Source organism: Vidua macroura, chromosome 1 (assembly GCF_024509145.1).
Source record: "Vidua macroura isolate BioBank_ID:100142 chromosome 1, ASM2450914v1, whole genome shotgun sequence".
Lineage (NCBI taxonomy): Eukaryota > Metazoa > Chordata > Aves > Passeriformes > Viduidae > Vidua > Vidua macroura.
In genome coordinates this window covers 32,485-102,520 of record NC_071571.1, presented here as the reverse complement: position 1 = coordinate 102,520, position 70,036 = coordinate 32,485, and the positions used below count along the sequence as shown (strand labels likewise).

Below are 70,036 nucleotides of genomic sequence, written 5' to 3'. Positions count from 1 at the left end.
CGGGATTTTTTTCGCTTTTTCCCGTGTCGTGGCCACGGACTGTGAGCTCAGCGGCTGCGCGGGCGGTCAGGTTGTGAGCGGGCGCCGACAGGCATCGGCAAAAACGCCTCTCCCTTCCGAGGGCCTCACGCGGCCGCCATCTTGAAAGTGTCGCGGCGGCCGGGACACTCTTGACCTTCTCAATATGGCGGACAGGCGAAAAAAGGGAAAAAAAAAAAAAAAAAAAGAAAAAGCGCGGGAAAATCGTGGTCCGCCTGCTGCACTGCCCGCGCGCCACGCAGGCGCCGCCCCGCCGGGATTTCCCGCGGCCTTGCCAGTACTGCGGACACGGGCTGTTGCCACACTTGCGCCGCGGACGGGTGGGTTTCAGGCAGCATTTTTCTTTTAAATAAGAGATCGTTAATATTAATATCATAGAGCTAGAATTTGGTTACAGGCAGGGCTTTTATTTTAAATAACAGAACTATTTTTGCAATATAAATATAGAAATGCATCATATATATATCTAGATCTATAAAAAGATAAAATAGAAATAAATAGAAGTCATAGGAAGATATTTAATATAGAATCGAAATGACATCATGCATCAATATACATGATAAATGCGAATGTGAAAAGTATAAATATGAAAGATAGCTAGAGAGAGTTTAAAAGAAAAGGATTTTGGAGGGGTTGTATTGGGTTAGAGGCAGTGTGTTTTAGTTTGCGTGCGGATGTTTTTTGGGCCATTTATTTTTCAGGATTTTTCCAAGGGGATCGCCCCCGTTCTTTTCTGCCTCCCTTCCCTCCGGGCGAGCGGCAGCCCCCGGCTGTGGCTGCCGCCGGCGGTGCTGCCGCCTTGTGGACAGAGAGCGGTACTGCAGCCCCCCCCAGCCAGCGCCCTGCCCCTCGCCGCTGGGTGCCGGCTGAGGGGGGAAGGACGGCCGCCGAGCGTGGGAAGGGCGAGGCGCGGGAGCGAGCGGCAAGCGGGGCGGTGTCTGTAAATAGAGGGGAGGGGTGAAGGAGATTCGGGAGAGCAAAGGGACCCGATGACCGAGAAGAACGGCAGCGGCGAGGGCGGCCCGGCGGGGCCGCTTTCGGCGGGCGGCGGAGGCGCGGTCGCAGCGCTCACGGGCCGGGGGCGGCGGGCGGGGGGCGAGCGGCGTCGGAACAGGGCTGCACTCCCCTTTCCCGATCCCCGCGCGCGTCCCTCTCTAGACGCTGGAAGCGACCGCGTGCCGGAAAATGCCGCCGGGGCGGCGCGCGGGCGGCGGAGCGGGGCCCCGGCTTTCCCCGCCCCTCCTGCCGCCATCTTTGGAAGGTCAAGCGAGTCGTCGCCGTCCCGCCGCGTCCCCGTCTCGTCCCGCCGCGTTCCCGCCGCCTCCCCGAGCTTCCCCGCCGTCTCCACTCTGACACGATCCGCCCCCGTCCCGGACCCCCTCCGCTGCAGGGAAATGCAGGAGAACGCGAAAGCATCGGGGCAGAGCAGCCGCTGGAGGTGCCCGAGCCGTCTCCCCCTTGCCCGCAGGGCCGGAGTTGCCCACCGCCGGGAGCTGACAGGTACGCTGACAGCACGGGCTTGTGGATTGGGAGCGCTGTCCTCCTCCACCATGCCAGCCTTTTCTCTTTACAGAGGAGCACGTGTACATAAGGGTAAAGAGATTCCTTCTGTCGCACCGGTGTTTGGACCTGAGGAAGGTACCGGGTTTTCTCCAGCTTTTCTACAGTTTTGATTTTGAGGTGAGAGTCCCATTTTAGGTACCCCGTAATTCTTCAGAAATGTATTAGAAACAGCCGCAAAAATACAATGAGACCTCATTCTCCCACAGGTAGTTAATTAGAAGCGTCTTTCTTATGTTTCATGTAGGAATTCAAAATGTTATTATTTCTGTGAGGTTTTTGTTGTCTTCTTAATACTAAACGCACAAGGAGTTGTGCTGCGTATGCTCTGTGAGCACGAGAAGAGAATGTTCTGCCCCGGCTAGCTACAATTCCTCTTTGAGTTTAGGTTAGTAACTTGGAGTTCAACTGAAGTATTTTAGAAACAGCAACTTCTAAAATTCCATTTCCACTGCATGTTTGGGCTGCAGACTGACTGTTCCCAATGGATGTTAGCGATTAAATTTGATAGGAATGGAAAATTGAGAAGTCCAGAACAAGCTGTGGTAATTCCTGAGCTGGCGCTCGGAGGGAACCGGGGTTTTGTGCTCTTAGGAGCAGGTATCCTTAGGAAATGTCGGAATGTCTGACGGTGGTATTTTTCTTTGTGGCTTCCAGTACAAAACAGCACGAGTGGATCCTCAGATTTCTTGGGGAAGGGCTGCGTGACAAACATTGCTGTGAGCTCTATGTCTACCAGAGGATTTTCCGGGTCATTCTTGCCTTTCTCAGCAGTCCTTTGTGTGACCAGGGCTCCCAGGTAAGAATTGAAAAAGAACAGTTCCCAAATACCCCAAAACCACAAAAGCTTGTATTGGCCTCGAGATCTCAAGTACCAAACAGAAAGGAATAGCTGATTCTGCCTTGGTCCTCTTGAAAATCTGTTCCTTGTTGGTTTTGTGGATGTGTGGATGGGGAAATAATTTTGCTTGTGTCTAAACCAGTCCCATCCTTATCCCCTGAACCTGGGACCGGTTCCTGCCGTCGTGGAGCCTCACGGGGGTGCCGTGGTTTTGCTCCTGCAGTCGGGGCCTTTTCTTTTTGGGGTCTCTATTCCCCCAGCCAGCACGTTTGTCACCTGCACAGTGCTTCGGCAGGAGGGAAACTCGCCTGCCGGGAACTCTCAGGTTTGGGAGCATCCACCCTGAGGATTTCAGGTATCAAAACCTCGGACAAAAAGAGAAAACTGTCTTGCTACCTGAATACTTCTTGTAAGAGCAGCACCTGTGGTGCGAAGCGTTGAAGGGAGAATGTCTTTCCTTCTCTGGAGTTGCTGAGAACAGGCGGTGTTCGTTTTAGCTGGAAGTTGATGGGAAGTTGATGGGGTACCAGCCAAATTGCTCATTTTATTTTAGATAATCAGATCTTGGCTGTAAAAGAACAAGTTGCATTGTCTGTTTCAGAGTCGTATTCTGGAGGTACGACAGAGTGCTGCCCGTGTCACCTCTAGAGCTGCCCATGAGCTGATAGAGGATCACAGCCTCCACTCGTGGGTCCTGCACGGCTTAGAGAAAAGGTAACCAGGGAAGTACGGGAGAAATGGGGACAATTTCCTGTCCACGGCTGAAGAATGACGTGGCTGAGGATGAAAGCAAGGGGGACAGACCTGGAGACGGGGGCACCCCGAGGGCTGCACTGGCAGAACTTGCTGAACTCTGAGGTGTCCCTTGTGTTTTTGAGAAGAGAATCAAGAGGCTTTCAGGTGGTGGTAGGAGGGACGATGGTGGGGGGGCTGTGTGATTTGGGAATCACTTCCTTGACAAAGCAAAAGGACACCTTGTGCTGGTGTCTTTAGCTTTTAAATTTCAAGCAGCCTCAGTTCCCATCCTGTCACAGGACCTGCTGCACAGGAAGTGGCACAGTAATGGATTTGAGCTGTCTCGAACGTTATTTCTCCTCCCCTTGCCTCTCCCTGACAAAAAAAATCTCTTCTGCAGGCACAGAGTGCCCTGACAGGTTCAGGCAAGTGCACCAAAAGTGCCCTAGAATATGGTCCCCCGTAGGAGATGGACCAGCTGCTGGTGAGGATCTGCCTTTCAAATGTGGTTTTCTTTTTTTTCTTTTTGTTCTGTTTTCTTTTGTTTTTCAGGTTTCTGGAGAACAAGGTGATAAATAAAATGATTTCCTTACTCCATCCTCTATGGCTAATAAATTTAGGAGACAAGAGAGAAAACAGGAATCGGTCCCAGATGCTGCTGTTGAGATGGATATATGATCTATCTATCTATCTGTAGATAGATAGATGTATATACGTATATCTGTGTAGTGATAATAATGGGATTTTTTATGATACGTTGCTTCACCGTTTTATATTTTTAATAAAGTGTGATTTTAAGTTATTAGTTACGATATTTTATTATAGTTATTGGCTAAAGTAACATTTTCTTGTATTTTATTGGTATCAAGTAATTAATGTTAATCATTAATTGGTTGGTAAGAGTTTGTAATGAATTATTAAGGTGTGAATATGTTCATTAAGGTACGTCTTTTTTAACTGTAGGTATTTTCATGTGTTTATATGGGTTTTTATGTTAATGATTTGGGGTTTTGATGTTATGAATATATTAGTATTTTATTAGGTTTTTCTTGTTAGTTTAGTTGTTTGGTGTGTAGATTATTCATGAAGTATGTTTATCTATAAATGTTTTAAATTTAAGTTATAAATCTACTTGTTAAGGATTTTTGTAGAGTTCTATGTAAAAATTTAAATCGGTAGGGGAGATAAAAAGCGGTAATTATTAATAAGATGAGTATTTTAGTTTTTAATAATGATTTAAGTTATTTAGTGATGTTTTAATTCTTGAAAATATTATTTCGTTATTTTTTATTTATGTGTGATTGATTAATTTAAAATTTTTGTAATGTTTTTGTAAATTGATTTCTTGTGATTTCATCAATTTATATATTTTTTAAATGTTTTATATTTATGATTGTGTGTGAATAATCAAAAATGAACAGTTGTTGTATTTTGTAAGGTAGTATGTTTAAAGATGTTCCTATTTGGCAGTAATTTATTTAATGTTATAGATGTGTTATTGTTTCATTTGGCTAGTTAATAAGTAAGTTCATTTAATGTGGTTCAAGTGTGAGTTGTAGTTATTTTAGGTGTTAAAAGAGATGCAGAAATAATAGAATTAGGTTATTAAAAGGTCGTACTGTTTTGATCCTGAGAAGTAAATTTGTGTTGGAGCGATTGGGTATTTTTGGGTGGGTGTTCTTTTGTTTTGGGGTTTGTTTTTTTTTTTTTTTTGGTTTTTTTTTTTTTTGGGGGGGGTTTTTTTTTTTTTGGTGTTTTTTTTATGTATTGTTAAGTTTGGTCTTAGTGGATTAATTGTTTTAAATTGTAGGTTTGCTGTTTTGAGGTAACTTCTTTGTGGTTTTGTGTGGTTTGGGGGTTGTTTTGTAACTAAATATTGTACAAGTATTTGTTTGTAATGATTTGAGTAATTTGACTTTTGGTGGTTTACCTGTCATTTGGGGTATGAGTGTATAAATGTTATTTGAAGAGTTTATGTTACGTGTAAGTTTTTTGATTTGCAATTTAGTGTTTGTAAAGGATAAGGTTAGTTGTGAGGAGGTATACAAACGAGACACGTTGAAAAGAGATTTTTCGGGTTGGTGACTGATAAACAGTGTATTTGGATGCGTGGTTTTAGTTAGTGTTACTTGTTTGTTCTGTTTTGGTTGTGGAACTATTTCTTTTAGGGGTTTTTTTGTGTGTTTTAAATAAGGCTTGACACAGTGAGTAGGACTCGTGTGTGATTTTTCTTTTTTTTTTAATTGTGGAAACATAAGTATAACGTGTTCTTTAGGTTCTGAAATTGACGGGACTACTTTCTCGGCTACTTACTGAGTCTTGTAGTTGAGTAGGTTTTTGTAACTCTGCTTTTGAAATCAAAGAAGAAAACTGAGGAGACGAAGGAGGTAGAGGAGTTGATCTCCTTCTAGGACAGAAAGGGTTTAGCGCAGAAACTGCTGGCTCTGATGTGGCGCGGGGGTTTCCGTGCGCCGGCCGGGCCGGGCGCGGGGCTCGGCGGCAGGAGAGCGGCGAGCTGTGCGCGTGCGCGGGAGGCGCGCTGCCGCGGGGAGCCGAGCGGAGCCGAACGGAGCCGAGCGGAGCCGAGCGGCTCCGAGTTGAGGCGAGCCGAGCTGCGCCGAAGAGGCGAATCCAGCCGAGTCTAGCGGAGAACAGCCCGAGTGTAGGCGAGGAGCCGAGTGGGGCCGAACCGAGCCGAGCTCCGCCGAGCGCAGCATCCCGAGCAGGGCGGGCCGCCGGGGCGGGCTCGGGGTGGATCGGCGCTCTCTGAGGCTCCCCCTCTTGTCCCTCTCTCTACCAATCCTTCTTCCTTTCTTCCTCCTTCCCGTATTCCCCTTCTTTCTCTCTCTATCCCTTAGTTCCCTCTCTCCCCAAAGCCGACCCCTTTCTCTCCCTTTTCGGTCTCCCCTCCCGTCCCCCCCTCTACCCTTCCTTCCTCCTCCCCGTATTCCTGTTCTTTGTCCGCGGACCCTCCCCTCCTCTCCCTCGCAAACCCGACCCCCACTGCCCTGTCCCTATCCCGCTCCTCCGTTCTATTCCTCTTCTCTCCCTCCTCTGTGCACCGTCCCTCTTCCCCGCTCCCGGCCTTTCCCTTGCCCTCCCGCTTTCCTCCGCAGCCCGACCTCCCTCCCTCCATACGCTGTCTCACGCCCTGCTAGCCCTCCTCTCTTGCCGTCGCCCCGTTCCTTCTTTCCCCGCAGCCGCGGGGCCGGGGGCGCCGGAGCATAAAGCCCAGAGGGCCGGAGCCCGGCGGCCCCGGGCCCTTGCGGGAGTCCCCCCGCACGGGGCCGGAGGCTCTCGGCGGATCCCCCCGTGCCGGTCAAACCCCGCCCGGCCCCGCCGGACCTGCGGCTTTGCCGGCATCGCGCTGAGAGCGGCCCCCGCTCGGTGCCGTGCCGTCCGTGCCGCGTCCCCGCCGTCTCTGCCGCTCCCCCTCTCTGCCCCTCGCCCGTGACAGCGAGGCTGGGCAGGAGCTTCGACCCTTCTGGGGGCTGCCCCCCTTTCTCGTTGCGGCAGAGTCCCTTTCGGGGGGGATGTACATGTGGAAAGGGATGGAAGCAAGTGCTGGGCTGCTGTCCGGGGCAGTTAGACTCGTTCTGTGCCTTCTTTGGGGGCCAGGAAAAAGGGGTGAAGACTCGGGGCTCTGGTGTCATTTGGGGCACCCCAAGGTCCCTAGGAGAGGGACGCACGCTGCGGCGGAGGAGCAGGTGGGTGGCGAATGAGGGGGGGTCCTGCCGGGTGCCGTCCCCCCGAGGGACCCAAAGCTGCCCCCAAATGCACAGGGAGGGGGGTGTGTAGAATACTACTAAATCCTGGCAAATGTTTCGTTTTTATAGGTCTTGGTAAAAATAGGAAAGTATTGCTAAATTCATTTGGAAAGAAAGCCAGAACAGCCCCAGGTATGCGCTGTGAGGATGTAATGTATAATTAATATACGTGTATATAGAAATATAAACAGAAAATAGAAAAAAAATACAAAATCACAGAAATCGACACAATACCTCATAGATATTCTAGTGTATATGTCTTATTATACCACATTACATGTAATATATTATATCTATCTAAATATAGTACGTCAATATACTGTAATATAATATACAAGAGCATATAGATGTAAATATCAAAAGCATGAATATAGAAATATTCAAATATAGTTTAAAATAAAAGGATTTTTAAAATGTTGTATTTGTTAGTAGGCAGGGTTTTTATTGTAAAAATTAGAAATAGAAATAAATTAGAAATCTATGTATAGAAGTATAGCATACGTACATTAAAATCTATATAAAAATTAAAATGTAAGTAAATAGAAGTATTAGCAGTATGTATGAAATATAATAGATAGAATATTTTATCTATCTTGTTATCTTATTATATATATGATATACATTTATAAATATAATCCATCCATAGAAAGTATAAATGCAAATGTGATTATAATGATGAAAAGATGCTATAAATATTTAAATATTGTTTAAAGAAAGGGCTTTTTTGGTTTTTATTTGGTTCGAGGCAGGGTCTTTATTTAAAAAAATATGAATATACATTTTATTTTGATAGACTTCTAAATATAAAAATATATAATCAATGTATAAAGATAGATATAAAAATATAAAATATAAGTAAAAATAAGTAATAGGAAGAGATAGAATATAAATAACGACATCTATCAATCTACCTTTAAAATGCAAATTTGAATATAAATGCGAAAAATATATAGATAAATTTACAAACAGTTTAAAAGAGGTTTTTTTTTTTTTTTTTAGGTTTTTACTTGGATAGATGCAGGGATTTTATTTTTAAAAATATAAACCTTTCAGAAATATCAATCTAAATATAGAAATATGTAATCCATATATTAAGAGATGCATAAAAATATAAAATAAAATAAACTTTAAGTAATATGAATGAATGTAAGAAATTATAAAATGATCATTATACATCAGTATACATTTTAAATCAAAATGTGAATATAAATATAAAAAATATAAAAGTAATATAGATTGAAATATAGCTTAAAAGAAAAGATTTTTTATTTTGGTTATTATTGGGTTAGAGGCAGTTTTGTTTTTTTTTTTTTTTTTTTTTTGTCGGTGTTTTTTGGTTTCGTGCGGGCTGTTTAGGGGCATTTATTGCAGAGGATGTTTGGAAGGGGGTCGCGCCTGTTCTTCTTTGCGCGCCTTCCCCGCCTGCAGCCCCAGGGCGGGCGGCAGTGCCGCCGCCTTGTGGCCAGAGTGCGGGACTGCAGCCGTCGCCCGAGGTCCTCCCGCGGCCGCCATCTTGGGAGTGGGTTGTCGCGGACTCGCTTGACCTTCCCAATATGGCGGCAAAAAAAGGCGGGAAAAACGAGGACCACGGTCTGTTTACTGCACTGCCTGCACGCCACCCTGACGCCGGCGCCGCCCCGCGGGATTTTTTTCGCTTTTTCCCGTGTCGTGGCCACGGACTGTGAGCTCAGCGGCTGCGCGGGCGGTCAGGTTGTGAGCGGGCGCCGACAGGCATCGGCAAAAACGCCTCTCCCTTCCGAGGGCCTCACGCGGCCGCCATCTTGAAAGTGTCGCGGCGGCCGGGACACTCTTGACCTTCTCAATATGGCGGACAGGCGAAAAAAGGGAAAAAAAAAAAAAGAAAAAGAAAAAGCGCGGGAAAATCGTGGTCCGCCTGCTGCACTGCCCGCGCGCCACGCAGGCGCCGCCCCGCCGGGATTTCCCGCGGCCTTGCCAGTACTGCGGACACGGGCTGTTGCCACACTTGCGCCGCGGACGGGTGGGTTTCAGGCAGCATTTTTCTTTTAAATAAGAGATCGTTAATATTAATATCATAGAGCTAGAATTTGGTTACAGGCAGGGCTTTTATTTTAAATAACAGAACTATTTTTGCAATATAAATATAGAAATGCATCATATATATATCTAGATCTATAAAAAGATAAAATAGAAATAAATAGAAGTCATAGGAAGATATTTAATATAGAATCGAAATGACATCATGCATCAATATACATGATAAATGCGAATGTGAAAAGTATAAATATGAAAGATAGCTAGAGAGAGTTTAAAAGAAAAGGATTTTGGAGGGGTTGTATTGGGTTAGAGGCAGTGTGTTTTAGTTTGCGTGCGGATGTTTTTTGGGCCATTTATTTTTCAGGATTTTTCCAAGGGGATCGCCCCCGTTCTTTTCTGCCTCCCTTCCCTCCGGGCGAGCGGCAGCCCCCGGCTGTGGCTGCCGCCGGCGGTGCTGCCGCCTTGTGGACAGAGAGCGGTACTGCAGCCCCCCCCAGCCAGCGCCCTGCCCCTCGCCGCTGGGTGCCGGCTGAGGGGGGAAGGACGGCCGCCGAGCGTGGGAAGGGCGAGGCGCGGGAGCGAGCGGCAAGCGGGGCGGTGTCTGTAAATAGAGGGGAGGGGTGAAGGAGATTCGGGAGAGCAAAGGGACCCGATGACCGAGAAGAACGGCAGCGGCGAGGGCGGCCCGGCGGGGCCGCTTTCGGCGGGCGGCGGAGGCGCGGTCGCAGCGCTCACGGGCCGGGGGCGGCGGGCGGGGGGCGAGCGGCGTCGGAACAGGGCTGCACTCCCCTTTCCCGATCCCCGCGCGCGTCCCTCTCTAGACGCTGGAAGCGACCGCGTGCCGGAAAATGCCGCCGGGGCGGCGCGCGGGCGGCGGAGCGGGGCCCCGGCTTTCCCCGCCCCTCCTGCCGCCATCTTTGGAAGGTCAAGCGAGTCGTCGCCGTCCCGCCGCGTCCCCGTCTCGTCCCGCCGCGTTCCCGCCGCCTCCCCGAGCTTCCCCGCCGTCTCCACTCTGACACGATCCGCCCCCGTCCCGGACCCCCTCCGCTGCAGGGAAATGCAGGAGAACGCGAAAGCATCGGGGCAGAGCAGCCGCTGGAGGTGCCCGAGCCGTCTCCCCCTTGCCCGCAGGGCCGGAGTTGCCCACCGCCGGGAGCTGACAGGTACGCTGACAGCACGGGCTTGTGGATTGGGAGCGCTGTCCTCCTCCACCATGCCAGCCTTTTCTCTTTACAGAGGAGCACGTGTACATAAGGGTAAAGAGATTCCTTCTGTCGCACCGGTGTTTGGACCTGAGGAAGGTACCGGGTTTTCTCCAGCTTTTCTACAGTTTTGATTTTGAGGTGAGAGTCCCATTTTAGGTACCCCGTAATTCTTCAGAAATGTATTAGAAACAGCCGCAAAAATACAATGAGACCTCATTCTCCCACAGGTAGTTAATTAGAAGCGTCTTTCTTATGTTTCATGTAGGAATTCAAAATGTTATTATTTCTGTGAGGTTTTTGTTGTCTTCTTAATACTAAACGCACAAGGAGTTGTGCTGCGTATGCTCTGTGAGCACGAGAAGAGAATGTTCTGCCCCGGCTAGCTACAATTCCTCTTTGAGTTTAGGTTAGTAACTTTGAGTTCAACTGAAGTATTTTAGAAACAGCAACCTCTAAAATTCCATTTCCACTGCATGTTTGGGCTGCAGACTGACTGTTCCCAATGGATGTTAGCGATTAAATTTGATAGGAATGGAAAATTGAGAAGTCCAGAACAAGCTGTGGTAATTCCTGAGCTGGCGCTCGGAGGGAACCGGGGTTTTGTGCTCTTAGGAGCAGGTATCCTTAGGAAATGTCGGAATGTCTGACGGTGGTATTTTTCTTTGTGGCTTCCAGTACAAAACAGCACGAGTGGATCCTCAGATTTCTTGGGGAAGGGCTGCGTGACAAACATTGCTGTGAGCTCTATGTCTACCAGAGGATTTTCCGGGTCATTCTTGCCTTTCTCAGCAGTCCTTTGTGTGACCAGGGCTCCCAGGTAAGAATTGAAAAAGAACAGTTCCCAAATACCCCAAAACCACAAAAGCTTGTATTGGCCTCGAGATCTCAAGTACCAAACAGAAAGGAATAGCTGATTCTGCCTTGGTCCTCTTGAAAATCTGTTCCTTGTTGGTTTTGTGGATGTGTGGATGGGGAAATAATTTTGCTTGTGTCTAAACCAGTCCCATCCTTATCCCCTGAACCTGGGACCGGTTCCTGCCGTCGTGGAGCCTCACGGGGGTGCCGTGGTTTTGCTCCTGCAGTCGGGGCCTTTTCTTTTTGGGGTCTCTATTCCCCCAGCCAGCACGTTTGTCACCTGCACAGTGCTTCGGCAGGAGGGAAACTCGCCTGCCGGGAACTCTCAGGTTTGGGAGCATCCACCCTGAGGATTTCAGGTATCAAAACCTCGGACAAAAAGAGAAAACTGTCTTGCTACCTGAATACTTCTTGTAAGAGCAGCACCTGTGGTGCGAAGCGTTGAAGGGAGAATGTCTTTCCTTCTCTGGAGTTGCTGAGAACAGGCGGTGTTCGTTTTAGCTGGAAGTTGATGGGAAGTTGATGGGGTACCAGCCAAATTGCTCATTTTATTTTAGATAATCAGATCTTGGCTGTAAAAGAACAAGTTGCATTGTCTGTTTCAGAGTCGTATTCTGGAGGTATGACAGAGTGCTGCCCGTGTCACCTCTAGAGCTGCCCATGAGCTGATAGAGGATCACAGCCTCCACTCGTGGGTCCTGCACGGCTTAGAGAAAAGGTAACCAGGGAAGTACGGGAGAAATGGGGACAATTTCCTGTCCACGGCTGAAGAATGACGTGGCTGAGGATGAAAGCAAGGGGGACAGACCTGGAGACGGGGGCACCCCGAGGGCTGCACTGGCAGAACTTGCTGAACTCTGAGGTGTCCCTTGTGTTTTTGAGAAGAGAATCAAGAGGCTTTCAGGTGGTGGTAGGAGGGACGATGGTGGGGGGGCTGTGTGATTTGGGAATCACTTCCTTGACAAAGCAAAAGGACACCTTGTGCTGGTGTCTTTAGCTTTTAAATTTCAAGCAGCCTCAGTTCCCATCCTGTCACAGGACCTGCTGCACAGGAAGTGGCACAGTAATGGATTTGAGCTGTCTCGAACGTTATTTCTCCTCCCCTTGCCTCTCCCTGACAAAAAAAATCTCTTCTGCAGGCACAGAGTGCCCTGACAGGTTCAGGCAAGTGCACCAAAAGTGCCCTAGAATATGGTCCCCCGTAGGAGATGGACCAGCTGCTGGTGAGGATCTGCCTTTCAAATGTGGTTTTCTTTTTTTTCTTTTTGTTCTGTTTTCTTTTGTTTTTCAGGTTTCTGGAGAACAAGGTGATAAATAAAATGATTTCCTTACTCCATCCTCTATGGCTAATAAATTTAGGAGACAAGAGAGAAAACAGGAATCGGTCCCAGATGCTGCTGTTGAGATGGATATATGATCTATCTATCTATCTGTAGATAGATAGATGTATATACGTATATCTGTGTAGTGATAATAATGGGATTTTTTATGATACGTTGCTTCACCGTTTTATATTTTTAATAAAGTGTGATTTTAAGTTATTAGTTACGATATTTTATTATAGTTATTGGCTAAAGTAACATTTTCTTGTATTTTATTGGTATCAAGTAATTAATGTTAATCATTAATTGGTTGGTAAGAGTTTGTAATGAATTATTAAGGTGTGAATATGTTCATTAAGGTACGTCTTTTTTAACTGTAGGTATTTTCATGTGTTTCTATGGGTTTTTATGTTAATGATTTGGGGTTTTGATGTTATGAATATATTAGTATTTTATTAGGTTTTTCTTGTTAGTTTAGTTGTTTGGTGTGTAGATTATTCATGAAGTATGTTTATCTATAAATGTTTTAAATTTAAGTTATAAATCTACTTGTTAAGGATTTTTGTAGAGTTCTATGTAAAAATTTAAATCGGTAGGGGAGATAAAAAGCGGTAATTATTAATAAGATGAGTATTTTAGTTTTTAATAATGATTTAAGTTATTTAGTGATGTTTTAATTCTTGAAAATATTATTTCGTTATTTTTTATTTATGTGTGATTGATTAATTTAAAATTTTTGTAATGTTTTTGTAAATTGATTTCTTGTGATTTCATCAATTTATATATTTTTTAAATGTTTTATATTTATGATTGTGTGTGAATAATCAAAAATGAACAGTTGTTGTATTTTGTAAGGTAGTATGTTTAAAGATGTTCCTATTTGGCAGTAATTTATTTAATGTTATAGATGTGTTATTGTTTCATTTGGCTAGTTAATAAGTAAGTTCATTTAATGTGGTTCAAGTGTGAGTTGTAGTTATTTTAGGTGTTAAAAGAGATGCAGAAATAATAGAATTAGGTTATTAAAAGGTCGTACTGTTTTGATCCTGAGAAGTAAATTTGTGTTGGAGCGATTGGGTATTTTTGGGTGGGTGTTCTTTTGTTTTGGGGTTTGTTTTTTTTTTTTTTTTTGGTTTTTTTTTTTTTTGGGGGGGGGGTTTTTTTTTTTTGGTGTTTTTTTTATGTATTGTTAAGTTTGGTCTTAGTGGATTAATTGTTTTAAATTGTAGGTTTGCTGTTTTGAGGTAACTTCTTTGTGGTTTTGTGTGGTTTGGGGGTTGTTTTGTAACTAAATATTGTACAAGTATTTGTTTGTAATGATTTGAGTAATTTGACTTTTGGTGGTTTACCTGTCATTTGGGGTATGAGTGTATAAATGTTATTTGAAGAGTTTATGTTACGTGTAAGTTTTTTGATTTGCAATTTAGTGTTTGTAAAGGATAAGGTTAGTTGTGAGGAGGTATACAAACGAGACACGTTGAAAAGAGATTTTTCGGGTTGGTGACTGATAAACAGTGTATTTGGATGTGTGGTTTTAGTTAGTGTTACTTGTTTGTTCTGTTTTGATTGTGGAACTATTTCTTTTAGGGTTTTTTTGGTGTGTTTTAAATAAGGCTTGACACAGTGAGTAGGACTCGTGTGTGATTTTTCTTTTTTTTTTAATTGTGGAAACATAAGTATAACGTGTTCTTTAGGTTCTGAAATTGACGGGACTACTTTCTCGGCTACTTACTGAGTCTTGTAGTTGAGTAGGTTTTTGTAACTCTGCTTTTGAAATCAAAGAAGAAAACTGAGGAGACGAAGGAGCTAGAGGAGTTGATCTCCTTCTAGGACAGAAAGGGTTTAGCGCAGAAACTGCTGGCTCTGATGTGGCGCGGGGGTTTCCGTGCGCCGGCCGGGCCGGGCGCGGGGCTCGGCGGCAGGAGAGCGGCGAGCTGTGCGCGTGCGCGGGAGGCGCGCTGCCGCGGGGAGCCGAGCGGAGCCGAACGGAGCCGAGCGGAGCCGAGCGGCTCCGAGTTGAGGCGAGCCGAGCTGCGCCGAAGAGGCGAATCCAGCCGAGTCTAGCGGAGAACAGCCCGAGTGTAGGCGAGGAGCCGAGTGGGGCCGAACCGAGCCGAGCTCCGCCGAGCGCAGCATCCCGAGCAGGGCGGGCCGCCGGGGCGGGCTCGGGGTGGATCGGCGCTCTCTGAGGCTCCCCCTCTTGTCCCTCTCTCTACCAATCCTTCTTCCTTTCTTCCTCCTTCCCGTATTCCCCTTCTTTCTCTCTCTATCCCTTAGTTCCCTCTCTCCCCAAAGCCGACCCCTTTCTCTCCCTTTTCGGTCTCCCCTCCCGTCCCCCCCTCTACCCTTCCTTCCTCCTCCCCGTATTCCTGTTCTTTGTCCGCGGACCCTCCCCTCCTCTCCCTCGCAAACCCGACCCCCACTGCCCTGTCCCTATCCCGCTCCTCCGTTCTATTCCTCTTCTCTCCCTCCTCTGTGCACCGTCCCTCTTCCCCGCTCCCGGCCTTTCCCTTGCCCTCCCGCTTTCCTCCGCAGCCCGACCTCCCTCCCTCCATACGCTGTCTCACGCCCTGCTAGCCCTCCTCTCTTGCCGTCGCCCCGTTCCTTCTTTCCCCGCAGCCGCGGGGCCGGGGGCGCCGGAGCATAAAGCCCAGAGGGCCGGAGCCCGGCGGCCCCGGGCCCTTGCGGGAGTCCCCCCGCACGGGGCCGGAGGCTCTCGGCGGATCCCCCCGTGCCGGTCAAACCCCGCCCGGCCCCGCCGGACCTGCGGCTTTGCCGGCATCGCGCTGAGAGCGGCCCCCGCTCGGTGCCGTGCCGTCCGTGCCGCGTCCCCGCCGTCTCTGCCGCTCCCCCTCTCTGCCCCTCGCCCGTGACAGCGAGGCTGGGCAGGAGCTTCGACCCTTCTGGGGGCTGCCCCCCTTTCTCGTTGCGGCAGAGTCCCTTTCGGGGGGGATGTACATGTGGAAAGGGATGGAAGCAAGTGCTGGGCTGCTGTCCGGGGCAGTTAGACTCCTCCTGTGCCTTCTTTGGGGGCCAGGAAAAAGGGGTGAAGACTCGGGGCTCTGGTGTCATTTGGGGCACCCCAAGGTCCCTAGGAGAGGGACGCACGCTGCGGCGGAGGAGCAGGTGGGTGGCGAATGAGGGGGGGTCCTGCCGGGTGCCGTCCCCCCGAGGGACCCAAAGCTGCCCCCAAATGCACAGGGAGGGGGGTGTGTAGAATACTACTAAATCCTGGCAAATGTTTCGTTTTTATAGGTCTTGGTAAAAATAGGAAAGTATTGCTAAATTCATTTGGAAAGAAAGCCAGAACAGCCCCAGGTATGCGCTGTGAGGATGTAATGTATAATTAATATACGTGTATATAGAAATATAAACAGAAAATAGAAAAAAAATACAAAATCACAGAAATCGACACAATACCTCATAGATATTCTAGTGTATATGTCTTATTATACCACATTACATGTAATATATTATATCTATCTAAATATAGTACGTCAATATACTGTAATATAATATACAAGAGCATATAGATGTAAATATCAAAAGCATGAATATAGAAATATTCAAATATAGTTTAAAATAAAAGGATTTTTAAAATGTTGTATTTGTTAGTAGGCAGGGTTTTTATTGTAAAAATTAGAAATAGAAATAAATTAGAAATCTATGTATAGAAGTATAGCATACGTACATTAAAATCTATATAAAAATTAAAATGTAAGTAAATAGAAGTATTAGCAGTATGTATGAAATATAATAGATAGAATATTTTATCTATCTTGTTATCTTATTATATATGTTATATACATTTATAAATATAATCCATCCATAGAAAGTATAAATGCAAATGTGATTATAATGATGAAAATATGCTATAAATATTTAAATATTGTTTAAAGAAAGGGCTTTTTTGGTTTTTATTTGGTTCGAGGCAGGGTCTTTATTTAAAAAAATATGAATATACATTTTATTTTGATAGACTTCTAAATATAAAAATATATAATCAATGTATAAAGATAGATATAAAAATATAAAATATAAGTAAAAATAAGTAATAGGAAGAGATAGAATATAAATAACGACATCTATCAATCTACCTTTAAAATGCAAATTTGAATATAAATGCGAAAAATATATAGATAAATTTACAAACAGTTTAAAAGAGGTTTTTTTTTTTTTTTTTTAGGTTTTTACTTGGATAGATGCAGGGATTTTATTTTTAAAAATATAAACCTTTCAGAAATATCAATCTAAATATAGAAATATGTAATCCATATATTAAGAGATGCATAAAAATATAAAATAAAATAAACTTTAAGTAATATGAATGAATGTAAGAAATTATAAAATGATCATTATACATCAGTATACATTTTAAATCAAAATGTGAATATAAATATAAAAAATATAAAAGTAATATAGATTGAAATATAGCTTAAAAGAAAAGATTTTTTATTTTGGTTATTATTGGGTTAGAGGCAGTTTTGTTTTGTTTTTTTTTTTTTTTTTGTCGGTGTTTTTTGGTTTCGTGCGGGCTGTTTAGGGGCATTTATTGCAGAGGATGTTTGGAAGGGGGTCGCGCCTGTTCTTCTTTGCGCGCCTTCCCCGCCTGCAGCCCCAGGGCGGGCGGCAGTGCCGCCGCCTTGTGGCCAGAGTGCGGGACTGCAGCCGTCGCCCGAGGTCCTCCCGCGGCCGCCATCTTGGGAGTGGGTTGTCGCGGACTCGCTTGACCTTCCCAATATGGCGGCAAAAAAAGGCGGGAAAAACGAGGACCACGGTCTGTTTACTGCACTGCCTGCACGCCACCCTGACGCCGGCGCCGCCCCGCGGGATTTTTTTCGCTTTTTCCCGTGTCGTGGCCACGGACTGTGAGCTCAGCGGCTGCGCGGGCGGTCAGGTTGTGAGCGGGCGCCGACAGGCATCGGCAAAAACGCCTCTCCCTTCCGAGGGCCTCACGCGGCCGCCATCTTGAAAGTGTCGCGGCGGCCGGGACACTCTTGACCTTCTCAATATGGCGGACAGGCGAAAAAAGGGAAAAAAAAAAAAAAAAAAAGAAGAAAAAAAAAAAAAGCGCGGGAAAATCGTGGTCCGCGTGCCTTCCCGCGGCCTTGCCAGTACTGCGGACGCGGGCTGTTGCCACACTTGCGCCGCGGACGGGTGGGTTTCAGGCAGCATTTTTCTTTTAAATAAGAGATCGTTAATATTAATATCATAGAGCTAGAATTTGGTTACAGGCAGGGCTTTTATTTTAAATAACAGAACTATTTTTGCAATATAAATATAGAAATGCATCATATATATATCTAGATCTATAAAAAGATAAAATAGAAATAAATAGAAGTCATAGGAAGATATTTAATATAGAATCGAAATGACATCATGCATCAATATACATGATAAATGCGAATGTGAAAAGTATAAATATGAAAGATAGCTAGAGAGAGTTTAAAAGAAAAGGATTTTGGAGGGGTTGTATTGGGTTAGAGGCAGTGTGTTTTAGTTTGTGTGCGGATGTTTTTTGGGCCATTTATTTTTCAGGATTTTTCCAAGGGGATCGCCCCTGTTCTTTTCTGCCTCCCTTCCCTCCGGGCGAGCGGCAGCCCCCGGCTGTGGCCGCCGGCGGCGGTGCTGCCGCCTTGTGGACAGAGAGCGGTACTGCAGCCCCCCCCCAGCCAGCGCCCTGCCCCTCGCCGCTGGGTGCCGGCTGAGGGGGGAAGGACGGCCGCCGAGCGTGGGAAGGGCGAGGCGCGGGAGCGAGCGGCAAGCGGGGCGGTGTCTGTAAATAGAGGGGAGGGGTGAAGGAGATTCGGGAGAGCAAAGGGACCCGATGACCGAGAAGAACGGCAGCGGCGAGGGCGGCCCGGCGGGGCCGCTTTCGGCGGGCGGCGGAGGCGCGGTCGCAGCGCTCACGGGCCGGGGGCGGCGGGCGGGGGGCGAGCGGCGTCGGAACAGGGCTGCACTCCCCTTTCCCGATCCCCGCGCGCGTCCCTCTCTAGACGCTGGAAGCGACCGCGTGCCGGAAAATGCCGCCGGGGCGGCGCGCGGGCGGCGGAGCGGGGCCCCGGCTTTCCCCGCCCCTCCTGCCGCCATCTTTGGAAGGTCAAGCGAGTCGTCGCCGTCCCGCCGCGTCCCCGTCTCGTCCCGCCGCGTTCCCGCCGCCTCCCCGAGCTTCCCCGCCGTCTCCACTCTGACACGATCCGCCCCCGTCCCGGACCCCCTCCGCTGCAGGGAAATGCAGGAGAACGCGAAAGCATCGGGGCAGAGCAGCCGCTGGAGGTGCCCGAGCCGTCTCCCCCTTGCCCGCAGGGCCGGAGTTGCCCACCGCCGGGAGCTGACAGGTACGCTGACAGCACGGGCTTGTGGATTGGGAGCGCTGTCCTCCTCCACCATGCCAGCCTTTTCTCTTTACAGAGGAGCACGTGTACATAAGGGTAAAGAGATTCCTTCTGTCGCACCGGTGTTTGGACCTGAGGAAGGTACCGGGTTTTCTCCAGCTTTTCTACAGTTTTGATTTTGAGGTGAGAGTCCCATTTTAGGTACCCCGTAATTCTTCAGAAATGTATTAGAAACAGCCGCAAAAATACAATGAGACCTCATTCTCCCACAGGTAGTTAATTAGAAGCGTCTTTCTTATGTTTCATGTAGGAATTCAAAATGTTATTATTTCTGTGAGGTTTTTGTTGTCTTCTTAATACTAAACGCACAAGGAGTTGTGCTGCGTATGCTCTGTGAGCACGAGAAGAGAATGTTCTGCCCCGGCTAGCTACAATTCCTCTTTGAGTTTAGGTTAGTAACTTTGAGTTCAACTGAAGTATTTTAGAAACAGCAACCTCTAAAATTCCATTTCCACTGCATGTTTGGGCTGCAGACTGACTGTTCCCAATGGATGTTAGCGATTAAATTTGATAGGAATGGAAAATTGAGAAGTCCAGAACAAGCTGTGGTAATTCCTGAGCTGGCGCTCGGAGGGAACCGGGGTTTTGTGCTCTTAGGAGCAGGTATCCTTAGGAAATGTCGGAATGTCTGACGGTGGTATTTTTCTTTGTGGCTTCCAGTACAAAACAGCACGAGTGGATCCTCAGATTTCTTGGGGAAGGGCTGCGTGACAAACATTGCTGTGAGCTCTATGTCTACCAGAGGATTTTCCGGGTCATTCTTGCCTTTCTCAGCAGTCCTTTGTGTGACCAGGGCTCCCAGGTAAGAATTGAAAAAGAACAGTTCCCAAATACCCCAAAACCACAAAAGCTTGTATTGGCCTCGAGATCTCAAGTACCAAACAGAAAGGAATAGCTGATTCTGCCTTGGTCCTCTTGAAAATCTGTTCCTTGTTGGTTTTGTGGATGTGTGGATGGGGAAATAATTTTGCTTGTGTCTAAACCAGTCCCATCCTTATCCCCTGAACCTGGGACCGGTTCCTGCCGTCGTGGAGCCTCACGGGGGTGCCGTGGTTTTGCTCCTGCAGTCGGGGCCTTTTCTTTTTGGGGTCTCTATTCCCCCAGCCAGCACGTTTGTCACCTGCACAGTGCTTCGGCAGGAGGGAAACTCGCCTGCCGGGAACTCTCAGGTTTGGGAGCATCCACCCTGAGGATTTCAGGTATCAAAACCTCGGACAAAAAGAGAAAACTGTCTTGCTACCTGAATACTTCTTGTAAGAGCAGCACCTGTGGTGCGAAGCGTTGAAGGGAGAATGTCTTTCCTTCTCTGGAGTTGCTGAGAACAGGCGGTGTTCGTTTTAGCTGGAAGTTGATGGGAAGTTGATGGGGTACCAGCCAAATTGCTCATTTTATTTTAGATAATCAGATCTTGGCTGTAAAAGAACAAGTTGCATTGTCTGTTTCAGAGTCGTATTCTGGAGGTATGACAGAGTGCTGCCCGTGTCACCTCTAGAGCTGCCCATGAGCTGATAGAGGATCACAGCCTCCACTCGTGGGTCCTGCACGGCTTAGAGAAAAGGTAACCAGGGAAGTACGGGAGAAATGGGGACAATTTCCTGTCCACGGCTGAAGAATGACGTGGCTGAGGATGAAAGCAAGGGGGACAGACCTGGAGACGGGGGCACCCCGAGGGCTGCACTGGCAGAACTTGCTGAACTCTGAGGTGTCCCTTGTGTTTTTGAGAAGAGAATCAAGAGGCTTTCAGGTGGTGGTAGGAGGGACGATGGTGGGGGGGCTGTGTGATTTGGGAATCACTTCCTTGACAAAGCAAAAGGACACCTTGTGCTGGTGTCTTTAGCTTTTAAATTTCAAGCAGCCTCAGTTCCCATCCTGTCACAGGACCTGCTGCACAGGAAGTGGCACAGTAATGGATTTGAGCTGTCTCGAACGTTATTTCTCCTCCCCTTGCCTCTCCCTGACAAAAAAAATCTCTTCTGCAGGCACAGAGTGCCCTGACAGGTTCAGGCAAGTGCACCAAAAGTGCCCTAGAATATGGTCCCCCGTAGGAGATGGACCAGCTGCTGGTGAGGATCTGCCTTTCAAATGTGGTTTTCTTTTTTTTCTTTTTGTTCTGTTTTCTTTTGTTTTTCAGGTTTCTGGAGAACAAGGTGATAAATAAAATGATTTCCTTACTCCATCCTCTATGGCTAATAAATTTAGGAGACAAGAGAGAAAACAGGAATCGGTCCCAGATGCTGCTGTTGAGATGGATATATGATCTATCTATCTATCTGTAGATAGATAGATGTATATACGTATATCTGTGTAGTGATAATAATGGGATTTTTTATGATACGTTGCTTCACCGTTTTATATTTTTAATAAAGTGTGATTTTAAGTTATTAGTTACGATATTTTATTATAGTTATTGGCTAAAGTAACATTTTCTTGTATTTTATTGGTATCAAGTAATTAATGTTAATCATTAATTGGTTGGTAAGAGTTTGTAATGAATTATTAAGGTGTGAATATGTTCATTAAGGTACGTCTTTTTTAACTGTAGGTATTTTCATGTGTTTATATGGGTTTTTATGTTAATGATTTGGGGTTTTGATGTTATGAATATATTAGTATTTTATTAGGTTTTTCTTGTTAGTTTAGTTGTTTGGTGTGTAGATTATTCATGAAGTATGTTTATCTATAAATGTTTTAAATTTAAGTTATAAATCTACTTGTTAAGGATTTTTGTAGAGTTCTATGTAAAAATTTAAATCGGTAGGGGAGATAAAAAGCGGTAATTATTAATAAGATGAGTATTTTAGTTTTTAATAATGATTTAAGTTATTTAGTGATGTTTTAATTCTTGAAAATATTATTTCGTTATTTTTTATTTATGTGTGATTGATTAATTTAAAATTTTTGTAATGTTTTTGTAAATTGATTTCTTGTGATTTCATCAATTTATATATTTTTTAAATGTTTTATATTTATGATTGTGTGTGAATAATCAAAAATGAACAGTTGTTGTATTTTGTAAGGTAGTATGTTTAAAGATGTTCCTATTTGGCAGTAATTTATTTAATGTTATAGATGTGTTATTGTTTCATTTGGCTAGTTAATAAGTAAGTTCATTTAATGTGGTTCAAGTGTGAGTTGTAGTTATTTTAGGTGTTAAAAGAGATGCAGAAATAATAGAATTAGGTTATTAAAAGGTCGTACTGTTTTGATCCTGAGAAGTAAATTTGTGTTGGAGCGATTGGGTATTTTTGGGTGGGTGTTCTTTTGTTTTGGGGTTTGTTTTTTTTTTTTTTTTGGTTTTTTTTTTTTTGGGGGGGGGGGGTTTTTTTTTTTTGGTGTTTTTTTTATGTATTGTTAAGTTTGGTCTTAGTGGATTAATTGTTTTAAATTGTAGGTTTGCTGTTTTGAGGTAACTTCTTTGTGGTTTTGTGTGGTTTGGGGGTTGTTTTGTAACTAAATATTGTACAAGTATTTGTTTGTAATGATTTGAGTAATTTGACTTTTGGTGGTTTACCTGTCATTTGGGGTATGAGTGTATAAATGTTATTTGAAGAGTTTATGTTACGTGTAAGTTTTTTGATTTGCAATTTAGTGTTTGTAAAGGATAAGGTTAGTTGTGAGGAGGTATACAAACGAGACACGTTGAAAAGAGATTTTTCGGGTTGGTGACTGATAAACAGTGTATTTGGATGTGTGGTTTTAGTTAGTGTTACTTGTTTGTTCTGTTTTGATTGTGGAACTATTTCTTTTAGGGTTTTTTTGGTGTGTTTTAAATAAGGCTTGACACAGTGAGTAGGACTCGTGTGTGATTTTTCTTTTTTTTTTAATTGTGGAAACATAAGTATAACGTGTTCTTTAGGTTCTGAAATTGACGGGACTACTTTCTCGGCTACTTACTGAGTCTTGTAGTTGAGTAGGTTTTTGTAACTCTGCTTTTGAAATCAAAGAAGAAAACTGAGGAGACGAAGGAGCTAGAGGAGTTGATCTCCTTCTAGGACAGAAAGGGTTTAGCGCAGAAACTGCTGGCTCTGATGTGGCGCGGGGGTTTCCGTGCGCCGGCCGGGCCGGGCGCGGGACTCGGCGGCAGGAGAGCGGCGAGCTGTGCGCGTGCGCGGGAGGCGCGCTGCCGCGGGGAGCCGAGCGGAGCCGAACGGAGCCGAGCGGAGCCGAGCGGCTCCGAGTTGAGGCGAGCCGAGCTGCGCCGAAGAGGCGAATCCAGCCGAGTCTAGCGGAGAACAGCCCGAGTGTAGGCGAGGAGCCGAGTGGGGCCGAACCGAGCCGAGCTCCGCCGAGCGCAGCATCCCGAGCAGGGCGGGCCGCCGGGGCGGGCTCGGGGTGGATCGGCGCTCTCTGAGGCTCCCCCTCTTGTCCCTCTCTCTACCAATCCTTCTTCCTTTCTTCCTCCTTCCCGTATTCCCCTTCTTTCTCTCTCTATCCCTTAGTTCCCTCTCTCCCCAAAGCCGACCCCTTTCTCTCCCTTTTCGGTCTCCCCTCCCGTCCCCCCCTCTACCCTTCCTTCCTCCTCCCCGTATTCCTGTTCTTTGTCCGCGGACCCTCCCCTCCTCTCCCTCGCAAACCCGACCCCCACTGCCCTGTCCCTATCCCGCTCCTCCGTTCTATTCCTCTTCTCTCCCTCCTCTGTGCACCGTCCCTCTTCCCCGCTCCCGGCCTTTCCCTTGCCCTCCCGCTTTCCTCCGCAGCCCGACCTCCCTCCCTCCATACGCTGTCTCACGCCCTGCTAGCCCTCCTCTCTTGCCGTCGCCCCGTTCCTTCTTTCCCCGCAGCCGCGGGGCCGGGGGCGCCGGAGCATAAAGCCCAGAGGGCCGGAGCCCGGCGGCCCCGGGCCCTTGCGGGAGTCCCCCCGCACGGGGCCGGAGGCTCTCGGCGGATCCCCCCGTGCCGGTCAAACCCCGCCCGGCCCCGCCGGACCTGCGGCTTTGCCGGCATCGCGCTGAGAGCGGCCCCCGCTCGGTGCCGTGCCGTCCGTGCCGCGTCCCCGCCGTCTCTGCCGCTCCCCCTCTCTGCCCCTCGCCCGTGACAGCGAGGCTGGGCAGGAGCTTCGACCCTTCTGGGGGCTGCCCCCCTTTCTCGTTGCGGCAGAGTCCCTTTCGGGGGGGATGTACATGTGGAAAGGGATGGAAGCAAGTGCTGGGCTGCTGTCCGGGGCAGTTAGACTCCTCCTGTGCCTTCTTTGGGGGCCAGGAAAAAGGGGTGAAGACTCGGGGCTCTGGTGTCATTTGGGGCACCCCAAGGTCCCTAGGAGAGGGACGCACGCTGCGGCGGAGGAGCAGGTGGGTGGCGAATGAGGGGGGGTCCTGCCGGGTGCCGTCCCCCCGAGGGACCCAAAGCTGCCCCCAAATGCACAGGGAGGGGGGTGTGTAGAATACTACTAAATCCTGGCAAATGTTTCGTTTTTATAGGTCTTGGTAAAAATAGGAAAGTATTGCTAAATTCATTTGGAAAGAAAGCCAGAACAGCCCCAGGTATGCGCTGTGAGGATGTAATGTATAATTAATATACGTGTATATAGAAATATAAACAGAAAATAGAAAAAAAATACAAAATCACAGAAATCGACACAATACCTCATAGATATTCTAGTGTATATGTCTTATTATACCACATTACATGTAATATATTATATCTATCTAAATATAGTACGTCAATATACTGTAATATAATATACAAGAGCATATAGATGTAAATATCAAAAGCATGAATATAGAAATATTCAAATATAGTTTAAAATAAAAGGATTTTTAAAATGTTGTATTTGTTAGTAGGCAGGGTTTTTATTGTAAAAATTAGAAATAGAAATAAATTAGAAATCTATGTATAGAAGTATAGCATACGTACATTAAAATCTATATAAAAATTAAAATGTAAGTAAATAGAAGTATTAGCAGTATGTATGAAATATAATAGATAGAATATTTTATCTATCTTGTTATCTTATTATATATGTTATATACATTTATAAATATAATCCATCCATAGAAAGTATAAATGCAAATGTGATTATAATGATGAAAATATGCTATAAATATTTAAATATTGTTTAAAGAAAGGGCTTTTTTGGTTTTTATTTGGTTCGAGGCAGGGTCTTTATTTAAAAAAATATGAATATACATTTTATTTTGATAGACTTCTAAATATAAAAATATATAATCAATGTATAAAGATAGATATAAAAATATAAAATATAAGTAAAAATAAGTAATAGGAAGAGATAGAATATAAATAACGACATCTATCAATCTACCTTTAAAATGCAAATTTGAATATAAATGCGAAAAATATATAGATAAATTTACAAACAGTTTAAAAGAGGTTTTTTTTTTTTTTTTTAGGTTTTTACTTGGATAGATGCAGGGATTTTATTTTTAAAAATATAAACCTTTCAGAAATATCAATCTAAATATAGAAATATGTAATCCATATATTAAGAGATGCATAAAAATATAAAATAAAATAAACTTTAAGTAATATGAATGAATGTAAGAAATTATAAAATGATCATTATACATCAGTATACATTTTAAATCAAAATGTGAATATAAATATAAAAAATATAAAAGTAATATAGATTGAAATATAGCTTAAAAGAAAAGATTTTTTATTTTGGTTATTATTGGGTTAGAGGCAGTTTTGTTTTGTTTTTTTTTTTTTTTTTGTCGGTGTTTTTTGGTTTCGTGCGGGCTGTTTAGGGGCATTTATTGCAGAGGATGTTTGGAAGGGGGTCGCGCCTGTTCTTTGCGCGCCTTCCCCGCCTGCAGCCCCAGGGCGGGCGGCAGTGCCGCCGCCTTGTGGCCAGAGTGCGGGACTGCAGCCGTCGCCCGAGGTCCTCCCGCGGCCGCCATCTTGGGAGTGGGTTGTCGCGGACTCGCTTGACCTTCCCAATATGGCGGCAAAAAAAGGCGGGAAAAACGAGGACCACGGTCTGTTTACTGCACTGCCTGCACGCCACCCTGACGCCGGCGCCGCCCCGCGGGATTTTTTTCGCTTTTTCCCGTGTCGTGGCCACGGACTGTGAGCTCAGCGGCTGCGCGGGCGGTCAGGTTGTGAGCGGGCGCCGACAGGCATCGGCAAAAACGCCTCTCCCTTCCGAGGGCCTCACGCGGCCGCCATCTTGAAAGTGTCGCGGCGGCCGGGACACTCTTGACCTTCTCAATATGGCGGACAGGCGAAAAAAGGGAAAAAAAAAAAAAAAAAAAAGAAAAAGCGCGGGAAAATCGTGGTCCGCCTGCTGCACTGCCCGCGCGCCACGCAGGCGCCGCCCCGCCGGGATTTCCCGCGGCCTTGCCAGTACTGCGGACACGGGCTGTTGCCACACTTGCGCCGCGGACGGGTGGGTTTCAGGCAGCATTTTTCTTTTAAATAAGAGATCGTTAATATTAATATCATAGAGCTAGAATTTGGTTACAGGCAGGGCTTTTATTTTAAATAACAGAACTATTTTTGCAATATAAATATAGAAATGCATCATATATATATCTAGATCTATAAAAAGATAAAATAGAAATAAATAGAAGTCATAGGAAGATATTTAGTATAGAATCGAAATAACATCATGCATCAATATACATGATAAATGCGAATGTGAAAAGTATAAATATGAAAGATAGCTAGAGAGAGTTTAAAAGAAAAGGATTTTGGAGGGGTTGTATTGGGTTAGAGGCAGTGTGTTTTAGTTTGTGTGCGGATGTTTTTTGGGCCATTTATTTTTCAGGATTTTTCCAAGGGGATCGCCCCTGTTCTTTTCTGCCTCCCTTCCCTCCGGGCGAGCGGCAGCCCCCGGCTGTGGCCGCCGCCGGCGGTGCTGCCGCCTTGTGGACAGAGAGCGGTACTGCAGCCCCCCCCCAGCCAGCGCCCTGCCCCTCGCCGCTGGGTGCCGGCTGAGGGGGGAAGGACGGCCGCCGAGCGTGGGAAGGGCGAGGCGCGGGAGCGAGCGGCAAGCGGGGCGGTGTCTGTAAATAGAGGGGAGGGGTGAAGGAGATTCGGGAGAGCAAAGGGACCCGATGACCGAGAAGAACGGCAGCGGCGAGGGCGGCCCGGCGGGGCCGCTTTCGGCGGGCGGCGGAGGCGCGGTCGCAGCGCTCACGGGCCGGGGGCGGCGGGCGGGGGGCGAGCGGCGTCGGAACAGGGCTGCACTCCCCTTTCCCGATCCCCGCGCGCGTCCCTCTCTAGACGCTGGAAGCGACCGCGTGCCGGAAAATGCCGCCGGGGCGGCGCGCGGGCGGCGGAGCGGGGCCCCGGCTTTCCCCGCCCCTCCTGCCGCCATCTTTGGAAGGTCAAGCGAGTCGTCGCCGTCCCGCCGCGTCCCCGTCTCGTCCCGCCGCGTTCCCGCCGCCTCCCCGTGCTTCCCCGCCGTCTCCACTCTGACACGATCCGCCCCCGTCCCGGACCCCCTCCGCTGCAGGGAAATGCAGGAGAACGCGAAAGCATCGGGGCAGAGCAGCCGCTGGAGGTGCCCGAGCCGTCTCCCCCTTGCCCGCAGGGCCGGAGTTGCCCACCGCCGGGAGCTGACAGGTACGCTGACAGCACGGGCTTGTGGATTGGGAGCGCTGTCCTCCTCCACCATGCCAGCCTTTTCTCTTTACAGAGGAGCACGTGTACATAAGGGTAAAGAGATTCCTTCTGTCGCACCGGTGTTTGGACCTGAGGAAGGTACCGGGTTTTCTCCAGCTTTTCTACAGTTTTGATTTTGAGGTGAGAGTCCCATTTTAGGTACCCAGTAATTCTTCAGAAATGTATTAGAAACAGCCGCAAAAATACAATGAGACCTCATTCTCCCACAGGTAGTTAATTAGAAGCGTCTTTCTTATGTTTCATGTAGGAATTCAAAATGTTATTATTTCTGTGAGGTTTTTGTTGTCTTCTTAATACTAAACGCACAAGGAGTTGTGCTGCGTATGCTCTGTGAGCACGAGAAGAGAATGTTCTGCCCCGGCTAGCTACAATTCCTCTTTGAGTTTAGGTTAGTAACTTTGAGTTCAACTGAAGTATTTTAGAAACAGCAACTTCTAAAATTCCATTTCCACTGCATGTTTGGGCTGCAGACTGACTGTTCCCAATGGATGTTAGCGATTAAATTTGATAGGAATGGAAAATTGAGAAGTCCAGAACAAGCTGTGGTAATTCCTGAGCTGGCACTCAGAGGGAACCGGGGTTTTGTGCTCTTAGGAGCAGGTATCCTTAGGAAATGTCGGAATGTCTGACGGTGGTATTTTTCTTTGTGGCTTCCAGTACAAAACAGCACGAGTGGATCCTCAGATTTCTTGGGGAAGGGCTGCATGACAAACATTGCTGTGAGCTCTATGTCTACCAGAGGATTTTCCGGGTCATTCTTGCCTTTCTCAGCAGTCCTTTGTGTGACCAGGGCTCCCAGGTAAGAATTGAAAAAGAACAGTTCCCAAATACCCCAAAACCACAAAAGCTTGTATTGGCCTCGAGATCTCAAGTACCAAACAGAAAGGAATAGCTGATTCTGCCTTGGTCCTCTTGAAAATCTGTTCCTTGTTGGTTTTGTGGATGTGTGGATGGGGAAATAATTTTGCTTGTGTCTAAACCAGTCCCATCCTTATCCCCTGAACCTGGGACCGGTTCCTGCCGTCGTGGAGCCTCACGGGGGTGCCGTGGTTTTGCTCCTGCAGTCGGGGCCTTTTCTTTTTGGGGTCTCTATTCCCCCAGCCAGCATGTTTGTCACCTGCACAGTGCTTCGGCAGGAGGGAAACTCGCCTGCCGGGAACTCTCAGGTTTGGGAGCATCCACCCTGAGGATTTCAGGTATCAAAACCTCGGACAAAAAGAGAAAACTGTCTTGCTACCTGAATACTTCTTGTAAGAGCAGCACCTGTGGTGCGAAGCGTTGAAGGGAGAATGTCTTTCCTTCTCTGGAGTTGCTGAGAACAGGCGGTGTTCGTTTTAGCTGGAAGTTAGTTGATGGGGTACCAGCCACATTGCTCATTTTATTTTAGATAATCAGATCTTGGCTGTAAAAGAACAAGTTGCATTGTCTGTTTCAGAGTCGTATTCTGGAGGTATGACAGAGTGCTGCCCGTGTCACCTCTAGAGCTGCCCATGAGCTGATAGAGGATCACAGCCTCCACTCGTGGGTCCTGCACGGCTTAGAGAAAAGGTAACCAGGGAAGTACGGGAGAAATGGGGACAATTTCCTGTCCACGGCTGAAGAATGACGTGGCTGAGGATGAAAGCAAGGGGGACAGACCTGGAGACGGGGGCACCCCGAGGGCTGCACTGGCAGAACTTGCTGAACTCTGAGGTGTCCCTTGTGTTTTTGAGAAGAGAATCAAGAGGCTTTCAGGTGGTGGTAGGAGGGACGATGGTGGGGGGGCTGTGTGATTTGGGAATCACTTCCTTGACAAAGCAAAAGGACACCTTGTGCTGGTGTCTTTAGCTTTTAAATTTCAAGCAGCCTCAGTTCCCATCCTGTCACAGGACCTGCTGCACAGGAAGTGGCACAGTAATGGATTTGAGCTGTCTCGAACGTTATTTCTCCTCCCCTTGCCTCTCCCTGACAAAAAAAATCTCTTCTGCAGGCACAGAGTGCCCTGACAGGTTCAGGCAAGTGCACCAAAAGTGCCCTAGAATATGGTCCCCCGTAGGAGATGGACCAGCTGCTGGTGAGGATCTGCCTTTCAAATGTGGTTTTCTTTTCTTTTTTTTCTTTTTGTTCTGTTTTCTTTTGTTTTTCAGGTTTCTGGAGAACAAGGTGATAAATAAAATGATTTCCTTACTCCATCCTCTATGGCTAATAAATTTAGGAGACAAGAGAGAAAACAGGAATCGGTCCCAGATGCTGCTGTTGAGATGGATATATGATCTATCTATCTATCTGTAGATAGATAGATGTATATACGTATATCTGTGTAGTGATAATAATGGGATTTTTTATGATACGTTGCTTCACCGTTTTATATTTTTAATAAAGTGTGATTTTAAGTTATTAGTTACGATATTTTATTATAGTTATTGGCTAAAGTAACATTTTCTTGTATTTTATTGGTATCAAGTAATTAATGTTAATCATTAATTGGTTGGTAAGAGTTTGTAATGAATTATTAAGGTGTGAATATGTTCATTAAGGTACGTCTTTTTTAACTGTAGGTATTTTCATGTGTTTATATGGGTTTTTATGTTAATGATTTGGGGTTTTGATGTTATGAATATATTAGTATTTTATTAGGTTTTTCTTGTTAGTTTAGTTGTTTGGTGTGTAGATTATTCATGAAGTATGTTTATCTATAAATGTTTTAAATTTAAGTTATAAATCTACTTGTTAAGGATTTTTGTAGAGTTCTATGTAAAAATTTAAATCGGTAGGGGAGATAAAAAGCGGTAATTATTAATAAGATGAGTATTTTAGTTTTTAATAATGATTTAAGTTATTTAGTGATGTTTTAATTCTTGAAAATATTATTTCGTTATTTTTTATTTATGTGTGATTGATTAATTTAAAATTTTTGTAATGTTTTTGTAAATTGATTTCTTGTGATTTCATCAATTTATATATTTTTTAAATGTTTTATATTTATGATTGTGTGTGAATAATCAAAAATGAACAGTTGTTGTATTTTGTAAGGTAGTATGTTTAAAGATGTTCCTATTTGGCAGTAATTTATTTAATGTTATAGATGTGTTATTGTTTCATTTGGCTAGTTAATAAGTAAGTTCATTTAATGTGGTTCAAGTGTGAGTTGTAGTTATTTTAGGTGTTAAAAGAGATGCAGAAATAATAGAATTAGGTTATTAAAAGGTCGTACTGTTTTGATCCTGAGAAGTAAATTTGTGTTGGAGCGATTGGGTATTTTTGGGTGGGTGTTCTTTTGTTTTGGGGTTTGTTTTTTTTTTTTTTTTGGTTTTTTTTTTTTTGGGGGGGGGGGTTTTTTTTTTTTGGTGTTTTTTTTATGTATTGTTAAGTTTGGTCTTAGTGGATTAATTGTTTTAAATTGTAGGTTTGCTGTTTTGAGGTAACTTCTTTGTGGTTTTGTGTGGTTTGGGGGTTGTTTTGTAACTAAATATTGTACAAGTATTTGTTTGTAATGATTTGAGTAATTTGACTTTTGGTGGTTTACCTGTCATTTGGGGTATGAGTGTATAAATGTTATTTGAAGAGTTTATGTTACGTGTAAGTTTTTTGATTTGCAATTTAGTGTTTGTAAAGGATAAGGTTAGTTGTGAGGAGGTATACAAACGAGACACGTTGAAAAGAGATTTTTCGGGTTGGTGACTGATAAACAGTGTATTTGGATGTGTGGTTTTAGTTAGTGTTACTTGTTTGTTCTGTTTTGATTGTGGAACTATTTCTTTTAGGGTTTTTTTGGTGTGTTTTAAATAAGGCTTGACACAGTGAGTAGGACTCGTGTGTGATTTTTCTTTTTTTTTTAATTGTGGAAACATAAGTATAACGTGTTCTTTAGGTTCTGAAATTGACGGGACTACTTTCTCGGCTACTTACTGAGTCTTGTAGTTGAGTAGGTTTTTGTAACTCTGCTTTTGAAATCAAAGAAGAAAACTGAGGAGACGAAGGAGCTAGAGGAGTTGATCTCCTTCTAGGACAGAAAGGGTTTAGCGCAGAAACTGCTGGCTCTGATGTGGCGCGGGGGTTTCCGTGCGCCGGCCGGGCCGGGCGCGGGACTCGGCGGCAGGAGAGCGGCGAGCTGTGCGCGTGCGCGGGAGGCGCGCTGCCGCGGGGAGCCGAGCGGAGCCGAACGGAGCCGAGCGGAGCCGAGCGGCTCCGAGTTGAGGCGAGCCGAGCTGCGCCGAAGAGGCGAATCCAGCCGAGTCTAGCGGAGAACAGCCCGAGTGTAGGCGAGGAGCCGAGTGGGGCCGAACCGAGCCGAGCTCCGCCGAGCGCAGCATCCCGAGCAGGGCGGGCCGCCGGGGCGGGCTCGGGGTGGATCGGCGCTCTCTGAGGCTCCCCCTCTTGTCCCTCTCTCTACCAATCCTTCTTCCTTTCTTCCTCCTTCCCGTATTCCCCTTCTTTCTCTCTCTATCCCTTAGTTCCCTCTCTCCCCAAAGCCGACCCCTTTCTCTCCCTTTTCGGTCTCCCCTCCCGTCCCCCCCTCTACCCTTCCTTCCTCCTCCCCGTATTCCTGTTCTTTGTCCGCGGACCCTCCCCTCCTCTCCCTCGCAAACCCGACCCCCACTGCCCTGTCCCTATCCCGCTCCTCCGTTCTATTCCTCTTCTCTCCCTCCTCTGTGCACCGTCCCTCTTCCCCGCTCCCGGCCTTTCCCTTGCCCTCCCGCTTTCCTCCGCAGCCCGACCTCCCTCCCTCCATACGCTGTCTCACGCCCTGCTAGCCCTCCTCTCTTGCCGTCGCCCCGTTCCTTCTTTCCCCGCAGCCGCGGGGCCGGGGGCGCCGGAGCATAAAGCCCAGAGGGCCGGAGCCCGGCGGCCCCGGGCCCTTGCGGGAGTCCCCCCGCACGGGGCCGGAGGCTCTCGGCGGATCCCCCCGTGCCGGTCAAACCCCGCCCGGCCCCGCCGGACCTGCGGCTTTGCCGGCATCGCGCTGAGAGCGGCCCCCGCTCGGTGCCGTGCCGTCCGTGCCGCGTCCCCGCCGTCTCTGCCGCTCCCCCTCTCTGCCCCTCGCCCGTGACAGCGAGGCTGGGCAGGAGCTTCGACCCTTCTGGGGGCTGCCCCCCTTTCTCGTTGCGGCAGAGTCCCTTTCGGGGGGGATGTACATGTGGAAAGGGATGGAAGCAAGTGCTGGGCTGCTGTCCGGGGCAGTTAGACTCCTCCTGTGCCTTCTTTGGGGGCCAGGAAAAAGGGGTGAAGACTCGGGGCTCTGGTGTCATTTGGGGCACCCCAAGGTCCCTAGGAGAGGGACGCACGCTGCGGCGGAGGAGCAGGTGGGTGGCGAATGAGGGGGGGTCCTGCCGGGTGCCGTCCCCCCGAGGGACCCAAAGCTGCCCCCAAATGCACAGGGAGGGGGGTGTGTAGAATACTACTAAATCCTGGCAAATGTTTCGTTTTTATAGGTCTTGGTAAAAATAGGAAAGTATTGCTAAATTCATTTGGAAAGAAAGCCAGAACAGCCCCAGGTATGCGCTGTGAGGATGTAATGTATAATTAATATACGTGTATATAGAAATATAAACAGAAAATAGAAAAAAAATACAAAATCACAGAAATCGACACAATACCTCATAGATATTCTAGTGTATATGTCTTATTATACCACATTACATGTAATATATTATATCTATCTAAATATAGTACGTCAATATACTGTAATATAATATACAAGAGCATATAGATGTAAATATCAAAAGCATGAATATAGAAATATTCAAATATAGTTTAAAATAAAAGGATTTTTAAAATGTTGTATTTGTTAGTAGGCAGGGTTTTTATTGTAAAAATTAGAAATAGAAATAAATTAGAAATCTATGTATAGAAGTATAGCATACGTACATTAAAATCTATATAAAAATTAAAATGTAAGTAAATAGAAGTATTAGCAGTATGTATGAAATATAATAGATAGAATATTTTATCTATCTTGTTATCTTATTATATATGTTATATACATTTATAAATATAATCCATCCATAGAAAGTATAAATGCAAATGTGATTATAATGATGAAAATATGCTATAAATATTTAAATATTGTTTAAAGAAAGGGCTTTTTTGGTTTTTATTTGGTTCGAGGCAGGGTCTTTATTTAAAAAAATATGAATATACATTTTATTTTGATAGACTTCTAAATATAAAAATATATAATCAATGTATAAAGATAGATATAAAAATATAAAATATAAGTAAAAATAAGTAATAGGAAGAGATAGAATATAAATAACGACATCTATCAATCTACCTTTAAAATGCAAATTTGAATATAAATGCGAAAAATATATAGATAAATTTACAAACAGTTTAAAAGAGGTTTTTTTTTTTTTTTTTTAGGTTTTTACTTGGATAGATGCAGGGATTTTATTTTTAAAAATATAAACCTTTCAGAAATATCAATCTAAATATAGAAATATGTAATCCATATATTAAGAGATGCATAAAAATATAAAATAAAATAAACTTTAAGTAATATGAATGAATGTAAGAAATTATAAAATGATCATTATACATCAGTATACATTTTAAATCAAAATGTGAATATAAATATAAAAAATATAAAAGTAATATAGATTGAAATATAGCTTAAAAGAAAAGATTTTTTATTTTGGTTATTATTGGGTTAGAGGCAGTTTTGTTTTGTTTTTTTTTTTTTTTTTGTCGGTGTTTTTTGGTTTCGTGCGGGCTGTTTAGGGGCATTTATTGCAGAGGATGTTTGGAAGGGGGTCGCGCCTGTTCTTCTTTGCGCGCCTTCCCCGCCTGCAGCCCCAGGGCGGGCGGCAGTGCCGCCGCCTTGTGGCCAGAGTGCGGGACTGCAGCCGTCGCCCGAGGTCCTCCCGCGGCCGCCATCTTGGGAGTGGGTTGTCGCGGACTCGCTTGACCTTCCCAATATGGCGGCAAAAAAAGGCGGGAAAAACGAGGACCACGGTCTGTTTACTGCACTGCCTGCACGCCACCCTGACGCCGGCGCCGCCCCGCGGGATTTTTTTCGCTTTTTCCCGTGTCGTGGCCACGGACTGTGAGCTCAGCGGCTGCGCGGGCGGTCAGGTTGTGAGCGGGCGCCGACAGGCATCGGCAAAAACGCCTCTCCCTTCCGAGGGCCTCACGCGGCCGCCATCTTGAAAGTGTCGCGGCGGCCGGGACACTCTTGACCTTCTCAATATGGCGGACAGGCGAAAAAAGGGAAAAAAAAAAAAAAAAAAAGAAGAAAAAAAAAAAAAGCGCGGGAAAATCGTGGTCCGCGTGCCTTCCCGCGGCCTTGCCAGTACTGCGGACGCGGGCTGTTGCCACACTTGCGCCGCGGACGGGTGGGTTTCAGGCAGCATTTTTCTTTTAAATAAGAGATCGTTAATATTAATATCATAGAGCTAGAATTTGGTTACAGGCAGGGCTTTTATTTTAAATAACAGAACTATTTTTGCAATATAAATATAGAAATGCATCATATATATATCTAGATCTATAAAAAGATAAAATAGAAATAAATAGAAGTCATAGGAAGATATTTAATATAGAATCGAAATGACATCATGCATCAATATACATGATAAATGCGAATGTGAAAAGTATAAATATGAAAGATAGCTAGAGAGAGTTTAAAAGAAAAGGATTTTGGAGGGGTTGTATTGGGTTAGAGGCAGTGTGTTTTAGTTTGTGTGCGGATGTTTTTTGGGCCATTTATTTTTCAGGATTTTTCCAAGGGGATCGCCCCTGTTCTTTTCTGCCTCCCTTCCCTCCGGGCGAGCGGCAGCCCCCGGCTGTGGCCGCCGGCGGCGGTGCTGCCGCCTTGTGGACAGAGAGCGGTACTGCAGCCCCCCCCCAGCCAGCGCCCTGCCCCTCGCCGCTGGGTGCCGGCTGAGGGGGGAAGGACGGCCGCCGAGCGTGGGAAGGGCGAGGCGCGGGAGCGAGCGGCAAGCGGGGCGGTGTCTGTAAATAGAGGGGAGGGGTGAAGGAGATTCGGGAGAGCAAAGGGACCCGATGACCGAGAAGAACGGCAGCGGCGAGGGCGGCCCGGCGGGGCCGCTTTCGGCGGGCGGCGGAGGCGCGGTCGCAGCGCTCACGGGCCGGGGGCGGCGGGCGGGGGGCGAGCGGCGTCGGAACAGGGCTGCACTCCCCTTTCCCGATCCCCGCGCGCGTCCCTCTCTAGACGCTGGAAGCGACCGCGTGCCGGAAAATGCCGCCGGGGCGGCGCGCGGGCGGCGGAGCGGGGCCCCGGCTTTCCCCGCCCCTCCTGCCGCCATCTTTGGAAGGTCAAGCGAGTCGTCGCCGTCCCGCCGCGTCCCCGTCTCGTCCCGCCGCGTTCCCGCCGCCTCCCCGAGCTTCCCCGCCGTCTCCACTCTGACACGATCCGCCCCCGTCCCGGACCCCCTCCGCTGCAGGGAAATGCAGGAGAACGCGAAAGCATCGGGGCAGAGCAGCCGCTGGAGGTGCCCGAGCCGTCTCCCCCTTGCCCGCAGGGCCGGAGTTGCCCACCGCCGGGAGCTGACAGGTACGCTGACAGCACGGGCGGCTCCGGCACGCTTTGCCTCGCTGTGTTCCGGTGCCGTGCTGCTGCGGGAGGACGGGGCCAGCGCTCCAAAGGCCAGAGCAGAGCGCTGGCGAATGGGAGGCGAGGAAGGCTTGGGCTAAGGATGGATTGAAACCGGGCTGCCTGTAAGTGCGCAGAGAGACCTTTGTCGTCCACGCTGCCAAAAGGAGCACCTGGTACACCCTATAGGTGTGCCTTGTGTTTCACGTGTTTTCATTTCCTGTTTGTGTCATCGCAAAAAGCAGGGACGGAGCAAATGGGACTGGTTCCCACTGTTGCTGTGTGAAGGCTTTTTACAGGCTGCTGTATTGATGTCATCTTTTTTTCACCCCAAGCTTGGCTTCTCCCATCCTTTTCCCGTGGCTGCTGAATTGGGTGTTCCCAGGAGGGCTGGGTTCCTCAGCAGGGGGTCTTAGGAGTTGCTGTGGATTCTGATTTTTCTGAAGCTGTATGGAGGCGTGCTAGCGAATCAGCTCTTTTCTCTCCTGAAAAGCTTTCCATCTATGTCCACCCGTGCGTCTCTGTGTTTTAATCACGTAGGCGGAGGCGTTGAGGTTTTTACTTTCTAGGCCAAAAGCTGAGGCAGATGAGTGTTTGCTTTGTGTGTGTGAGGAGTGGCATTTGTGCTGGAGAGCTGCGGTTGGGAACAAAAGATGGACTTAATGTGCTCTGGGGACAGGCACGGGAGGAAACGCACAGAAAGGCAAGCAGTGATGATTGCGGAGGAGAAATGAGAGGTTGTTGCTTCCGATCCGTGGGGACTTTCCTTGGGAATGATCGATCAGAGAGCATATGGAAGTAGAGAGCATCTTCTGGCTGCTTCTGTTCTGTAAACTTCTCCCTGGCTTCACAGGTCCGTGCTGGAGAGTGGGAGAAAGGTCCCTGCTGTTTGCCGTGTCCTGGGTGGGCACAGAGCTCTGACCTTGGCCAGATGGGCTGGTGAGTATTGAATCAATCCCTGCCTCCTCGTGAACAAGTTGTTTGAAGGAGTTTGAGGCAGGGACGGCTTTTAGCCGGGTGCAGTTCAGTTTCTTTCTCACAGGTTTCCGGGTGTTTTGATCCTGACGTCACCAAACCCTCAGATTTGCTGAACTGGGGCTCTTACCTGTGTGACCCGTGAAATGTCCCGGAAGCTGATCGATGTCTTTGTGCTCCTGCTGTGTTCATTTGGGCTGTGCTTCAGGCTTCTCTCCCGGGGCCCTTGCCGTTGCTGTATCTCTTGGATGCCGTGCAGAACGGAATCAGGCAGCCAAGCCTCAGGTTCACCTTCTCCCTCACCCTCTGCGCTGCTCGTGTGGCACAGCAGATCCTGAAGCCAGGTACTGGAACATGCTGCGTGTGTCACTGCTGGGGTGAAAAACAGAGCCCTGGGGAGTGTCGATCCCCTCACCTGCTCTGTGCTCGTGCGCTCTTGCCTGAGCTTTTCCTCCTGGGCAAGAGAAGGGGAGGGTGGGCAGCAATGGGAACGCGCCTCAGAGCAAAGCCCTTCTGCAGTTGCCAGGCTGTTCTCCCAGCTCGGAGCGCTGCACGCTCACTGACTGCAGCTTCCACAAATTGTCATCCGTGCTTGTGGATTGGGAGCGCTGTGCTCCTCCACCATGCCAGCTTTTTCTCTTTACAGAGGAGCACGTGTACATAAGGGTAAAGAGATTCCTTCTGTCACACCGGTATTTGGACCTGAGAAAGGTACCAGGTTTTCTCCAGCTTTTCTACAGTTTTGATTTTGAGGTAAGAGTCCCATTTTAGGTACCCAGTAATTCTTCAGAAATGTATTAGAAACAGCCGCAAAAATACAATGAAACCTCATTCTCCCACAGGTAGTTAATTAGAAGCGTCTTTCTTATGTTTCATGTAGGAATTCAAAATGTTATTTCTGTGAGGTTTTTGTTGTCTTCTTAATACTAACGCACAATGAGTTGTGCTGTGTATGCTCTGTGAGCACGAGAAGAGAATGTTCTGCCCCGGCTAGCTACAATTCCTCTTTGAGTTTAGGTTAGTAACTTGGAGTTCAACTGAAGTATTTTAGAAACAGCAACTTCTAAAATTCCATTTCCACTGCATGTTTGGGCTGCAGACTGACTGTTCCCAATGGATGTTAGCGATTAAATTTGGTAGGAATGGAAAATTGAGAAGTCCAGAACAAGCTGTGGTAATTCCTGAGCTGGCACTCGGAGGGAACCGGGGTTTTGTGCTCTTAGGAGCAGGTATCCTTTGGAAATGTCGGAATGTCTGACGGTGGTATTTTTCTTTATGGCTTCCAGTACAAAACAGCACGAGTGGATCCTCAGATTTCTTGGGGAAGGGCTGCGTGACAAACATTGCTGTGAGCTCTATGTCTACCAGAGGATTTTCCAGGTCATTCTTGCCTTTTTCAGCAGTCCTTTGTGTGACCAGGGCTCCCAGGTAAGAACTGAAAAAGAACAGTTCCCAAATACCCCAAAACCACAAAAGCTTGTATTGGCCTCGAGATCTCAAGTACCAAACAGAAAGGAATAGCTGATTCTGCCTTGGTCCTCTTGAAAATCTGTTCCTTGTTGGTTTTGTGGATGTGTGGAGGGAGAAATAATTTTGCTTGTGTCTAAACCGGTCCCATCCTTATCCCCTGAAACTGGGACCGGTTCCTGCCGTCGTGGAGCCTCACGGGGGTGCCGTGGTTTTGCTCCTGCAGTCGGGGCCTTTTCTTTTTGGGGTCTCTATTCCCCCAGCCAGCACGTTTGTCACCTGCACAGTGCTTCGGCAGGAGGGAAACTCGCCTGCCGGGAACTCTCAGGTTTGGGAGCATCCACCCTGAGGATTTCAGGTATCAAAACCTCGGACAAAAAGAGAAAATTGTCTTGCTACCTGAATACTTCTTGTAAGAGCAGCACCTGTGGTGCGAAGCGTTGAAGGGAGAATGTCTTTCCTTCTCCGGAGTTGCTGAGAACAGGCGGTGTTCATTTTAGCTGGAAGTTGATGGGGTACCAGCCAAATTGCTCATTTTATTTTAGATAATCAGATCTTGGCTGTAAAAGAACAAGTTGCATTCTCTGTTTCAGCGTCGTATTCTGGAGATATGACAGAGTGCTGCCCGTGTCACCTCTAGAGCTGCCCATGAGCTGATAGAGGATCACAGCCTCCTCTCGGGGGTCCTGCACGGCTTAGAGAAAAGGTAACCAGGGAAGTACGGGAGAAATGGGGACAATTTCCTGTCCACGGCTGAAGAATGACGTGGCTGAGGATGAAAGCAAGGGGGACAGACCTGGAGACGGGGGCACCCCGAGGGCTGCACTGGCAGAACTTGCTGAACTCTGAGGTGTCCCTTGTGTTTTTGAGAAGAGAATCAAGAGGCTTTCAGGTGGTGGTAGGAGGGACGATGGTGGGGGGGCTGTGTGATTTGGGAATCACTTCCTTGACAAAGCAAAAGGACACCTTGTGCTGGTGTCTTTAGCTTTTAAATTTCAAGCAGCCTCAGTTCCCATCCTGTCACAGGACCTGCTGCACAGGAAGTGGCACAGTAATGGATTTGAGCTGTCTCGAACGTTATTTCTCCTCCCCTTGCCTCTCCCTGACAAAAAAAAAAATCTCTTCTGCAGGCACAGAGTGCCCTGACAGGTTCAGGCAAGTGCACCAAAAGTGCCCTAGAATATGGTCCCCCGTAGGAGATGGACCAGCTGCTGGTGAGGATCTGCCTTTCAAATGTGGTTTTCTTTTCTTTTTTTTCTTTTTGTTCTGTTTTCTTTTGTTTTTCAGGTTTCTGGAGAACAAGGTGATAAATAAAATGATTTCCTTACTCCATCCTCTATGGCTAATAAATTTAGGAGACAAGAGAGAAGACAGGAATCGGTCCCAGATGCTGCTGTTGAGATGGATATATGATCTATCTATCTGTAGATAGATATATGTATATACGTATATCTGTGTAGTGATAATAATGGGATTTTTGATGATACGTTGCTTCACCGTTTTATATTTTTAATAAAGTGTGATTTTAAGTTATTAGTTATGATATTTTATTATAGTTATTGGCTAAAGTAACATTTTCTTGTATTTTATTGGTATCAAGTAATTAATGTTAATCATTAATTGGTTGGTAAGAGTTTGTAATGAATTATTAAGGTGTGAATATGTTCATTAAGGTACGTCTTTTTTAACTGTAGGTATTTTCATGTGTTTATATGGGTTTTTATGTTAATGATTTGGGGTTTTGATGTTATGAATATATTAGTATTTTATTAGGTTTTTCTTGTTAGTTTAGTTGTTTGGTGTGTAGATTATTCATGAAGTATGTTTATCTATAAATGTTTTAAATTTAAGTTATAAATCTACTTGTTAAGGATTTTTGTAGAGTTCTATGTAAAAATTTAAATCGGTAGGGGAGATAAAAAGCGGTAATTATTAATAAGATGAGTATTTTAGTTTTTAATAATGATTTAAGTTATTTAGTGATGTTTTAATTCTTGAAAATATTATTTCGTTATTTTTTATTTATGTGTGATTGATTAATTTAAAATTTTTGTAATGTTTTTGTAAATTGATTTCTTGTGATTTCATCAATTTATATATTTTTTAAATGTTTTATATTTATGATTGTGTGTGAATAATCAAAAATGAACAGTTGTTGTATTTTGTAAGGTAGTATGTTTAAAGATGTTCCTATTTGGCAGTAATTTATTTAATGTTATAGATGTGTTATTGTTTCATTTGGCTAGTTAATAAGTAAGTTCATTTAATGTGGTTCAAGTGTGAGTTGTAGTTATTTTAGGTGTTAAAAGAGATGCAGAAATAATAGAATTAGGTTATTAAAAGGTCGTACTGTTTTGATCCTGAGAAGTAAATTTGTGTTGGAGCGATTGGGTATTTTTGGGTGGGTGTTCTTTTGTTTTGGGGTTTGTTTTTTTTTTTTTTTTGGTTTTTTTTTTTTGGGGGGTTTTTTTTTTTTTTTTTTGGTGTTTTTTTTATGTATTGTTAAGTTTGGTCTTAGTGGATTAATTGTTTTAAATTGTAGGTTTGCTGTTTTGAGGTAACTTCTTTGTGGTTTTGTGTGGTTTGGGGGTTGTTTTGTAACTAAATATTGTACAAGTATTTGTTTGTAATGATTTGAGTAATTTTACTTTTGGTGGTTTACCTGTCATTTGGGGTATGAGTGTATAAATGTTATTTGAAGAGTTTATGTTACGTGTAAGTTTTTTGATTTGCAATTTAGTGTTTGTAAAGGATAAGGTTAGTTGTGAGGAGGTATACAAACGAGACACGTTGAAAAGAGATTTTTCGGGTTGGTGACTGATAAACAGTGTATTTGGATGCGTGGTTTTAGTTAGTGTTACTTGTTTGTTCTGTTTTGATTGTGGAACTATTTCTTTTAGGGTTTTTTTGGTGTGTTTTAAATAAGGCTTGACACAGTGAGTAGGACTCGTGTGTGATTTTTCTTTTTTTTTTAATTGTGGAAACATAAGTATAACGTGTTCTTTAGGTTCTGAAATTGACGGGACTACTTTCTCGGCTACTTACTGAGTCTTGTAGTTGAGTAGGTTTTTGTAACTCTGATTTTGAAATCAAAGAAGAAAACTGAGGAGACGAAGGAGCTAGAGGAGTTGATCTCCTTCTAGGACAGAAAGGGTTTAGCGCAGAAACTGCTGGCTCTGATGTGGCGCGGGGGTTTCCGTGCGCCGGCCGGGCCGGGCGCGGGGCTCGGCGGCAGGAGAGCGGCGAGCTGTGCGCGTGCGCGGGAGGCGCGCTGCCGCGGGGAGCCGAGCTGAGCCGAACGGAGCCGAGCGGAGCCGAGCGGCTCCGAGTTGAGGCGAGCCGAGCTGCGCCGAAGAGGCGAATCCAGCCGAGTCTAGCGGAGAACAGCCCGAGTGTAGGCGAGGAGCCGAGTGGGGCCGAACCGAGCCGAGCTCCGCCGAGCGCAGCATCCCGAGCAGGGCGGGCCGCCGGGGCGGGCTCGGGGTGGATCGGCGCTCTCTGAGGCTCCCCCTCTTGTCCCTCTCTCTACCAATCCTTCTTCCTTTCTTCCTCCTTCCCGTATTCCCCTTCTTTCTCTCTCTATCCCTTAGTTCCCTCTCTCCCCAAAGCCGACCCCTTTCTCTCCCTTTTCGGTCTCCCCTCCCGTCCCCCCCTCTACCCTTCCTTCCTCCTCCCCGTATTCCTGTTCTTTGTCCGCGGACCCTCCCCTCCTCTCCCTCGCAAACCCGACCCCCACTGCCCTGTCCCTATCCCGCTCCTCCGTTCTATTCCTCTTCTCTCCCTCCTCTGTGCACCGTCCCTCTTCCCCGCTCCCGGCCTTTCCCTTGCCCTCCCGCTTTCCTCCGCAGCCCGACCTCCCTCCCTCCATACGCTGTCTCACGCCCTGCTAGCCCTCCTCTCTTGCCGTCGCCCCGTTCCTTCTTTCCCCGCAGCCGCGGGGCCGGGGGCGCCGGAGCATAAAGCCCAGAGGGCCGGAGCCCGGCGGCCCCGGGCCCTTGCGGGAGTCCCCCCGCACGGGGCCGGAGGCTCTCGGCGGATCCCCCCGTGCCGGTCAAACCCCGCCCGGCCCCGCCGGACCTGCGGCTTTGCCGGCATCGCGCTGAGAGCGGCCCCCGCTCGGTGCCGTGCCGTCCGTGCCGCGTCCCCGCCGTCTCTGCCGCTCCCCCTCTCTGCCCCTCGCCCGTGACAGCGAGGCTGGGCAGGAGCTTCGACCCTTCTGGGGGCTGCCCCCCTTTCTCGTTGCGGCAGAGTCCCTTTCGGGGGGGATGTACATGTGGAAAGGGATGGAAGCAAGTGCTGGGCTGCTGTCCGGGGCAGTTAGACTCCTCCTGTGCCTTCTTTGGGGGCCAGGAAAAAGGGGTGAAGACTCGGGGCTCTGGTGTCATTTGGGGCACCCCAAGGTCCCTAGGAGAGGGACGCACGCTGCGGCGGAGGAGCAGGTGGGTGGCGAATGAGGGGGGGTCCTGCCGGGTGCCGTCCCCCCGAGGGACCCAAAGCTGCCCCCAAATGCACAGGGAGGGGGGTGTGTAGAATACTACTAAATCCTGGCAAATGTTTCGTTTTTATAGGTCTTGGTAAAAATAGGAAAGTATTGCTAAATTCATTTGGAAAGAAAGCCAGAACAGCCCCAGGTATGCGCTGTGAGGATGTAATGTATAATTAATATACGTGTATATAGAAATATAAACAGAAAATAGAAAAAAAATACAAAATCACAGAAATCGACACAATACCTCATAGATATTCTAGTGTATATGTCTTATTATACCACATTACATGTAATATATTATATCTATCTAAATATAGTACGTCAATATACTGTAATATAATATACAAGAGCATATAGATGTAAATATCAAAAGCATGAATATAGAAATATTCAAATATAGTTTAAAATAAAAGGATTTTTAAAATGTTGTATTTGTTAGTAGGCAGGGTTTTTATTGTAAAAATTAGAAATAGAAATAAATTAGAAATCTATGTATAGAAGTATAGCATACGTACATTAAAATCTATATAAAAATTAAAATGTAAGTAAATAGAAGTATTAGCAGTATGTATGAAATATAATAGATAGAATATTTTATCTATCTTGTTATCTTATTATATATGTTATATACATTTATAAATATAATCCATCCATAGAAAGTATAAATGCAAATGTGATTATAATGATGAAAATATGCTATAAATATTTAAATATTGTTTAAAGAAAGGGCTTTTTTGGTTTTTATTTGGTTCGAGGCAGGGTCTTTATTTAAAAAAATATGAATATACATTTTATTTTGATAGACTTCTAAATATAAAAATATATAATCAATGTATAAAGATAGATATAAAAATATAAAATATAAGTAAAAATAAGTAATAGGAAGAGATAGAATATAAATAACGACATCTATCAATCTACCTTTAAAATGTAAATTTGAATATAAATGCGAAAAATATATAGATAAATTTACAAACAGTTTAAAAGAGGTTTTTTTTTTTTTTTTTTAGGTTTTTACTTGGATAGATGCAGGGATTTTATTTTTAAAAATATAAACCTTTCAGAAATATCAATCTAAATATAGAAATATGTAATCCATATATTAAGAGATGCATAAAAATATAAAATAAAATAAACTTTAAGTAATATGAATGAATGTAAGAAATTATAAAATGATCATTATACATCAGTATACATTTTAAATCAAAATGTGAATATAAATATAAAAAATATAAAAGTAATATAGATTGAAATATAGCTTAAAAGAAAAGATTTTTTATTTTGGTTATTATTGGGTTAGAGGCAGTTTTGTTTTGTTTTTTTTTTTTTTTTTGTCGGTGTTTTTTGGTTTCGTGCGGGCTGTTTAGGGGCATTTATTGCAGAGGATGTTTGGAAGGGGGTCGCGCCTGTTCTTCTTTGCGCGCCTTCCCCGCCTGCAGCCCCAGGGCGGGCGGCAGTGCCGCCGCCTTGTGGCCAGAGTGCGGGACTGCAGCCGTCGCCCGAGGTCCTCCCGCGGCCGCCATCTTGGGAGTGGGTTGTCGCGGACTCGCTTGACCTTCCCAATATGGCGGCAAAAAAAGGCGGGAAAAACGAGGACCACGGTCTGTTTACTGCACTGCCTGCACGCCACCCTGACGCCGGCGCCGCCCCGCGGGATTTTTTTCGCTTTTTCCCGTGTCGTGGCCACGGACTGTGAGCTCAGCGGCTGCGCGGGCGGTCAGGTTGTGAGCGGGCGCCGACAGGCATCGGCAAAAACGCCTCTCCCTTCCGAGGGCCTCACGCGGCCGCCATCTTGAAAGTGTCGCGGCGGCCGGGACACTCTTGACCTTCTCAATATGGCGGACAGGCGAAAAAAGGGAAAAAAAAAAAAAAAAAAAAGAAGAAAAAAAAAAAAAGCGCGGGAAAATCGTGGTCCGCGTGCCTTCCCGCGGCCTTGCCAGTACTGCGGACGCGGGCTGTTGCCACACTTGCGCCGCGGACGGGTGGGTTTCAGGCAGCATTTTTCTTTTAAATAAGAGATCGTTAATATTAATATCATAGAGCTAGAATTTGGTTACAGGCAGGGCTTTTATTTTAAATAACAGAACTATTTTTGCAATATAAATATAGAAATGCATCATATATATATCTAGATCTATAAAAAGATAAAATAGAAATAAATAGAAGTCATAGGAAGATATTTAATATAGAATCGAAATGACATCATGCATCAATATACATGATAAATGCGAATGTGAAAAGTATAAATATGAAAGATAGCTAGAGAGAGTTTAAAAGAAAAGGATTTTGGAGGGGTTGTATTGGGTTAGAGGCAGTGTGTTTTAGTTTGTGTGCGGATGTTTTTTGGGCCATTTATTTTTCAGGATTTTTCCAAGGGGATCGCCCCTGTTCTTTTCTGCCTCCCTTCCCTCCGGGCGAGCGGCAGCCCCCGGCTGTGGCCGCCGGCGGCGGTGCTGCCGCCTTGTGGACAGAGAGCGGTACTGCAGCCCCCCCCAGCCAGCGCCCTGCCCCTCGCCGCTGGGTGCCGGCTGAGGGGGGAAGGACGGCCGCCGAGCGTGGGAAGGGCGAGGCGCGGGAGCGAGCGGCAAGCGGGGCGGTGTCTGTAAATAGAGGGGAGGGGTGAAGGAGATTCGGGAGAGCAAAGGGACCCGATGACCGAGAAGAACGGCAGCGGCGAGGGCGGCCCGGCGGGGCCGCTTTCGGCGGGCGGCGGAGGCGCGGTCGCAGCGCTCACGGGCCGGGGGCGGCGGGCGGGGGGCGAGCGGCGTCGGAACAGGGCTGCACTCCCCTTTCCCGATCCCCGCGCGCGTCCCTCTCTAGACGCTGGAAGCGACCGCGTGCCGGAAAATGCCGCCGGGGCGGCGCGCGGGCGGCGGAGCGGGGCCCCGGCTTTCCCCGCCCCTCCTGCCGCCATCTTTGGAAGGTCAAGCGAGTCGTCGCCGTCCCGCCGCGTCCCCGTCTCGTCCCGCCGCGTTCCCGCCGCCTCCCCGAGCTTCCCCGCCGTCTCCACTCTGACACGATCCGCCCCCGTCCCGGACCCCCTCCGCTGCAGGGAAATGCAGGAGAACGCGAAAGCATCGGGGCAGAGCAGCCGCTGGAGGTGCCCGAGCCGTCTCCCCCTTGCCCGCAGGGCCGGAGTTGCCCACCGCCGGGAGCTGACAGGTACGCTGACAGCACGGGCGGCTCCGGCACGCTTTGCCTCGCTGTGTTCCGGTGCCGTGCTGCTGCGGGAGGACGGGGCCAGCGCTCCAAAGGCCAGAGCAGAGCGCTGGCGAATGGGAGGCGAGGAAGGCTTGGGCTAAGGATGGATTGAAACCGGGCTGCCTGTAAGTGCGCAGAGAGACCTTTGTCGTCCACGCTGCCAAAAGGAGCACCTGGTACACCCTATAGGTGTGCCTTGTGTTTCACGTGTTTTCATTTCCTGTTTGTGTCATCGCAAAAAGCAGGGACGGAGCAAATGGGACTGGTTCCCACTGTTGCTGTGTGAAGGCTTTTTACAGGCTGCTGTATTGATGTCATCTTTTTTTCACCCCAAGCTTGGCTTCTCCCATCCTTTTCCCGTGGCTGCTGAATTGGGTGTTCCCAGGAGGGCTGGGTTCCTCAGCAGGGGGTCTTAGGAGTTGCTGTGGATTCTGATTTTTCTGAAGCTGTATGGAGGCGTGCTAGCGAATCAGCTCTTTTCTCTCCTGAAAAGCTTTCCATCTATGTCCACCCGTGCGTCTCTGTGTTTTAATCACGTAGGCGGAGGCGTTGAGGTTTTTACTTTCTAGGCCAAAAGCTGAGGCAGATGAGTGTTTGCTTTGTGTGTGTGAGGAGTGGCATTTGTGCTGGAGAGCTGCGGTTGGGAACAAAAGATGGACTTAATGTGCTCTGGGGACAGGCACGGGAGGAAACGCACAGAAAGGCAAGCAGTGATGATTGCGGAGGAGAAATGAGAGGTTGTTGCTTCCGATCCGTGGGGACTTTCCTTGGGAATGATCGATCAGAGAGCATATGGAAGTAGAGAGCATCTTCTGGCTGCTTCTGTTCTGTAAACTTCTCCCTGGCTTCACAGGTCCGTGCTGGAGAGTGGGAGAAAGGTCCCTGCTGTTTGCCGTGTCCTGGGTGGGCACAGAGCTCTGACCTTGGCCAGATGGGCTGGTGAGTATTGAATCAATCCCTGCCTCCTCGTGAACAAGTTGTTTGAAGGAGTTTGAGGCAGGGACGGCTTTTAGCCGGGTGCAGTTCAGTTTCTTTCTCACAGGTTTCCGGGTGTTTTGATCCTGACGTCACCAAACCCTCAGATTTGCTGAACTGGGGCTCTTACCTGTGTGACCCGTGAAATGTCCCGGAAGCTGATCGATGTCTTTGTGCTCCTGCTGTGTTCATTTGGGCTGTGCTTCAGGCTTCTCTCCCGGGGCCCTTGCCGTTGCTGTATCTCTTGGATGCCGTGCAGAACGGAATCAGGCAGCCAAGCCTCAGGTTCACCTTCTCCCTCACCCTCTGCGCTGCTCGTGTGGCACAGCAGATCCTGAAGCCAGGTACTGGAACATGCTGCGTGTGTCACTGCTGGGGTGAAAAACAGAGCCCTGGGGAGTGTCGATCCCCTCACCTGCTCTGTGCTCGTGCGCTCTTGCCTGAGCTTTTCCTCCTGGGCAAGAGAAGGGGAGGGTGGGCAGCAATGGGAACGCGCCTCAGAGCAAAGCCCTTCTGCAGTTGCCAGGCTGTTCTCCCAGCTCGGAGCGCTGCACGCTCACTGACTGCAGCTTCCACAAATTGTCATCCGTGCTTGTGGATTGGGAGCGCTGTGCTCCTCCACCATGCCAGCTTTTTCTCTTTACAGAGGAGCACGTGTACATAAGGGTAAAGAGATTCCTTCTGTCACACCGGTATTTGGACCTGAGAAAGGTACCAGGTTTTCTCCAGCTTTTCTACAGTTTTGATTTTGAGGTAAGAGTCCCATTTTAGGTACCCAGTAATTCTTCAGAAATGTATTAGAAACAGCCGCAAAAATACAATGAAACCTCATTCTCCCACAGGTAGTTAATTAGAAGCGTCTTTCTTATGTTTCATGTAGGAATTCAAAATGTTATTTCTGTGAGGTTTTTGTTGTCTTCTTAATACTAACGCACAATGAGTTGTGCTGTGTATGCTCTGTGAGCACGAGAAGAGAATGTTCTGCCCCGGCTAGCTACAATTCCTCTTTGAGTTTAGGTTAGTAACTTGGAGTTCAACTGAAGTATTTTAGAAACAGCAACTTCTAAAATTCCATTTCCACTGCATGTTTGGGCTGCAGACTGACTGTTCCCAATGGATGTTAGCGATTAAATTTGGTAGGAATGGAAAATTGAGAAGTCCAGAACAAGCTGTGGTAATTCCTGAGCTGGCACTCGGAGGGAACCGGGGTTTTGTGCTCTTAGGAGCAGGTATCCTTTGGAAATGTCGGAATGTCTGACGGTGGTATTTTTCTTTATGGCTTCCAGTACAAAACAGCACGAGTGGATCCTCAGATTTCTTGGGGAAGGGCTGCGTGACAAACATTGCTGTGAGCTCTATGTCTACCAGAGGATTTTCCAGGTCATTCTTGCCTTTTTCAGCAGTCCTTTGTGTGACCAGGGCTCCCAGGTAAGAACTGAAAAAGAACAGTTCCCAAATACCCCAAAACCACAAAAGCTTGTATTGGCCTCGAGATCTCAAGTACCAAACAGAAAGGAATAGCTGATTCTGCCTTGGTCCTCTTGAAAATCTGTTCCTTGTTGGTTTTGTGGATGTGTGGAGGGAGAAATAATTTTGCTTGTGTCTAAACCGGTCCCATCCTTATCCCCTGAAACTGGGACCGGTTCCTGCCGTCGTGGAGCCTCACGGGGGTGCCGTGGTTTTGCTCCTGCAGTCGGGGCCTTTTCTTTTTGGGGTCTCTATTCCCCCAGCCAGCACGTTTGTCACCTGCACAGTGCTTCGGCAGGAGGGAAACTCGCCTGCCGGGAACTCTCAGGTTTGGGAGCATCCACCCTGAGGATTTCAGGTATCAAAACCTCGGACAAAAAGAGAAAATTGTCTTGCTACCTGAATACTTCTTGTAAGAGCAGCACCTGTGGTGCGAAGCGTTGAAGGGAGAATGTCTTTCCTTCTCCGGAGTTGCTGAGAACAGGCGGTGTTCATTTTAGCTGGAAGTTGATGGGGTACCAGCCAAATTGCTCATTTTATTTTAGATAATCAGATCTTGGCTGTAAAAGAACAAGTTGCATTCTCTGTTTCAGCGTCGTATTCTGGAGATATGACAGAGTGCTGCCCGTGTCACCTCTAGAGCTGCCCATGAGCTGATAGAGGATCACAGCCTCCTCTCGGGGGTCCTGCACGGCTTAGAGAAAAGGTAACCAGGGAAGTACGGGAGAAATGGGGACAATTTCCTGTCCACGGCTGAAGAATGACGTGGCTGAGGATGAAAGCAAGGGGGACAGACCTGGAGACGGGGGCACCCCGAGGGCTGCACTGGCAGAACTTGCTGAACTCTGAGGTGTCCCTTGTGTTTTTGAGAAGAGAATCAAGAGGCTTTCAGGTGGTGGTAGGAGGGACGATGGTGGGGGGGCTGTGTGATTTGGGAATCACTTCCTTGACAAAGCAAAAGGACACCTTGTGCTGGTGTCTTTAGCTTTTAAATTTCAAGCAGCCTCAGTTCCCATCCTGTCACAGGACCTGCTGCACAGGAAGTGGCACAGTAATGGATTTGAGCTGTCTCGAACGTTATTTCTCCTCCCCTTGCCTCTCCCTGACAAAAAAAAAAATCTCTTCTGCAGGCACAGAGTGCCCTGACAGGTTCAGGCAAGTGCACCAAAAGTGCCCTAGAATATGGTCCCCCGTAGGAGATGGACCAGCTGCTGGTGAGGATCTGCCTTTCAAATGTGGTTTTCTTTTCTTTTTTTTCTTTTTGTTCTGTTTTCTTTTGTTTTTCAGGTTTCTGGAGAACAAGGTGATAAATAAAATGATTTCCTTACTCCATCCTCTATGGCTAATAAATTTAGGAGACAAGAGAGAAGACAGGAATCGGTCCCAGATGCTGCTGTTGAGATGGATATATGATCTATCTATCTGTAGATAGATATATGTATATACGTATATCTGTGTAGTGATAATAATGGGATTTTTGATGATACGTTGCTTCACCGTTTTATATTTTTAATAAAGTGTGATTTTAAGTTATTAGTTATGATATTTTATTATAGTTATTGGCTAAAGTAACATTTTCTTGTATTTTATTGGTATCAAGTAATTAATGTTAATCATTAATTGGTTGGTAAGAGTTTGTAATGAATTATTAAGGTGTGAATATGTTCATTAAGGTACGTCTTTTTTAACTGTAGGTATTTTCATGTGTTTATATGGGTTTTTATGTTAATGATTTGGGGTTTTGATGTTATGAATATATTAGTATTTTATTAGGTTTTTCTTGTTAGTTTAGTTGTTTGGTGTGTAGATTATTCATGAAGTATGTTTATCTATAAATGTTTTAAATTTAAGTTATAAATCTACTTGTTAAGGATTTTTGTAGAGTTCTATGTAAAAATTTAAATCGGTAGGGGAGATAAAAAGCGGTAATTATTAATAAGATGAGTATTTTAGTTTTTAATAATGATTTAAGTTATTTAGTGATGTTTTAATTCTTGAAAATATTATTTCGTTATTTTTTATTTATGTGTGATTGATTAATTTAAAATTTTTGTAATGTTTTTGTAAATTGATTTCTTGTGATTTCATCAATTTATATATTTTTTAAATGTTTTATATTTATGATTGTGTGTGAATAATCAAAAATGAACAGTTGTTGTATTTTGTAAGGTAGTATGTTTAAAGATGTTCCTATTTGGCAGTAATTTATTTAATGTTATAGATGTGTTATTGTTTCATTTGGCTAGTTAATAAGTAAGTTCATTTAATGTGGTTCAAGTGTGAGTTGTAGTTATTTTAGGTGTTAAAAGAGATGCAGAAATAATAGAATTAGGTTATTAAAAGGTCGTACTGTTTTGATCCTGAGAAGTAAATTTGTGTTGGAGCGATTGGGTATTTTTGGGTGGGTGTTCTTTTGTTTTGGGGTTTGTTTTTTTTTTTTTTTTGGTTTTTTTTTTTTGGGGGGTTTTTTTTTTTTTTTTTTTGGTGTTTTTTTTATGTATTGTTAAGTTTGGTCTTAGTGGATTAATTGTTTTAAATTGTAGGTTTGCTGTTTTGAGGTAACTTCTTTGTGGTTTTGTGTGGTTTGGGGGTTGTTTTGTAACTAAATATTGTACAAGTATTTGTTTGTAATGATTTGAGTAATTTTACTTTTGGTGGTTTACCTGTCATTTGGGGTATGAGTGTATAAATGTTATTTGAAGAGTTTATGTTACGTGTAAGTTTTTTGATTTGCAATTTAGTGTTTGTAAAGGATAAGGTTAGTTGTGAGGAGGTATACAAACGAGACACGTTGAAAAGAGATTTTTCGGGTTGGTGACTGATAAACAGTGTATTTGGATGCGTGGTTTTAGTTAGTGTTACTTGTTTGTTCTGTTTTGATTGTGGAACTATTTCTTTTAGGGTTTTTTTGGTGTGTTTTAAATAAGGCTTGACACAGTGAGTAGGACTCGTGTGTGATTTTTCTTTTTTTTTTAATTGTGGAAACATAAGTATAACGTGTTCTTTAGGTTCTGAAATTGACGGGACTACTTTCTCGGCTACTTACTGAGTCTTGTAGTTGAGTAGGTTTTTGTAACTCTGATTTTGAAATCAAAGAAGAAAACTGAGGAGACGAAGGAGCTAGAGGAGTTGATCTCCTTCTAGGACAGAAAGGGTTTAGCGCAGAAACTGCTGGCTCTGATGTGGCGCGGGGGTTTCCGTGCGCCGGCCGGGCCGGGCGCGGGGCTCGGCGGCAGGAGAGCGGCGAGCTGTGCGCGTGCGCGGGAGGCGCGCTGCCGCGGGGAGCCGAGCTGAGCCGAACGGAGCCGAGCGGAGCCGAGCGGCTCCGAGTTGAGGCGAGCCGAGCTGCGCCGAAGAGGCGAATCCAGCCGAGTCTAGCGGAGAACAGCCCGAGTGTAGGCGAGGAGCCGAGTGGGGCCGAACCGAGCCGAGCTCCGCCGAGCGCAGCATCCCGAGCAGGGCGGGCCGCCGGGGCGGGCTCGGGGTGGATCGGCGCTCTCTGAGGCTCCCCCTCTTGTCCCTCTCTCTACCAATCCTTCTTCCTTTCTTCCTCCTTCCCGTATTCCCCTTCTTTCTCTCTCTATCCCTTAGTTCCCTCTCTCCCCAAAGCCGACCCCTTTCTCTCCCTTTTCGGTCTCCCCTCCCGTCCCCCCCTCTACCCTTCCTTCCTCCTCCCCGTATTCCTGTTCTTTGTCCGCGGACCCTCCCCTCCTCTCCCTCGCAAACCCGACCCCCACTGCCCTGTCCCTATCCCGCTCCTCCGTTCTATTCCTCTTCTCTCCCTCCTCTGTGCACCGTCCCTCTTCCCCGCTCCCGGCCTTTCCCTTGCCCTCCCGCTTTCCTCCACAGCCCGACCTCCCTCCCTCCATACGCTGTCTCACGCCCTGCTAGCCCTCCTCTCTTGCCGTCGCCCCGTTCCTTCTTTCCCCGCAGCCGCGGGGCCGGGGGCGCCGGAGCATAAAGCCCAGAGGGCCGGAGCCCGGCGGCCCCGGGCCCTTGCGGGAGTCCCCCCGCACGGGGCCGGAGGCTCTCGGCGGATCCCCCCGTGCCGGTCAAACCCCGCCCGGCCCCGCCGGACCTGCGGCTTTGCCGGCATCGCGCTGAGAGCGGCCCCCGCTCGGTGCCGTGCCGTCCGTGCCGCGTCCCCGCCGTCTCTGCCGCTCCCCCTCTCTGCCCCTCGCCCGTGACAGCGAGGCTGGGCAGGAGCTTCGACCCTTCTGGGGGCTGCCCCCCTTTCTCGTTGCGGCAGAGTCCCTTTCGGGGGGGATGTACATGTGGAAAGGGATGGAAGCAAGTGCTGGGCTGCTGTCCAGGGCAGTTAAGACTCCTTCTGTGCCTTCTTTGGGGGCCAGGAAAAAGGGGTGAAGACTCGGGGCTCTGGTGTCATTTGGGGCACCCCAAGGTCCCTAGGAGAGGGACGCACGCTGCGGCGGAGGAGCAGGTGGGTGGCGAATGAGGGGGGGTTCCTGCCGGGTGCCGTCCCCCCGAGGGACCCAAAGCTGCCCCAAAATGCACAGGGAGGGGGGTGTGTAGAATACTACTAAATCCTGGCAAATGTTTCGTTTTTATAGGTCTTGGTAAAAATAGGAAAGTATTGCTAAATTCATTTGGAAAGAAACCCTCTCTCTATCCACTCATTTGTATCCAGGAATGTAGGAAACTCTGACTGGGCATGGGTAGTAGTTTTGAAAATAATGCCATAACGTTTTGATCTAGGAATGAACCAAGCAAGTGCCCTGAAACCATCAGAACAGCTGCAGGGGCTGAAGGGAATAGAAAGGACGCTCTGGCACCTTTTGCCTCCATTCTCTGCCAGTCCCCAAAACGTGTCGCAGTCACGTAAGAGGCGTTTGTCATCCAGACTGCCAAAATGAAGACCTGTAAAATCCTAGCTCTGCCTTTTGTTTAACGTGTTTTTACTTCATATTTATGTCATCACAGAAAGCAAGGAAAGGAGAAATGTGACTGGTTCCCACTATTGCTGTGTGCAGGCATTTTGAAAGGCTGGTGTACTTATGTTCTCTTTTTCCACTCCAAGCTTGACTTTTCCCCTCCTTTTTCGAGGTCTGCTGCTTTGGGTGTCCCAAGGAGGGCTGGGTTCCTCAGCAGGGGTCTTAGGAGCTGGTGCTGATTCTGCTTTTTCTGAAGGTGTATCAAAGTGTGCTTCCAAAATGAGTATTTTCTCCAGTGGAAAGCTTTCCCTCAATGACCATCAATGCACGTGCGTGTTTTAATCGTCCAACCAGACGGACTAAGAAAAGCCAACACCCCTAGTGGATTTCTGCTTGGTGTGTGTCTGTGAGAAGTGGGCTGTGTGCTGGACAGGGAGAGGCGCTGTTGGAGAGTGGCAACAGCACCAGGTGTGAGCTGTGAGGATGATGAGGGCTCAGAGCAGCCCCAGGTGTGAGCTGTGAGGATGATGAGGGCTCAGAGCAGCCCCAGGTGTGAGCTGTGAGGATGATGAGGGCTCAGAGCAGCCCCAGGTATGAGCTGTGAGGATGATGAGGGGGCGGCCCCTGCCGGCGGCTGTTTTAGGGGGTTTGCCTCAGCTCACTCTTGCACGGAGCTGTTGGAGAAGAGGAGTTTGCGGGGGGGGCTCCCGGGGTTGTCTCATGGAAGGACGGTGAGAGCTTCAGACAGGGTCTGGGGGATCGCTTGGATACCTGGAGCATTGCTCAAAGGAGGTGCCGAGGGACAAACCTTTGTGCCGGGAAACAGCAGCCAAACAGGTGAGACGGTGTGCCTTTGTAGTGGGGACTTTTCTCCTTTCCCTTTTAAATTTCGTTTTGCCAATCCCTCCCCATTGCTCCCCGAAAAAAAAAAAAAAACCACCAAAAAAACCAAAAAACCAAAAAAAAAAAACCCAAACAAACTAGGGTTTATTAAGACAAAAGAAATTCAAAATGAGGGGAAGCAACTTCTCTTCCATTATTGCCTGTGTTTGAACTGGGCGGGATTCCCGTGCACTCGTGGTTTTGAGGGTCTTGATTGAAGGAAAACATGCCTTTTCCAGGGTGTTAGGGGTATCCCGGGGTGGCAGCGAATCCCTGTGTTCTATTTCAAATAGAAGGGGAAAAATATTGTTGTTGTATGCTGGGTTTTAACTTGAGGGTAGCCCCCCCCCCCCATTTTCATCATCCTGAGGTTTAAATGGAGGGGGTAGCTGGTAGGGGACGTGTTGTCCGTCCTTGTAAAGGGTTTGGATTGCGGTAAAAATCCCCCTTTTACCATCATTTGAGGAAAGTACCTTCTTTTCTGCTCTTATAGGGGCTGAAACTGAAGGGGAGAACACATTTATTTGCCCTTGTTGAAGTGAGGCGAGCACCTGAGTGTGGCGTAAGTTCCGGGGGTTGAATTGAAGGAGGCTGCAGCTCTCGCAGCGTTTGAAGGGTTGGAATCGGGCTGTGCCGCTGCATTGGAGGGCGCTTCTTCTGCCCCTGGCCCGGCAGCCAAGGCTGTGGCGCGGGAGCTGCTGGCGTTGCCTGGGGAGCTGCCGAGGTGGAAGGGGACTTGGGCGCGGCCGGGCTGGCGCGGGACTGCCGGAGCCGCGCCGGAGCGAGGCGTGCGGAGCCGCGGGGAGCTTTGCCGGGCCGGCGGGCGGGAGAGGCGGCGCGGGCGCTGCGCCGGTGCCGGCCGGTGCCGGCCGCTCCGTCCGCTCCGGGCGCGGGGCTCGGGCGCCGCCGGGGCCCCCTGCAGCCCTCAGGAGCCGCCGGAGGAGCCGCTTTCTTATTGGAAGCCGCGTTCCGCCCGGTGCCGGGAGCGCGGCTTTTAATTTTCCAAAGTTCCTTGATGTTGTGACTTTGAGGCGGTTCTTAGGAACTGGTTGTATCGTTTTATTTTGTTCGTAGTTGATGTATGATAACGGACATGCTGTACTTCTATAATGTTATGGTTCTTGTTTCAGGTGCTGATGGCAAGGGTTTTTTGGGATTGAGTTTTGTTGAATATTTTTTGTTGTGGAATTTGCTAGATTTTTTTGTTTTGATTTTTTTTTTTACTATGTAGTAATATTTTTATGCTATAAAAATATAATTAAAAAAGTAGAATTTTACGAGGATCTGTTGTTTAAGGTCTACAAAAGTCTATATGGGTCATACCATGAAGTAGAGGGTAGGTTTATAATTCTGCTGTAGTGGGTTTTATAAGTGTGAGTATGTAGTGTTCGTTTTGATGGGTTTTAGGTACTGTCCTGTAGTTAATCAGTGAGGTATTTATAATATTGAAAATTGCATTATTACTTATTGTATAATGGAGGTTTTATTCATTTAGTTTGTTTGATTGTCGTGTATGTTTTATTTGTTGTTGCAGAGAATCTGTGAAATACTGATTATGGTAACATGTTTCTTTGGTGTTCTTGATTGCAGCTGAGCAAGGGGCCACAGTCGGTGACTCTAGGAAACTGGGAGCGGGTGAGGCGGCCTTCCCCGGCACCGGACGTGGATTCTCGTCCCCGGACGTCCGAGAGATAAGTCGAGGGCTGGGACCCTGAGAGGGGATGGAAGCGAGGCGCTGGGAGGGCTTTTGGAGGCAGCTTTGGAGATGGGGGTGGCCCTTTAGGCCACATAAAGGAAAAGCCTCACAGTGCTGAAGTGCTCAGGGCAGAGCAGTGCCGGTGCACGGTGTGTCACTTGTCTGTCGTGCCTTCTGTGTCTTTTGCCTTAGTCCTTTGAGGGGCTTATCGGAAGCCCGGGCGTCCATCTTAGCATCTCTCATCTCTGTGTTCCTCGGCCCCGTGCTGATTCCTTCTCACCTTTGGCTCGGGAGCCCGGACAGGCCTTGGAGTAGCATCCGGTCAGATGTCTTTTGAGGTCTTGTTCTGGGCTGTTCTCGACAGCTGTGATTTGTGACAATAGTGACAGCAAGGATGCGTTCTAGCAGATTAGGACTCGTAGCAATGTGGAGATCCGTAGAGCATTCTGACGCTAGGGTTCTCGGGCATCCGTCTCTGCCTTGCTTGGAATAGGTCATTCAGTTAGCATCTTGTTCCTGCAGGGCTCTCTGAGCCTTAGAGGCTCGCCATCAGTCTCAGCTAGGTCATCTCATTCTGCAGTCTCTGGCTCCCTGAGGGCATTCTTCTCGCTCAGAGCTTTCTCCCCCTGTTGTGTCCCCTTGTTTGTCTTGTTCTGTGTCACGGGTGTCTGGGTATTTGGCTGGAGCTGCTCTGCCCTGCTGCATAGCCTGGTGTAGGTCTAGAATGGGGCGTGTCCTGGGGCCTGGAAATTTGTAATGTGGGGTGTATTTGGACTCTAGATGGGATCTGTAGATTGATGAAGGCTATCTGGAGCTGTTAAGTTATCCTGCAGTGCTCTGACTTTTGTCCTAACGTTCTTTCAGATGCAGCCAGATGGAATCCGTGGCAGAGGGCCCCGTCCCGGGTGAGGGGGGTCCCCCGAGAAGGTCAGTCACCGTTTGTCTTTGCAGGGGGAGTATAAATGGTTGCCTCTGTATTACAGCTATTTTCTTTGTTGTTATTTTTTAGGAACTAAAGCCAGATACTAGCAGTCAAGGTAAGTGGGTAAGGTGAGCAGTGAGCGGTGGCAGGCAGCAGTTGTTCTTGCTCCGGTCTCAATTCCCGGTGCAGCTCTTAGGCTCCGTTCTTGTTTGCGTGCTCTAGGCGGTCCGCTCGTATTACGCCGAGACCCCCCTCAGCAACGGGGCCGCAGACCCGCTTGGTCACTCTCGTGGGAATTCGGGAAGCAGTGCACGGAACTGTGATGAAGGCTTGAACTTTGTCATTTGAAGGTGTCATCCGGGGAGCCTTCAGGAGCGGCCGAGGAGTTGCTGTAAGTCGGGGAGCTAGGGAGGAGGAGCCAGGGTCCACTCGAGTTTCAGCAATGCCACGTCACCTCGTCTCCTCTTCACCCAGGCAGACCCTGCCGCGAGGGCATCGGCCTCCGGGCGCGGCCAGATGAGCCGGACGTTCTTAGGAGAATGGTGAGTAGCAGAATTGTTATTGGTTATTGGCCGCTGTGCAGCTAAGATCCTGCAGTGATGTTTGGTGTTCTTGATTGTAGCTGAGCAAGGGGCCACAGTCGGTGACTCTAGGAAACTGGGAGCGGGCGAGGCGGCCTTCCTCGGCACCGGACGTGGATTCTCGTCCCCGGACGTGCGAGAGATAAGTCGAGGGCTGGGACCCTGAGAGGGGATGGAAGCGAGGCGCTGGGAGGGCTTTGTGAGGCAGCTTTGGAGATGGGGGTGGCCCTTTAGGCCACATAAAGGAAAAGCCTCACAGTGCTGAAGTGCTCAGGGCAGAGCAGTGCCGGTGCACGGTGTGTCACTTGTCTGTCGTGCCTTCTGTGTCTTTTGCCTTAGTCCTTTGAGGGGCTTATCGGAAGCCCGGGCGTCCATCTTTGCATCTCTCATCTCTGTGTTCCTCGGCCCCGTGCTGATTCCTTCTCACCTTTGGCTCGGGAGCCCGGACAGGCATCAGAGTAGCATCCGGTCAGATGTCTTTTGAGGTCTTGTTCTGGGCTGTTCTCGACAGCTGTGATTTGTGACAATAGTGACAGCAAGGATGCGTTCTAGCAGATTAGGACTCGTAGCAATGCGGAGATCCGTAGAGCATTCTGACGCTAGGGTTCTCGGGCATCCGTCTCTGCCTTGCTTGGAATAGGTCATTCAGTTAGCATCTTGTTCCTGCAGGGCTCTCTGAGCCTTAGAGGCTCGCCATCAGTCTCAGCTAGGTCATCTCATTCTGCAGTCTCTGGCTCCCTGAGGGCATTCTTCTCGCTCAGAGCTTTCTCCCCCTGTTGTGTCCCCTTGTTTGTCTTGTTCTGTGTCACGGGTGTCTGGGTATTTGGCCTGGAGCTGCTCTGCCCTGCTGCATAGCCTGGTGTAGGTCTAGAATGGGGCGTGTCCTGGGGCCTGGAAATTTGTAATGTGGGGTGTATTTGGACTCTAGATGGGATCTGTAGATTGATGAAGGCTATCTGGAGGTGTTAAGTTAACCTGCAGTGCTCTGACTTTTGTCCTAACGTTCTTTCAGATGCAGCCAGATGGAATCCGTGGCAGAGGGCCCCGTCCCGGGTGAGGGGGGGTCCCCCGAGAAGGTCAGTCACCGTTTGTCTTTGCAGGGGGAGTATAAATGGTTGCCTCTGTATTACAGCTATTTTCTTTGTTGTTATTTTTAGGAACTAAAGCCAGATACTAGCGGTCAAGGTAAGTGGGCAAGGTGAGCAGCGAGCGGTGGCAGGCAGCAGTTGTTCTTGCTCCGGTCTCAATTCCCGGTGCAGCTCTTAGGCTCCGTTCTTGTTTGCGTGCTCTAGGCGGTCCGCTCGTATTACGCCGAGACCCCCCTCAGCAACGGGGCCGCAGACCCCCACTTCGTCACTCTCGTGGGAATTTGGGAAGCAGTGCACGGATCTGTGATGAAGCCTTGATCTTTGTCGTTTGAAGGTGTCACCCGGGGAGCCTTCAGGAGCGGCCGAGGAGTTGCTGTAAGTCGGGGAGCTAGGGAGGAGGAGCCAGGGTCCACTCGAGTTTCAGCAATGCCACGTCACCTCGTCTCCTCTTCACCCAGGCAGACCCTGCCGCGAGGGCATCGGCCTCCGGGCGCGGCCAGATGAGGCGGACGTTCTTAGGAGAATGGTGAGTAGCAGAATTGTTATTGGTTATTGGCCGCTGTGCAGCTAAGATCCTGCAGTGATGTTTGGTGTTCTTGATTGTAGCGGAGCAAGGGGCCAGTCGGTGACTCTAGGAGACTGCCAGCGGGCGAGGCGGCCTTCCTCGGCACCGGACGTGGATTCTCGTCCCCGGACGTCCGAGAGATAAGTCGAGGGCTGGGACCCTGAGAGGGGATGGAAGCGAGGCGCTGGGAGGGCTTTTGGAGGCAGCTTTGGAGATGGGGGTGGCCCTTTAGGCCACATAAAGGAAAAGCCTCACAGTGCTGAAGTGCTCAGGGCAGAGCAGTGCCGGTGCACGGTGTGTCACTTGTCTGTCGTGCCTTCTGTGTCTTTTGCCTTAGTCCTTTGAGGGGCTTATCGGAAGCCCGGGCGTCCATCTTTGCAGCTCTCATCTCTGTGTTCCTCGGCCCCGTGCTGATTCCTTCTTGCCTTTGGCTCGGGAGCCCGGACAGGCATCAGAGTAGCATCCGGTCAGCTGTCTTTTGAGGTCTTGTTCTGGGCTGTTCTCGACAGCTGTGATTTGTGACAATAGTGACGGCAAGGATGCGTTCTAGCAGATTAGGACTCGTAGCGATGCGGAGATCCGTAGAGCATTCTGACGCTAGGGTTCTCGGGCATCCGTCTCTGCCTTGCTTGGAATAGGTCATTCAGTTAGCATCTTGTTCCTGCAGGGCTCTCTGAGCCTTAGAGGCTCGCCATCAGTCTCAGCTAGGTCATCTCATTCTGCAGTCTCTGGCTCCCTGAGGGCATTCTTCTCGCTCAGAGCTTTCTCCCCCTGTTGTGTCCCCTTGTTTGTCTTGTTCTGTGTCACGGGTGTCTGGGTATTTGGCTGGAGCTGCTCTGCCCTGCTGCATAGCCTGGTGTAGGTCTAGAATGGGGCGTGTCCTGGGGCCTGGAAATTTGTAATGTGGGGTGTATTTGGACTCTAGATGGGATCTGTAGATTGATGAAGGCTATCTGGAGCTGTTAAGTTATCCTGCGGTGCTCTGACTTTTGTCCTAACGTTCTTTCAGATGCAGCCAGATGGAATCCGTGGCAGAGGGCCCCGTCCCGGGTGAGGGGGGTCCCCCGAGAAGGTCAGTCACCGTTTGTCTTTGCAGGGGGAGTATAAATGGTTGCCTCTGTATTACAGCTATTTTCTTTGTTGTTATTTTTAGGAACTAAAGCCAGATACTAGCAGTCAAGGTAAGTGGGCAAGGTGAGCAGTGGGCGGTGGCCGGCAGCAGTTGTTCTTGCTCCGGTCTCAATTCCCGGTGCAGCTCTTAGGCTCCGTTCTTGTTTGCGTGCTCTAGGCGGTCCGCTCGTATTACGCCGAGACCCCCCTCAGCAACGGGGCCGCAGACCTGCTTGGTCAGTCTCGTGGGAATTCGGGAAGCAGTGCACGGAACTGTGATGAAGCCTTGATCTTTGTCATTTGGAGGTGTAACCCGGGGAGCCTTCAGGAGCGGCCGAGGAGTAGCTGTAAGTCGGGGAGCTAGGGAGGAGGAGCCAGGGTCCACTCGAGTTTCAGCAATGCCACGTCACCTCGTCTCCTCTTCACCCAGGCAGACCCTGCCGCGAGGGCATCGGCCTCCGGGCGCGGCCAGATGAGGCGGACGTTCTTAGGAGAATGGTGAGTAGCAGAATTGTTATTGGTTATTGGCCGCTGTGCAGCTAAGATCCTGCAGTGATGTTTGGTGTTCTTGATTGTAGCGGAGCAAGGGGCCACAGTCGGTGACTCTAGGAGACTGCCAGCGGGCGAGGCGGCCTTCCTCGGCACCGGACGTGGATTCTCGTCCCCGGACGTCCGAGAGATAAGTCGAGGGCTGGGACCCTGAGAGGGGATGGAAGCGAGGCGCTGGGAGGGCTTTTGGAGGCAGCTTTGGAGATGGGGGTGGCCCTTTAGGCCACATAAAGGAAAAGCCTCACAGTGCTGAAGTGCTCAGGGCAGAGCAGTGCCGGTGCACGGTGTGTCACTTGTCTGTCGTGCCTTCTGTGTCTTTTGCCTTAGTCCTTTGAGGGGCTTATCGGAAGCCCGGGCGTCCATCTTTGCAGCTCTCATCTCTGTGTTCCTCGGCCCCGTGCTGATTCCTTCTTACCTTTGGCTCGGGAGCCCGGACAGGCATCAGAGTAGCATCCGGTCAGATGTCTTTTGAGGTCTTGTTCTGGGCTGTTCTCGACAGCTGTGATTTGTGACAATAGTGACGGCAAGGATGCGTTCTAGCAGATTAGGACTCGTAGCGATGCGGAGATCCGTAGAGCATTCTGACGCTAGGGTTCTCGGGCATCCTTCTCTGCCTTGCTTGGAATAGGTCATTCAGTTAGCATCTTGTTCCTGCAGGGTTCTCTGAGCCTTAGAGGCTCGCCATCAGTCTCAGCTAGGTCATCTCATTCTGCAGTCTCTGGCTCCCTGAGGGCATTCTTCTCGCTCAGAGCTTTCTCCCCCTGTTGTGTCCCCTTGTTTGTCTTGTTCTGTGTCACGGGTGTCTGGGTATTTGGCCTGGAGCTGCTCTGCCCTGCTGCATAGCCTGGTGTAGGTCTAGAATGGGGCGTGTCCTGGGGCCTGGAAATTTGTAATGTGGGGTGTATTTGGACTCTAGATGGGATCTGTAGATTGATGAAGGCTATCTGGAGCTGTTAAGTTATCCTGCAGTGCTCTGACTTTTGTGCTAACGTTCTTTCAGACGCAGCCAGATGGAATCCGTGGCAGAGGGCCCCGTCCCGGGTGAGGGGGGTCCCCCGAGAAGGTCAGTCACCGTTTGTCTTTGCAGGGGGAGTATAAATGGTGCCTCTGTATTACAGCTATTTTCTTTGTTGTTATTTTTAGGAACTAAAGCCAGATACTAGCGGTCAAGGTAAGTGGGCAAGGTGAGCAGCGAGCGGTGGCAGGCAGCAGTTGTTCTTGCTCCGGTCTCAATTCCCGGTGCAGCTCTTAGGCTCCGTTCTTGTTTGCGTGCTCTAGGCGGTCCGCTCGTATTACGCCGAGACCCCCCTCAGCAACGGGGCCGCAGACCCCCACTTCGTCACTCTCGTGGGAATTTGGGAAGCAGTGCACGGATCTGTGATGAAGCCTTGATCTTTGTCGTTTGAAGGTGTCACCCGGGGAGCCTTCAGGAGCGGCCGAGGAGTTGCTGTAAGTCGGGGAGCTAGGGAGGAGGAGCCGGGGTCCACTCGAGTTTCAGCAATGCCACGTCACCTCGTCTCCTCTTCACCCAGGCAGACCCTGCCGCGAGGGCATCGGCCTCCGGGCGCGGCCAGATGAGGCGGACGTTCTTAGGAGAATGGTGAGTAGCAGAATTGTTATTGGTTATTGGCCGCTGTGCAGCTAAGATCCTGCAGTGATGTTTGGTGTTCTTGATTGTAGCGGAGCAAGGGGCCACAGTCGGTGACTCTAGGAGACTGCCAGCGGGCGAGGCGGCCTTCCTCGGCACCGGACGTGGATTCTCGTCCCCGGACGTCCGAGAGATAAGTCGAGGGCTGGGACCCTGAGAGGGGATGGAAGCGAGGCGCTGGGAGGGCTTTTGGAGGCAGCTTTGGAGATGGGGGTGGCCCTTTAGGCCACATAAAGGAAAAGCCTCACAGTGCTGAAGTGCTCAGGGCAGAGCAGTGCCGGTGCACGGTGTGTCACTTGTCTGTCGTGCCTTCTGTGTCTTTTGCCTTAGTCCTTTGAGGGGCTTATCGGAAGCCCGGGCGTCCATCTTTGCAGCTCTCATCTCTGTGTTCCTCGGCCCCGTGCTGATTCCTTCTTGCCTTTGGCTCGGGAGCCCGGACAGGCATCAGAGTAGCATCCGGTCAGATGTCTTTTGAGGTCTTGTTCTGGGCTGTTCTCGACAGCTGTGATTTGTGACAATAGTGACGGCAAGGATGCGTTCTAGCAGATTAGGACTCGTAGCGATGCGGAGATCCGTAGAGCATTCTGACGCTAGGGTTCTCGGGCATCCGTCTCTGCCTTGCTTGGAATAGGTCATTCAGTTAGCATCTTGTTCCTGCAGGGTTCTCTGAGCCTTAGAGGCTCGCCATCAGTCTCAGCTAGGTCATCTCATTCTGCAGTCTCTGGCTCCCTGAGGGCATTCTTCTCGCTCAGAGCTTTCTCCCCCTGTTGTGTCCCCTTGTTTGTCTTGTTCTGTGTCACGGGTGTCTGGGTATTTGGCCTGGAGCTGCTCTGCCCTGCTGCATAGCCTGGTGTAGGTCTAGAATGGGGCGTGTCCTGGGGCCTGGAAATTTGTAATGTGGGGTGTATTTGGACTCTAGATGGGATCTGTAGATTGATGAAGGCTATCTGGAGCTGTTAAGTTATCCTGCAGTGCTCTGACTTTTGTGCTAACGTTCTTTCAGACGCAGCCAGATGGAATCCGTGGCAGAGGGCCCCGTCCCGGGTGAGGGGGGTCCCCCGAGAAGGTCAGTCACCGTTTGTCTTTGCAGGGGGAGTATAAATGGTGCCTCTGTATTACAGCTATTTTCTTTGTTGTTATTTTTAGGAACTAAAGCCAGATACTAGCGGTCAAGGTAAGTGGGCAAGGTGAGCAGCGAGCGGTGGCAGGCAGCAGTTGTTCTTGCTCCGGTCTCAATTCCCGGTGCAGCTCTTAGGCTCCGTTCTTGTTTGCGTGCTCTAGGCGGTCCGCTCGTATTACGCCGAGACCCCCCTCAGCAACGGGGCCGCAGACCCCCACTTCGTCACTCTCGTGGGAATTTGGGAAGCAGTGCACGGATCTGTGATGAAGCCTTGATCTTTGTCGTTTGAAGGTGTCACCCGGGGAGCCTTCAGGAGCGGCCGAGGAGTTGCTGTAAGTCGGGGAGCTAGGGAGGAGGAGCCGGGGTCCACTCGAGTTTCAGCAATGCCACGTCACCTCGTCTCCTCTTCACCCAGGCAGACCCTGCCGCGAGGGCATCGGCCTCCGGGCGCGGCCAGATGAGGCGGACGTTCTTAGGAGAATGGTGAGTAGCAGAATTGTTATTGGTTATTGGCCGCTGTGCAGCTAAGATCCTGCAGTGATGTTTGGTGTTCTTGATTGTAGCGGAGCAAGGGGCCACAGTCGGTGACTCTAGGAGACTGCCAGCGGGCGAGGCGGCCTTCCTCGGCACCGGACGTGGATTCTCGTCCCCGGACGTCCGAGAGATAAGTCGAGGGCTGGGACCCTGAGAGGGGATGGAAGCGAGGCGCTGGGAGGGCTTTTGGAGGCAGCTTTGGAGATGGGGGTGGCCCTTTAGGCCACATAAAGGAAAAGCCTCACAGTGCTGAAGTGCTCAGGGCAGAGCAGTGCCGGTGCACGGTGTGTCACTTGTCTGTCGTGCCTTCTGTGTCTTTTGCCTTAGTCCTTTGAGGGGCTTATCGGAAGCCCGGGCGTCCATCTTTGCAGCTCTCATCTCTGTGTTCCTCGGCCCCGTGCTGATTCCTTCTTACCTTTGGCTCGGGAGCCCGGACAGGCATCAGAGTAGCATCCGGTCAGATGTCTTTTGAGGTCTTGTTCTGGGCTGTTCTCGACAGCTGTGATTTGTGACAATAGTGACGGCAAGGATGCGTTCTAGCAGATTAGGACTCGTAGCGATGCGGAGATCCGTAGAGCATTCTGACGCTAGGGTTCTCGGGCATCCTTCTCTGCCTTGCTTGGAATAGGTCATTCAGTTAGCATCTTGTTCCTGCAGGGTTCTCTGAGCCTTAGAGGCTCGCCATCAGTCTCAGCTAGGTCATCTCATTCTGCAGTCTCTGGCTCCCTGAGGGCATTCTTCTCGCTCAGAGCTTTCTCCCCCTGTTGTGTCCCCTTGTTTGTCTTGTTCTGTGTCACGGGTGTCTGGGTATTTGGCCTGGAGCTGCTCTGCCCTGCTGCATAGCCTGGTGTAGGTCTAGAATGGGGCGTGTCCTGGGGCCTGGAAATTTGTAATGTGGGGTGTATTTGGACTCTAGATGGGATCTGTAGATTGATGAAGGCTATCTGGAGCTGTTAAGTTATCCTGCAGTGCTCTGACTTTTGTGCTAACGTTCTTTCAGACGCAGCCAGATGGAATCCGTGGCAGAGGGCCCCGTCCCGGGTGAGGGGGGTCCCCCGAGAAGGTCAGTCACCGTTTGTCTTTGCAGGGGGAGTATAAATGGTGCCTCTGTATTACAGCTATTTTCTTTGTTGTTATTTTTAGGAACTAAAGCCAGATACTAGCGGTCAAGGTAAGTGGGCAAGGTGAGCAGCGAGCGGTGGCAGGCAGCAGTTGTTCTTGCTCCGGTCTCAATTCCCGGTGCAGCTCTTAGGCTCCGTTCTTGTTTGCGTGCTCTAGGCGGTCCGCTCGTATTACGCCGAGACCCCCCTCAGCAACGGGGCCGCAGACCCCCACTTCGTCACTCTCGTGGGAATTTGGGAAGCAGTGCACGGATCTGTGATGAAGCCTTGATCTTTGTCGTTTGAAGGTGTCACCCGGGGAGCCTTCAGGAGCGGCCGAGGAGTTGCTGTAAGTCGGGGAGCTAGGGAGGAGGAGCCGGGGTCCACTCGAGTTTCAGCAATGCCACGTCACCTCGTCTCCTCTTCACCCAGGCAGACCCTGCCGCGAGGGCATCGGCCTCCGGGCGCGGCCAGATGAGGCGGACGTTCTTAGGAGAATGGTGAGTAGCAGAATTGTTATTGGTTATTGGCCGCTGTGCAGCTAAGATCCTGCAGTGATGTTTGGTGTTCTTGATTGTAGCGGAGCAAGGGGCCACAGTCGGTGACTCTAGGAGACTGCCAGCGGGCGAGGCGGCCTTCCTCGGCACCGGACGTGGATTCTCGTCCCCGGACGTCCGAGAGATAAGTCGAGGGCTGGGACCCTGAGAGGGGATGGAAGCGAGGCGCTGGGAGGGCTTTTGGAGGCAGCTTTGGAGATGGGGGTGGCCCTTTAGGCCACATAAAGGAAAAGCCTCACAGTGCTGAAGTGCTCAGGGCAGAGCAGTGCCGGTGCACGGTGTGTCACTTGTCTGTCGTGCCTTCTGTGTCTTTTGCCTTAGTCCTTTGAGGGGCTTATCGGAAGCCCGGGCGTCCATCTTTGCAGCTCTCATCTCTGTGTTCCTCGGCCCCGTGCTGATTCCTTCTCACCTTTGGCTCGGGAGCCCGGACAGGCATCAGAGTAGCATCCGGTCAGCTGTCTTTTGAGGTCTTGTTCTGGGCTGTTCTCGACAGCTGTGATTTGTGACAATAGTGACGGCAAGGATGCGTTCTAGCAGATTAGGACTCGTAGCGATGCGGAGATCCGTAGAGCATTCTGACGCTAGGGTTCTCGGGCATCCGTCTCTGCCTTGCTTGGAATAGGTCATTCAGTTAGCATCTTGTTCCTGCAGGGTTCTCTGAGCCTTAGAGGCTCGCCATCAGTCTCAGCTAGGTCATCTCATTCTGCAGTCTCTGGCTCCCTGAGGGCATTCTTCTCGCTCAGAGCTTTCTCCCCCTGTTGTGTCCCCTTGTTTGTCTTGTTCTGTGTCACGGGTGTCTGGGTATTTGGCCTGGAGCTGCTCTGCCCTGCTGCATAGCCTGGTGTAGGTCTAGAATGGGGCGTGTCCTGGGGCCTGGAAATTTGTAATGTGGGGTGTATTTGGACTCTAGATGGGATCTGTAGATTGATGAAGGCTATCTGGAGCTGTTAAGTTATCCTGCAGTGCTCTGACTTTTGTGCTAACGTTCTTTCAGACGCAGCCAGATGGAATCCGTGGCAGAGGGCCCCGTCCCGGGTGAGGGGGGTCCCCCGAGAAGGTCAGTCACCGTTTGTCTTTGCAGGGGGAGTATAAATGGTGCCTCTGTATTACAGCTATTTTCTTTGTTGTTATTTTTAGGAACTAAAGCCAGATACTAGCGGTCAAGGTAAGTGGGCAAGGTGAGCAGCGAGCGGTGGCAGGCAGCAGTTGTTCTTGCTCCGGTCTCAATTCCCGGTGCAGCTCTTAGGCTCCGTTCTTGTTTGCGTGCTCTAGGCGGTCCGCTCCTGTTACAGTGAGTCCACGTCCGCAAGTGGCCAATGGACCCCCGGTTTCGCTTCTATGGGAATTGATATTGTGAACTAAATTTTTCTTGTAGTTTTTGGGTATTTTTGGTTATTTTTGATGTATTATTGTTTTAAATTGTAGGTGTTATATTTTGAGATAACTTCCTTGTGGTTTCTTTTTGTTAAGTTTTTCTTTTTTTTTTTTTTTGAATGTAAGTGTTATACTTGGATTTTTTAAAATGTTTTTTGTAATTTGTAGTTTTGTAGTTTAGTTGTAATTTGGTATAAGAGTGTATAGCTGTTATTTTAAATATATGTTATGTGGAGGAATTTTTGTATTTACTCTGTGAATTCTGTGAGGGATAAAGGTTAGTTTTGAAGAGGTATACTTAACACGGCATTTAGAAAATAGATTTTTAGGATTGGTGACCAATAAACATATTGTATTTGGATGGGTGGTTTTAGTGTTGCTTATGTTTTGTTTTGGTTGTGGAACTCTTTATCTTGGTGGTGTTTTTTTTTTTGTTTTTTTTTTGGTTTGTTTTTTTTTTTTACTACTTTACATAAGGTTTGACATAGTGAGTAGGACACTTGTGTGGTCTATTTTTTGTAGAAACCTAAGTATATCTTCAGGTTATAAAGTTTACGGGACTACTTTCTTGACTTCTTACCAAATCTTTTTTAGGGGAACTTTTTTATACTCTGATTTTGAAATCAATGAAGAAAAATGAGAAAACGCAAGAGGTAGATAAGTTTTTTTCTTCTAGGACAAAAAGGGTTTAACATAGAAACTGCTTGGTCTAATCTGGCGTGGGGGGTTTCCGTGCGACGGTCCGGCCGGCCGCGGGGTTCGGCATCAGGAGAGCCCCGAGCTGTGCGCGCTGCAAGGGAGGCGGCGCCGCCCCAGGGAGTGGAACCGATCCAAGCTGAGCCTGACCGAGCCGAGTTGATCCGAACGCAGCGAGCGGCAGTGAGTTCAGCCGAGCCGAGCTACGCCGAAGAGGCGAATCCAGCCGAGTTTGGCCAATAATAGCCGAGTCTAACCGAGCCGAGCTCTGCCGAGCGCAGCACTCCGAGCAGGGCTGGGCGCCGGGGCGGGCTCGTGGTGGACAGGCGCTCTGTGAGGCTTCCCCTCCTATCCCTCTCTCTACTCCTCCTTCCTACTCCCCGTATTTCTCCTCTTCTCTCTCTCTTTCCCCCATTTCCCGCTCTGCCCAAAGCCAGCTCCTTTCTCTTCCTTTTTGGCATCCCCTCTCCCTTTCCCGCTACGCTTCCCTCTTTCTCCCCATATTACTGTTCTTTGTCCCCCAGACCCTCCCCTCCTCTCCCTCCTAAACCCCACCCCCCACTGCCTTCACGTCCTTCCTGTCCCGTCCCTATCCCGCTCCTCCGTTCTATTCCTCTTCTCTCCCTCCTCTGTGCACCGTCCCTCTTCCCCGCTCCTGGCCTTTCCCTTGCCCTCCCGCTTTCCTCCACAGCCCGACCTCCCTCCATACGCTGTCTCACGCCCTGCTGTCCCTCCTCTCTTCCCGTCGCCCCGTTCCTTCTTTCCCCGCAGCCGCGGGGCCGGGGGCGCCGGAGAATAAAGCCCAGAGGGCCGGAGCCCGGCACCCCCGGGCCCTTGCGGGAGTCCCCGCACGGGGCCGGAGGCTCTCGGCGGATCCCCCCGTGCCGGTCAAACCCCGCCCGGCCCCGCCGGACCTGCGGCTTTGCCGGCATCGCGCTGAGAGCGGCCCCCGCTCGGTGCCGTGCCGTCCGTGCCGCGTCCCCGCCGTCTCTGCCGCTCCCTCTCTCTGCCCCTCGCCCGTGACAGCGAGGCTGGGCAGGAGCTTCAACCCTTCTGGGGGCTGCCCCCCTTTCTTGTTGCGGCAGAGTCCCTTTCGGGGGGGATGTACATGTGGAAAGGGATGGAAGCAAGTGCTGGGCTGCTGTCCAGGGCAGTTAGACTCGTTCTGTGCCTTCTTTGGCGGCCAGGAAAAGGGGGTGAAGACTCGGGGCTCTGGTGTCATTTGGGGCACCCTAAGGTCCCTAGGAGAGGGACGCACGCTGCGGCGGAGGAGCAGGTGGGTGGCGAATGAGGGGGGGTCATGCCGGGTGCCGTCCCCCAGAGGGACCCAAAGCTGCCCCAAAATGCACAGGGAGGGGGGTGTGTAGAATACTAAATTCTGGCAAGTGTTTCGTTTTTATAGGTATTGCTAAAGAATAGGAATTTATTGCTAAATTCATTTGGAAAGAAACCCAGAGCAGCCCCAGGTGTGAGCTTTGAGGATGAGGACGGGGGCGGCTCCTACCGCAGGCTATTTTAGGGAAAGGGTTTGCCTCAGGCCCCTTTTGCATGGAGCTGCTGGAGCAGAGGGGTTTATGGGGAGCTCCGGGGGCTGTCTCATGGAAGGACGGTGGGAGCTTCTGTCAGGGTCTGGGGGAACACCTGGATACGTGGAGCATTGCTCAAGGGAGGTGCCGAGGGACAAACCTTTGTGCCGGGAAGTTGCAGCCAAACACGTAAGCCGGTGTGGATTTGTAGCAGGGACTTTTCTCCTTTCCCTTTTAAGTTTCATCTTGCAATCACTTTCTGCTGCCCCGGAAAAAAAAAAAAAAAGGGCTTTTGAGGACAAAAGAAATTCAAATTGAGAGAAGCGACTTCTCTTCCATTATTGTCTGTTTGAACTGGGAGGGATCCTCCTTCACTTGTGGTTTTGAGGGTACTGATTGAAGGAAAACCTGCCTTTTCCACGGTGTTAGGGGTATCACAGGGGTGACTGGGAATCCTTGTGTTGTATTTTAAATGGAAGGGGAAAAATATTGTTGTCGTATGATGGGTTTAATCTGAGGCTAGCCCCTCCATTTTCATCTGCCTAAGTTTTCAACTGAGGGGGCAGCCCTGTTGTCCGTCCTTGTAAAGGGTTTGGATTGAGGTTAAAATCCCCCTTTTACCATCATTTGAGTAAAACCCCTTTTCCTGCTATTATAGGGGATGAAATTGATGGGGAGAACTCATTTATTTGCCCTTGTTGAAGTGAGGTGAGCACTTGAGTGTGGCGTCAGTTTTGCGGGTTCAGTTGAAGGAAGCTGCAGCTCTCG

General features: G+C 48.5%; 2 long non-coding RNA genes across 4 annotated transcripts; both read left to right on the top strand.

The window, feature by feature from the left end:
- The first annotated feature begins 37,101 nt into the window (after window positions 1–37,101).
- On the top strand, window positions 37,102–38,161 carry LOC128817991 (uncharacterized). Of its 2 annotated transcripts, none has more exons than XR_008440364.1 (3): window positions 37,102–37,173; window positions 37,476–37,582; window positions 38,116–38,161. It is a non-coding gene; the product is annotated as an uncharacterized LOC128817991 (long non-coding RNA). The 2 variants fall into 2 exon arrangements; XR_008440362.1 differs by lacking the exon at window positions 38,116–38,161 and adding an exon at window positions 37,847–37,882.
- Window positions 38,162–47,233: 9,072 nt separating this feature from the next.
- On the top strand, window positions 47,234–48,293 carry LOC128818089 (uncharacterized). Of its 2 annotated transcripts, none has more exons than XR_008440384.1 (3): window positions 47,234–47,305; window positions 47,608–47,714; window positions 48,248–48,293. It is a non-coding gene; the product is annotated as an uncharacterized LOC128818089 (long non-coding RNA). The 2 variants fall into 2 exon arrangements; XR_008440383.1 differs by lacking the exon at window positions 48,248–48,293 and adding an exon at window positions 47,979–48,014.
- The last annotated feature ends 21,743 nt before the right edge of the window (window positions 48,294–70,036 follow it).